This window comes from Myotis myotis, unplaced genomic scaffold (assembly GCF_014108235.1).
Source record: "Myotis myotis isolate mMyoMyo1 unplaced genomic scaffold, mMyoMyo1.p scaffold_m19_p_3, whole genome shotgun sequence".
NCBI classification, from domain to species: domain Eukaryota; kingdom Metazoa; phylum Chordata; class Mammalia; order Chiroptera; family Vespertilionidae; genus Myotis; species Myotis myotis.
The window spans coordinates 157,993,674-158,044,832 of NW_023416335.1; the positions used below are offsets into that span (position 1 = coordinate 157,993,674).

Consider the following 51,159-nt stretch of genomic DNA (forward strand, 5'->3'; position numbering starts at 1 on the left):
ATATTTTCATTTAGATGTTTTTTAACTCTACAAAAAAGCTATCATGTCATGCATAGTCTGCTGGCACTATTATTTTCTTGATATTTTATTGCTAAGGTTCATCCCTATTATTGAGTGTTACCGTGGGGTTCACTCATTTTGATGCTGAATAATTTCCATTGTGTAAATAGACCACTGTTTATTGACCCATTCTCCTGTCAATGGGCACTTGGGTTACTTCAAGTGTTTTGCTGTTGTGAACAGTGCTGCTCTGTGGATGCCTCCTGGTGGAGGTTTAGAAAGGTCTCTTGGGTATATAAGTGAGCAGTGAAGTTCCCGAGTCAGAAAGCATGTGTTTGTTTACCTTTACAAGAGGTGGCTATACTGTGTTCCGAATGGTTATCCCAATTCACACTCCCACCAGCTGTCATAACTAGTTCTGTCCTATATCTGAACCAAAGTATCTGCTGCTGAAGTCTCTGCTCTTAATACCATGTGTACTACCTCTCTCCTATCCAGGGGTCCTTCTTTATTTGTTTATTTGTTTGTTTATTATTTTTATTGATTTCAGAGAGGAAGGGAGAGTGACAGAAAGATAGAAGCCTCAATGATGAGAGAGAATCATTGATTGGCAGCCTCCTGAACCGTGACCTCCTGGTTCATAGTCGACACTCAACCACTGAGCCACACCAGCTGGGCCAGGGGTCCTTTTTTAGAAGCAACACGAACCCTGTTCACTCTCTGGGTCCAGCTGTGATGACTGGCATCTGGGAGCATCACTGGGCCTGAAGTCAGGAGATGGGTGAAGCTCATAAAACATGAGACTCCAAGACACCCTGATAGGTTGTTCCTCTTCCATGAAATTGGAAGCTCTAGTTGCCTTGGGTGCCCTCTAACCTGTTCTCAGCAGCTTCCGCCTTTGTTGTTACCCTGCCTGTCCATCCCCAAGCCGGGTACAGGAGGAGGAGTGGAGCATAGGCCCTGCTCTGTGTGCCTCCTCTCTCCCCACAGGTGTGCTGGGTGGGACCGGTGCTCGGCACCAATATTGCAGGCCCACTCTTCACATGTTTGTTCTCCTCTGGTGCTTCACGAGAAAAGCTGTGGCCTTTATGACTTGCTACAGTGTGGAGGCAGTGAAGCATACCAGTGTTTCCCATTTTGCCTTCACCACCCCACAACCCCCACTTCCAGGTTCCAAGACCCTCCCCAAGCCCGAGCACAACCAAACCTCTTTCTTCAAGCTGCCCTTCCCCGTCCTGTCCTCTTCTCTCTTTTGACCAGCCTGTTTCCCACGTATCCCCACCCCTTCCTTTCCCAAAGAATCAACGGTTAGGACTCCAGTGTCCTGATCACAGCCACATTAGGAGGCTAAACCCTCCCATTGCTTCATAGCCAAGACTGTTTCTGTCCTTTCAGTACCTCCTGCTAGGACCTCGTGAGTTAGGAAAGGCGACTGTTAAAAGCTGATTCTGGGATTTAACCCTTTTCCTCTCCCCAGTCCTCCAACCTCACTTCCAAACTGTCCATGCAAGATAGCTTCTTCCCCCTATCTGTCTCTGTGCCTAAAAGGCAGGCTGAGGGTTGGGAAAGGAAGGTGCTGGCATGGGCTGGGGGTTGGGAACCCGGGCTCTGAGAAAGCCAGACACAGCAGAACTATTCTTGTCCCAGAGCTGCAGGGTGCACAGATTCCAGCGCAATCCAGCCAATAGAAGAAGGCCCTCTAATCCCAGAGAACTAAAGCATTCTTTTCAGTTATCCAACATCCCTGCTGCACCCCACTCCTGACCCCCACCCTCACCCTTACCCCTGGCTGACTCAGAGGGGTCTGGAAGCCCCCAGGAGCACATTCTCATAGTCCGTGAAGTGAACTCAGCTTGCCTGACCTTCCAAACAGAGTTGAGGAATGTTCTAATATAGGTGTCAATCAGGACTATGAACCCTAACTTTGACATGAAAAGAAAAGGACCTGCCCCCTATTCTTGGCCCTTTTCTTCCAGAGCCCCTCCAGCCCTGACCCTACCCCCACCTTCACACCCACGCCTCTGCTCACCTCCCAGTGGAGGAGGGAGAGTCCAGCAGCTCTATCAGAGGCATGAGAGCGGGCCAGCCCGCTGCGGCTGTGAAGGGGTTAAGAGGCTGGGCCAGCCCCTCAGCCTGCCCCTCCCAGGGACTCAGAGTCCTCTATAAAGGGGCCTCTCCACCCAAAGCAGGCCAAGGAGGTATAGGGACCCAGGCGTTGTGCCCCTCCCCTCTGCCATGTGGGAACTGCAGTCAGCCTCCTTCTGGAGGGCCATATTTGCCGAGTTCTTTGCCACCCTCTTCTACGTCTTCTTCGGGCTGGGGGCCTCGCTGCGTTGGGGCCCTGGATCCCTGCACGTCTTGCAGGTGGCTCTGGCCTTTGGCCTGGCCCTGGCTACGCTAGTGCAGGCGGTGGGCCACATCAGTGGGGCCCACGTCAATCCTGCAGTCACTTTTGCCTTCCTTGTGGGCTCCCAGCTGTCCCTGCTCCGTGCCCTCTCCTATATGGCAGCCCAACTCCTGGGAGCTGTGGTGGGGGCTGCCATGCTGTACAGTGTTACCCCACCTGCTGTCCGAGGAAACCTAGCGCTTAACACGGTAATGATCGGCTGAGCGGGGCTGCGGGAGCCTGGTGCCTTGACGCCCTGCCCGGTGCAGGTGGACCCGTACCCCGGGGATCTGGGACGTGGTGTGTGAGGGTGTGTGTGTGTGTTTCAGGGTGGGGAGGGTCTGCAGGTGCTTTGGAGGGATAAGAGTCTAGAGCCCTGGACTGAGAATCAAGCAACCTGAGTTCCCGTCTCAGCTTTCCTTCCGATTCCTTGCAGGTTCTTGAGGACTTGTTTTACCTATGGGCCTCAGTTTCTGCATCCTTAAAACTGGGTGCGATTACTTCCAACGCTAGGAGAAATTAGAAAACAAACACAGTTACTACCATCTTTCATCTCTAGGAGAGGGAGGAGGGTGGCTCCTGCCCGGGAATCTAGCGGAGGTAATGCTGTGACAGCCCTACCGAGCCTCCTCTCTTCTTCCTTTGCCTAGTTGCACCCTGGGGTGAGTGTGGGCCAGGCCACCGCGGTGGAGATCCTCCTGACGCTGCAGTTGGTGCTCTGCATCTTTGCTACATACGATGAGAGGCGGAACGGCCGCCTGGGCTCCGTGGCCCTGGCCGTTGGCTTTTCCCTCACCCTCGGGCACCTCTTTGGGGTAAGTAGGAGAGGGAAGCAACTACTCCTTTAAGGCCCCAAAACCTTTCTCACCTAACTATCAAACATGAACATTACTCACCCCTCTCGGTATCAGTCAGCCCAGAGGAATCAATCCTTATTACTCTCTCTGTGACTGCTGTAACTGGTCTTTCTTGAACCCAAGGTGGAAATGCATGCATTGTGGGTATTTGTGGGCTTAGCTGATGGATCGATAGTCTATCCCCAGATGGGGCATCAGCACCTTCACTCCACGGTGGGGCCCCCATGCGGTTGTCCTTCGCTGCTTGCTGCTAGAGGCAAGGTGCCAGCCCTCAGGGATAAGTGAGCTGTGGGGAGAGGAGCTGGGGAGAGTGGGGGAAGTGTCTTAGTTACAACTGTGTCTTTTGCAGATGTATTACACTGGTGCAGGCATGAACCCTGCCCGCTCCTTTGCTCCTGCCATTCTCACCAGAAACTTCACCAACCACTGGGTGAGTGCGGGGAGAGGAGCAAGATGCTAAGGCCCCGGATGGGTGTGGATTGCAGGCCCCAGGTTTGGTTCCTGCTTCCATCTGGGTGTGCTGACTGCTCTACCAGCACTCAGCTCAACGGGCTGTCACAGAGTTTGGGGTGCCTGTGTGAGCAGGATTCACTATTTTGCCAGGAAGAGAGGCTCTTGCACATATTGTTCCTTCACTGGTTAGTTAGGGAATTTTACTGAGTACCCACTGTATTCCAAAACTAGCACCGTCAGGACAGACAACTGAACAGGAAGACAAACATTCCTACTCTCGAGGTCAGGATGGGCCTGGGCCTCATCCCCGTTCTAGCACTTTGCTAGCCTCGTGTGTGACCATGGCAAGAACACAATCATTATGCACCTCCATTTCTTCACTATAAAACAAGGTGTTATGGACAGTAAGTGTGAAAGTTATAGCACAAAATCAGGTATGGAATAAGTCCTCAATAAAAACGCATTGTCTGTGTTGTTTGGCCATATGACAGACAAAACCTGAAAATAATTCAAAACATTTTCAGGCTGCTCTGTCTGTGGAGTAGCCCACTCTCTGTCTCACTGCTTCACTAATAAATTCTTTCACTTTAAACTCTAATAATTTTTTTCAAAGCTGTATACCCATTTTCACAGCCACATTATTCACAGTAACCAGAAGGTAGAAGCAACCCAAGTGTCCCTTACAGATGAATGAAAAAACAAAATTTAGTATATACATATAATGGCATAGTATTCAGCCTTACAAGAAAAGGAAATCCTGTTATATGCTGCAACATGGATGAACCTTGAGGACATTATGCTTAATGAAATAAGCCAGTTACAAAAAGACAAATACTTTATAATTGCACCCATATGTGGTATTTACAGTAGTAGAATTCATTGAAATAAAGCAAAATGATAGCTGACATGGGGTAGGGAGAGGGGAAATGGGAGTTGTTGGTTAATGGATGTAGAGTTTCAGTTTTGCAAGATGAAAAGTTCTGGGGATTGGTTGCACAACCATGTGAATATACTTAGTATTATTGAACTGCACACTTAGAAGTGGTTAAGGGCCCTAGCTCAGTTGGTTAGAGTGTCATCCAAATACACCAAGGTTGTGAGTTTGATCCCTGGTGAGGGCACATACAAGAAGCAACCAATGAATGCATAAATAAGTGTAACAACAAATCAATGTCTCTCTCTCTCTCTCTCTCTCAAGTTCTTTTTTTTTAGGTAAATTAAAAAAAAAGAAATGATTAAGATGGTAAATTTTATGTTATGTGCATTTTTTCACAATTAAAACATTTTCAAAGTAATATGCAAACTAGTACCAACTAATAACAACAAAGAGAATGTACATGTGTTAAGAAGGTATGGGATAAAGGAATAATTTGATGAGTCAGAAAAAAATGGTGAATTTTGAAGTGCAGACAGTGGAACAGTTTAGAGTTTAAAAACACACAAACAGCCCTAGCCAGTTTGGCTCAGTGGCTAGAGCATCGGCCCGTGGACTGAACGGTCCCAGATTCGATTCCCGTCAAGGACACAGATCCCTTGGTTGCAGTATTACACGCTTGATCCTTGAGCCCCCTCGGGGTGCATGCGGAAGGCAACCAAAGATGTGTCTCTCTCACAATGACTTTTTTCTCTCTGTCTCTCCCCTTCCCTTCCACTCTCTCTAAAAATCAATGGAAACATATCCCTGAGTGAGGATTAACAAAAACAAACAAACACTGATTTCTGTTTAAATAGTGCCCAAGTATGTGCCCAAGTACATCTGTGTTTTTTTAAAATATTTGATTTTTCACAGAGAGGAAGGGAGAGGGATAAAAAGTTAGAAACATCATTGAGAGAGAAACATCTATCAGCTGCCTCCTGCATAAACCCTACTGGCAGAGGTTCTTAACCTTGGCTGCACATTAGAATCACCTGGGAATTTTTTAAAATCATCATTTCTGGGCCTCATCCTCCAGAAATTCTGTTCTTTGTTATTAATGTTGTGGCCCCACCCCATAACAAAGAAACAGAATTTCTGGAGGATGAGGCCCAGAAATCAGGATTTTAAAAAGACTCCCAGGTGATTCTAATGTGCAGCCAAGGTTGAGAACCACTGCCTACTGGGGATGTGCCCGAAACCAAGTTACATGCCCTTGACGGGAATTGAACCTGGGACCCTTCAGTCTACAGGCCAACGCTCTATCCACTGAGCCAAACCGGTTAGGACAATACATCTGTTTTCTGCCTGTGGAGTTGAGAAAGGAGCAGCCTTGCTCTTGTCCTCTCCCCAAGCCTGACGATTCCTCTCCTCTTCCTACAGGTATACTGGGTGGGCCCCATCATCGGAGGGGGCCTGGGCAGTCTCCTCTACGACTTCCTCCTCTTCCCCCGGCCCAGGAGTGTTTCTGAGAGACTGTCTGTTCTCAAGGGTACCAGGCCCAGGGACTCCAGTGCACAACCAGAGGGCACAGGGGAACCTGTTGAATTGAAGACCCAGGCCCTGTAAAAGCTCCCGTTGAACAGAGGGAGTAGGAAGCTTCTGAGTTTATGTGGAGGGGCTAAGCCCCCCCTGGATGAAGAAAGAGGCTGTGGGGAGGGGCTTGTACTTCTTTATTGTTTAATTTACGTGTGAGTTGTTTTTTTGCCTTTTCCTGTGTGAAATCTTTCAAGTTGCATTCATGAGCTGGTCGGTGCAAACTTCCCTTCCTCCGCATCCCACCTCTCTTCGCCGTTGTGTGTGCATGGTTGTGTGTGTATGAATGTGAGTGAACGTGGCTGGGGTTTGGGGCGCGGCAGGAGAAGCAGGGAAGGGAGAAGAGGTATCATCCTACACTTTCCTCTCAGTGTGATGAGCACAGGAAACCAGGACCTTAAGTTTCTGGTCATGCCAATCAAGTGTAAGGTTCTAGGTTTCTGAGAGAGCAGGGAAGCAGGGAGTACTCCCTCCTCACAGGAGGCAGATGGAGAGAAGTGGAGGACACAAGGCATTCCCGGGGGTGGGAGAAGGGCAGGGGCAGGAAGAGAGGAAATGGAGTTATGAGCCCCAGTTCAGGATGCAGTTGTACCAGATAGCTGTGGGGAAGGTAAAGGGAGAGTGTGGCCAACCTACCTCAGGGCTGCTTGCCCCAGGGCCTTGGGTGGGGCAGTAGCTCTGAGAAAAGTAAACACTGGGTTAGAGCCATTCTGTTAACCCACGGAAACCTGTCTACATCCACTGGCTGGGCTTTGTGTTATTCTGGCATGATGGGTCTCTGTGGAGACCCTGGGCAAGCGAGCTCACCAGCCACGGCCCAAGGCGTGGGAGCCTACAATCTAGATAAATTAAGTAATTTAACTATTCTACTTGACTTCCCCAGCAGGCCTCCGGGCAGGTGGTACTTAAGCCCCAGGAGAGATCCTAGACCTAGGCAGAAACAGGAAAGCTGATGCCTGGAGCAAGGCAGGGGTGGGAGGGGGGTGGAGGAGGGAGAGGCTTTGACCCTCGGTTTTTTGTTTTTCTGTCTTTCCCCAAGGCCACCCTCAGAGTTATAATTTAGAGCAGATCAAAAGATTCAAATGGCATCTTTCTGCTTTTATCACTAGTTTTATAGTCTGTTTTATTTCCCTTTTTTGTGTGCATCTTTTCACTTTTCTCTCAATTGTACTTTCATCTTCATCAAATCTCTCCTAACATCTCTCATATCCCAGAAATTGATTCCTTCTATTCAAATAGTTAATAATTCAGGAGATAATTAGTCGGGTGAGCCCTACCCTCCTTTGTTGTTGGCAAAATACGCTCATCTCAGCTGAGGCCAGAAGAGACCCTCCACGGACCAATGAATATTGATTGCTGATTTCCTTTTAGGCGCCTCCTACATGCTTCGCAAGCTTTAAACCTGTACCTCCCGCGAGACGGACACCCCAGCCCCGCAAAAGCCCCCCCTTCCCAGTAACTCAACCCCGCTCTTCCTCCCGAATAAAGCCCAACTTGGCTAACTGGCCATGCAAGACTTTGGAATAATCCACTTGGCCAGGAGAAGGGGAAGAATGTTTGTAAATTTACATTTAATCGGACTTTGATTCCTAGTATCTTCAGTCATCAGAAACTTAATTGCGTTGTGACTTTAGGCGCAACGTAGGGGATCGATTCAGATAAAACTACTTGTAGTCCCTTCCCTTTTCCTTACTTTGCCATCAGGCCCCACCCCCGGTTGCTAGGGTCACTTGGGCCAGCCCAGCCGCCCCGCCCCGCCCCGGGCCGCGCGCCGGCGGAGATTGGTCCCGCCGAGCGCGGTGGCGGGAAAGCCTGTGGCCGCGGGCTCCCCGGGGATCCCGAGGACCGGTGGGCAGCGGGTGAGTGAATGTGCGGATTAGGGGGACTTAAGAGAACTGCGTCCGTGCGAAGCTCGGGGCACTCCGCGAGGTGCTCAGTCCGCCTTCCCGCCACCGGGTTTAAAGGCAAAGGGCGGGGCGCGCACGCGCAGCCTCCCACCCTGCGTCCTAGGTGGGTGCCGGGGCGTTTCCACGCGCCGGGGACGCTCCTTCCTTCTCCTGGAGCCGCTCGGCACAGCCTGGTCCTCGTGCGTGGCTGGGTGGAGGTGGGGGGCTGTGATGGGATGGGGCTTGGAACCGCGAAGGCAGAACAGAGGTTCCTGGGCATTTCCACTTCGGAACGCCCATCCAGCTCAGACCCGAAAAACAGGGGTGCAGCTTGGTGGTCAGCGGGAGCGGAATTCAGAGGGCGCTTGACTTATATCTTGGGTGTTTTTATAGAATGGACTTATTTCCTCCCCTGCGTTCCCTTGGGTGTAAAACTTAAGGAGGGTACATACTGCCTCTGCGTGTGTTTGTTAACTAGGCGCCAGCCACTGATTAAGCTCCTTCCTTTGAGCCTCTCAATTCTTTACTCTGGCTTTCATGCTGCCACGAGTTACCTTCATAAAAAGTCAATCTGGCCCTGACCGGTTTGGCTCAGTGGATGGAGCGTCGGCCTGCGGACTGAAAGGTCCCAGGTTCGATTCCGATCAAGGGCATGTACCTGGGTTGCGGGCACATCCCCAGTAGGAGGTGTGCAGGAGGCAGCTGATCGATGTTTCTCTCTCATCTCTCTCTCATCGATGTTTGTAACTCTCTATTCTTCTCCCTTCCTCTCTGTAAAATATCAATAAAATATATTTTTTAAAAAAGTCAATCTGGCCATTTGAGATTAAATTTAAAACTCCTCTTAGGCCACCCACAGCCTGGCTTGCATTCTTAGCTGAGTGTCCATGGCTTTTCAGTGTGGCCCTGACCCTGACCCTCAGCCTCATTTTCCAAAGCTCCCTAATATGTTTCCTGTCTCATGCACTGGACTCCCAGCCACGTGGGAAGGGTGTGCCTGCACTGTGCCCTTTCATGCCTTGGTACCTATGCTCCTGCTGTTCCCTCTACTTCAGCGGTTCCCAACCTGTGGGTCGCAACCCCTCTGGGGGTCGCCTAAGACCATCGGAAAACACATACATAATTACATATTGTTTTTGTGATTAATCACTATGCTTTAATTATGTTCAATTTGTAACAATGGGATTGGGAGTCACCACAACATGAGGAACTGTATTAAAGGGTCGCGGCATTAGGAAGGTTGAGAACCACTGCTCTACTTGAAGTTCTGGCCACTTCTCTGCCAAGTGAACTTCTGTTTCAGGACTGAGCTCAGTCATCCCTCTGAAAACCTCTATTCCTGGCTCTTCTAGGCCAAAGCAGTCACGTCTTTGTGTCCTTTAAGTACTGTACCTCTGCTACCAGTCGCACTGGTACAACTCAGTAAAATGTTTCTGAGCTCCTAACATGTACCTTGCACTGCACTGTGCTCAGTGCCAGGTGGACAGAGAGATGAATAGGACAGAGCTCCTGCCTTTAAGGAACTCATAGTCCGGAAGGAAAAACACGTGTAAATGAGTCTCTGCAGTTACAGTGTGACAGAGAAGTCTGCCTTGGCTTCCTCACTCCAGGCTCTGGAGTGAGCTTACCTACTGCCACAGCTTCACTCACTATCCTGGTACATCCTGATGCGTCCACAGCGTCAGCCCTAACCGTTCCGTCCGCACCTTTGAGACTTGTCTACTTGGGTTCAGATGAGGGACCATATATTGAGCATCTACATTGTGCTGAACACAGTGATTCCTGATCTCAAGGAGTTTATATTATAGTGCAGTTGTTAAGGGGGAGTGAGTTAGAATCACCCGATGAGCATTTTTAAAACACTCTTATCCAAGCCCCCCTCCCCCATAAATTTGATTCAGTAACTAAACTGCAAATTCAGTTCCTGCTCTTAGGGCATCTAAGGCTAATGGAGGGAGACCGACATTTTAATAACAATCTGTTTAAGTGTTCTGTACAACATGAGCTGATGCCATGATGCAACTCTATTACATGGCACAAAAGAAGATGTCCACTCTGTCTGGAGAAGTCAGGAGGGGGTGCCATTTGGGCAGAGTCTTCAAAGATGAGTGAAGAGACGCCAGGGCCAGACAGAGGAATGTCTTGAGAGAGAAGCGTAAAAGCAGACAGGTCATGAAGGACTTTGCATTGTAAACATTAGCGGCCACTGAAATTTTGTTTTGTATAGCAGTGCATGCTAATGGTAGACAATTCAAATAGTACTAAAAGGTACTATTTGAAAGGTAAATATTTCTCCTGCAGGCTCCCCACCCCCAATATTTCCAGAGACAATCGCTATGAAGTTTTTTATGTATCCATTGGAGGATTTTAGGCAAGGTGGTTATATGGCCAAATCTGGTAACCATATTGTGGGTAGACTAAAGAGAACAAGACTGGAGGCAGAGAAAGCGGTTAGGAAGCAGTTGAATAAGCTAAGCAAGAGATCCTCAGGACCTGAAGTAAGGCAGGCCCTGAGGATGGGGATGGACAGAGGCCGGATAGGAGAATTTAAGGAAGAATTGGCCTGAGCCAGTGACCTGAGGTATCTGGGATAACCCCTAGGTTTCTCCTGTGAATAACTGAGTAGATAGTGTCACTTGCTGAAAGATCCAAAGGTAAGTGGAGACAAATTTGGGGCGGGGGTGTTCAATTTGGGATATGCTGAGTGTGAGCTATACACAGGATGTACAGGTAGACAGTGCTGTTCATTAGTGTACGTGGGATGGCACCATGAGAGCTCAGGGGTAAGAGATACAGATTTGCTTGCTGATGGTTCGGAGATGGTAGTCGGAGATGTGGGAGAGGGTGAGTTTGCGAGAAGAGGCTGTGTGAAGTGAGGAGAAGGACTGTACAAGTGCAGACCTTGGGACATCAGCTCTTGAGGAGCAGGCAATGTGGGGTCAAAGAAAGGTGTTGTGTGTTTTTTTAAGATAGGTTTTTACTGATTTCAGAGAGAGAGAGAAACATCAGTGCTGAGAGAAAAATCATCAGTTGACTCATCTGCCTCCTGCCTCCACTAGGGATTGAGCCCGTAACCTGGGCATGTGCCCTGACTGGGAATTGAACTGTAACCTCCTGGTTCATAGTTCAGCACTCAACCACTGAGCTACACTGGCTGGGCGGAAATGTTTTGTTTTATGTCAAGTTTTTTTTCCCCAAAGATAGAAGATCTCTGAGCAACTCATGGAGATGGAGTCAGTATAAAGAGAAGATTGGTAACAAATGAGAAATGAGGAGCAACCAACTAAGGGACAGAATAGTGATTATCAGTCATACAAATGGAGAGCTTAGATTAGAAGCAAAGAAGTCAGGGTGGGCATTTGAAATATGTACTCCCTCTGTCCCATAATGATAATAGCAGTTGATGAATGTAATTTGTCCCATAATAATAGTAGCAAAAGAAAATAAATATAGAACGCAACATTTATTATCAAAAAACTAGATTAAATTAAACAAATTAAAAATAGTACTCCTAATTTTTATTTTGAGTGTTCAGAAATCAGTTTCTGGATTTTTCAATAATTTCGTTACTGCATTTTATTTATTTATTATTTTTTTAAATATATTTTATTGATTTTTTACAGAGAGGAAGGGAGAGAGATAGAGAGTTAGAAACATCGATGAGAGAGAAACATCGATCAGCCGCCTCCTGCACATCTCCTACTGGGGATGTGCCCACAACCAAGGTACATGCCCTTGATCGGAATCGAACCCGGGACCCTTCAGTCCGCAGGCTGACGCTCTATCCACTGAGCCAAACCGGTTTCGGCTGTTACTGCATTTTAAACTTGTAGGTAGGATCCGTTGGCTGCGAAGCTTTGCTTTCCCTATATGCGTGAGCTTAAAATTATTGGAGCCATCGTTCTTCATTGCTTCCAGCATAACTTGTTGAAGTGACAGAAACGTATTATCCAGTATTTTGGGAGAAATATTATCAAAGGCTAACATGGTGCCTCTTCTGCTAAGAGGAATATGTCTAAATTTTTCAAGTTTTTCTCCATAATCTTTGCATTTACGTCCACAGTTTTATTTTTTCAAAGAGTCAACATTAGCATAAGATTCTCCTTGACAATTATTTTCGGAAGCACATTTCCAAATTCTTTTTTTCTTTCTTTTTTTTTTTTTGCTCCCCACCCCTCTTGCTCCCCACCCCGCCTGCTCCGCACTCCCCACATGTCCAAATTCTTGATATGGTCATTCTGTTGCACTTAAGTTGTTTTGCAGCTAATGTAATTGCACCTTTCTGCAACTTTTCCTTTTTCTTTTGGTGCATCAAGAACTGGACAATCGCAACTCGATCTTTGCCTGAAAACTCTTTTTTCATCTTGCTTTTACAACCGGGTTGATATTCAACTGAAATAAAACAATTGATTTTGATCAGCGGATGAAATTAGAAAAATAGTTATAATTTGTAATAATTAGATTAACCTAAAAATTGAAAGATGTGTCCAAACAAATGACAGACGTCATGAAACATTGATTTTGATTGAAAGCTTCGCAATTTTGCGCGACAACATAACTTACAGCTGCATTCGCCAATAATTCCTGTTTAAATATTCACTTGCTACTATTATTGTGGGACCGAGGGAGTATTATGTTTTTAGGCTTAGGTGCAGAGAGTTGAGAGAGGTCACGTCCGATGACCTCAGTTCCTAAGAGGAGGAGAGCAGGGAGACCAGGGAAGAGGTGTCGGGAGCAGTGGAGTACAGGGGCTTGAGGATAGCGGTGAAAGTTAGAAACAGCTGCTCTTTGGGAAAAGAGAAGTGGGACAGGAACACGGAAATGATTTGCTGGGCCAGGCTGAGGGCCCTGCCCAGGTTGGAAACTATGAGTTCGTTGTGTATGGCTGTAGGGGATTGTGTGGTTTTCTTCAGCAAATCAGTGTCAGCATTTAAGTCCAGGAATCTAGAAAGCAGAAGGTTGCATTGATCTGAGGTTGGAATCTTTTGCAGGGTGAGTGCAGTGAAAAAAAAAAAAAGCAGATTGAGACCACAGAGAGTGTGATATGTGTAGTGATACAATAGTAGGATGTGTGGCCCTACTTTGTCCGGCCCCGATTTGATGATTTTTGTTTTTCAGCTCAAAAATCTCAGTGACTCCCTCGTTTATGTTCTAAATCCTTGAATTGATAGACAAAGACAAGGTTTTCCCATAAAGCAGGTTCCAGCTTTGCTTTCTGTTGCTCTCCTGTTAGACTCATCTGTTCCTAGTGGCTCTCTGCTTTTGCTCTGGCAGTTCTCTGCCTAAATTCACCTCCTCCCAGCTTCCTGGAATGAATCCTATGCAGCCTTCGAAAGTCCATTTCTAATCACAGTTCCTCCGACAACATCTCCTTGGCCACTGTATCCTGAAAAGAGCCCTAGCTTTTCAGAATTTCTTTTTCAATGTCACTTATTTACAGCCGGCACCAAGTCTTTTACATCGTATCTTCTATATTATGTGGGGCTTATTTCTGAAGTTAAACATTTTCAGCACCACCGTTGCACTTGCACAACATGATCTTTTGCCTAGAAGGCTCTTTCTTCCATAGCATTTAGTGACTGACTATTGAGTCAGTAGATGGAGAGGAAATTAATCTTTTGAGAGCTCTTCCTTTGTGCTCACCACTCAGTAAAGTGCTGCATATTAGTGCTTCTGAAGGATCAGGTAGGGTTCCCTTCCCCCAAGTTGTTGCAGATCAGTACTTTTTTCCCTCCAGCTTTATAGAGATACTAGAAGCCCGGTGCACAAAAATTTGTGCACTGGGTGGGGGGGCGTCCCTCAGCCCAACCTGTGCCCTCTCACAGTCTGGGACCCCTCGGGAGATAACCACCTGCTGGCTTAGGCCCGCTCCCCTGGTGGCAGATGGCACATCCAATCCCGTGGTGTCTGCCCCATCTCCCCCGGCCCGGATCTGCGCTGGGGCGGGCGGTGGCTCGGGATCGCACTGAGGTCCTTGTGGATGTTCAGGCTTTGAAAGCGTAGGTTTTCTTTCTTGGTTTTGTTTTTATTTCTTGAAATTGAAATGTGTTAAATTTTTTTCTGCACCTTTTCGGGTCCTAGGGACCCCGCCACGCACCAGCTGTCCTTTCCCAGCTCAGTGCTCCTCCGAGCTTTTCACGGAGGGGCAACCTTTTAGGTTGCGGGGTGTGTTGAGAGAAGCCTGGCTTTCTGAAAGCGAGTGTGTGATTTGGGGATTTGTGGTCTGGCTGAGGAGCCCCCAGGGCCCACTCAGAACAGTGGGGGCAGCCACAGTGAGTGACCAAAGAAACCAGGGAAAAGTTAGGAGACAATAAACGGTTCGATTTCTAATTCCGCACGTTGCAGGAGCCGAGGTGCGCCGGGATTTTCCAGGGAGAGAGTGAGCAAGTGAGTGTCCACTGCCCCTCACACAGCCGGCCATTTGGAGTGTGACTTTCGCCAGCAAGGGCGTGGACGCAGCCGCCTGGGCCTTGTTCCCGCCTTTGCAGATGCATGTGTGTGTGGAGTGGGGAGAAGCAATTAGGGCCAGGAGGCAGGTGCGTGCTCTGGGGGTCGTGAGGTCAGCGAGGCCTAGGTGCACCCACACGCAGGGGCTGCCGTCCAGCTGTTGGGGCCAGCAGGGAGCTGCGGCGGCCACCTGCCCCCGGGGTAGCTGGGAGCCGGCACTGCTCTGTGGCACTCTGCTTTCCCCACCCCAGGAGGCGCTGTTTGTCAAACTTGGCTGCCTTGGCAGGAGGTGCCTGCATGTTCTCACCGGGAGAATTGTTCCATTTGCAGTCTTTGGATCTGGGCTCAGGAACCTTAGCCTCACAGAATGGTGGGGAGGGGGCGGGGCGGGTGGTCTGTGTGTGCAAAGAAAAGGGGTCTGGGACCCAACAGTGTCTGCGTTTTACCTGTGAGTCCCACCAGGCCTCCCACCTTCCAGGGCAGGAGAGAGGAGGCCGCTGGTGCTCCCCATGCATTTGGGGCGCAGTGCCCAGTTACTTGCCTCTCAGTGTGAGCAGGACTCTGGCCTGGCTTGGGTTCAGTCACCACATGTCTCCGGGGGGCCCCTTGGCCATCGTCTTGGCACAGAGAGCGAAGGCGCCTTCCCTGGGCCTGACAAACCCACCCAAACGTGGCCTCCCCACCTTTGTGCAAAACTGCACAGGTTGGGGTGGCCCTTGCTTGCCCGGCCCACGGGCAGCATAACCCCCGCGATGCAAGGCAAAGCCCAGGAGCACGTGGGGCCCGCGTCACTGACCCGGGGCGGGCAGGGTTTGCCAGTGTGTGGCTGTTCCACCCTCTCCTGCAATTCACTGCACTTTCTAGGTGCCTCCTCCTGGGATTTCCCTCTTCTCAGGCTCTCCTGGCCCCTGCGGCCTCCTTCCGTCCAGGGCCTGAGGTCCATCCGGCTAAGGGTTTGGGGCTCTTCCTCTGGCCTCCCCTGTGCTTGGCCCGACCCTGACCCCAGGCGGGAGCCAAGCTGGAGTCCAGTAGCCGCAGGCGGTATGAGTGTGACCCCCGGGCACAGAGGACGTGGGGGCGGGCCGCGCCTGCAGCTCCACACTGGCCGGGAGAGCACGAACCTCTGGCCTTAGGCACATTGGCTCGCATCGAGTGGCCTGGCCGCACAGCCTGGGCCTGAAGCCACCAGCCCTTGGAGGGCCCCGCGCCTGTCCGCCCCCGTGCACCCCGGCCCGGGCTTCTCCTCACCGGAAATGCACTTTATTACACTTTGGAAGGCTGGCAGGATGCTCGCAGACTCCTCAGGCTCTACTGCGAGCAGGAAGGGGCGCCCAGGAGTGGGCCCCCTGTCTCTGGTGGGCGGCAAGGGCTCGGGTGAGGGGATGGACACCGCTTGCCTTCGCCCCAGCCCCCGCCCGCCCCCGGGTCACATTGGGACCTGTCTCCGGTGGGCAGCAAGGGCTCAGGCGAGGTGATCGGCACCGCTTGCCTTCGCCCCAGCCCTCGCTTGCCCCCGATCGCACATGGGAGTGGGCCCTGTGTCTCCGGTGGGCGGCGAGGGCTCGGGCGAGGTGATCAGCAGCGCTTGCCTTCACCCCAGCCCCCGCCCACCCCCGGGTCTCACACGGGAGTGGGCCCTGTGTCTCCGGTGGACGGCAAGGGCTCCGGCGAGGTCATCGGCACCACTTGCCTTCACCCCAGCCCCCGCCCACCCCTAGATCGCACACGGGAGTGGGCCCTGTGTCTCTGGTGGGCGGCAAGGGCTCCGGGGAGGCGATCAGCAATTGCTTTGCCTGAGCCCCCACCCCCAGGTCACACATGGGGGCCTGGATGGCGGCCTGGACTGTCCTACCCTGCCTGCAGTATGCAAATTAGCCGCCATCTTTGTTGGCGGTTAACCGCCATCTTGGCTGGCGATTAATTTGCATATCTCACTGATTAGCCAATGGGAAGGGTAGCGAAGTTACGGTTAATTACCATGTTTCTCTATTATTAGATAGGATGATTGACAATATAAAGTACTTTTGTAAAATACTAGAACTGTTACTAGAAAATTTTTTCTAGCTTTCTGTATGAAAAAAAATACAGAAATGTAGGCTTTATTATTAGATTCAACAAACACTAACTCTGTTAAATTACTGTGAATTGTTAAATGTTCTAAATGCTTATGCTTTATTTTCGTACTTACCTTGATGCAGACTGCTAGTAGTGCCAGGACCAGCAATAGTCGGCAGACCATACTTTAAGTAGCACTGCTTGCCATGATCTCGTTTAAACTTCCCCATTTATTTTCTCAGCATACTGATAAGGAAACTGAGGTTTAGGTTAAGCCACATGCTCAAGATTACCAACTCAGTACTGGGCAGAACGGAAATTCAAAGGTTATTCTGTTAGGGGAAGGGGAGCAGGCCCAGCAGGCGTCTACCTCAGGCTGGCCTGCAGTGTGTGGGTTCTTGACTTCTTGCAGGAAAGATTTCACATGAGTCAGGTGATTTTAGAGGATGTTTATTAAAGCTGGGGACAGTGAAACCAGGAAGGGCCTAGGCTAGAAGAAGCAACAGGAGAGAGCCTACGTGGGCTGCCTTGGCTCTAGAAACGTTATGGGAAAGAAGTGACAGGGCTGCTGTCAGCTCACTGGAAAGTCAGAGAAAAGGGGGCCTTGGAGACAGGTTCAGTTACAAGTCTCATGGGGATCCTAAGAGTTTAGAAGAAAGGAAATTCACTCAAAGAGGAGATTCGAGTGGGTGTGCTCCAAGGAGGGCACCCGCTGGCTTCTTTGTCTTGAGGGGTTTTATCTGCTTTCCAAAGGGGGAGTTTTAGGGCAGGCTTCAGGGGAGATCTCAATGGAATATTCGTCGGCTTTTCCACGTGTGCCCTTCAGGGTCGTGGTCTCCACTCACTGGTCAGTGCCAGGGCCGGTAGTCATTACTCACTGCAGCTGGTCCTATCTGTTTTTGCTGCTTTTCTGGACCTGGAGCTGAAATACAATTGAGGCTACGCTGTCCAGGTAGCCCAGTTGGTTGGAGCATTGTCCTGTACACCAAAAGGTGTGGGTTCGATTCCCAGTCAGGGCACATATGTAGGTTGCAAGTTCGATCCCCCAGTTGGGTGCATGTGGGAGGCTACAGATCGATGTTTCTCTCTCACATCACTGCCTCTCTCTCTCTCTCTCTCTCTCTCTCTCTCTCTCTCTCTCTCCCTCCCTCCCTCCCTCCCTCTCCCTCTCCCCCTCTCCCCCTCCCTCCCCCTCTCCCCCTCCCTCCCCCTCTCCTCCTCCCTCCCCCTCTCCCCCTCCCTCCCCCTCTCCCCCTCCCTCACTCTAAAAATCAATAAAAACGTATTCTTGGGTGAAGACTAAAAAAAAAAAAAAAACTACAACTGAGGCCTAGATGGCCTAGAGCAGTGGTTCTCAACCTGGGCTGCACATGAGAATCACCTGGGAATCTTTCTAAAATCCTGATTTCTGGGCCTCATCCTCCGGAAACTCTGTTTCTTTGTTACTAATGTTGTGGCCCCACCCCATAACAAAGAAACAGAATTTCCGGAGGATGAGGCCCAGAAATCAGGATTTTAAAAAGATTCCCAGGTGACTCTAATGTGCAGCCAAGGTTGAGAACTGCTGGCCTAGAATAAGCATGTCAAACTCCAAGGCTAACACAGGCCAAATAAACAAGGTTTAAGTTTCTGTGGGCTGCAAAAAACAAAAGCTTCAATTTTCATAGAAACATAGGTTTATTTCTGTAGAGACATGCTGAATACAAAGGGCTGACATAAATGAGTAATCGTTAACATAAAATAATAGAACATTTTAATAAAAATTAATATTTTTTTCTTGAACATTAACTTACCAGACACTGAATAAGTGCACAGATTAATAAGCATAACACAAATAAACCTACTTTTCTTGTTCTCCGAAAGCAAAATATTTCCTGTTGCGCACACCAAACAAGTCAGTCCAAGACTAATGACGTGGGCATTGGCTGCTAAACTATTCGCTGCTGGTATTAGTGGAGAGAAGTGGTGCACCTGCGGGTAAGGCGCGTAATGGAAATGAATGCAACACAATTATAGTAATCAGTCATTAGCGAACGTCGTAGCTCGTTATTAATAATGATGTATATTGGGCAGGGGGGAAAAAAGGACACATATGTAATACCCTTTGTAATACTTTAAGCAATAAAAAAAATAATAATGATGTATAACAGGATATTGTAAAAATGAAGTTACGAAATTTTTATTAAAACTGTTTCTTACATATCGTTATATGCAAAAATATTCATTGTGGGCCACGTGCAAGCCATGGGCTGCGAGTTTGACATGCTTGGCCTAGAGGTTATCTCTAGGGAGGAAAGATCAGGGGAGGGTCTGAGCCACATGACCCGATGTGAAAGGTCAGCCATTTGGACTTGCAATATGCCAGGGGAGGAAAGGCCGGCCAGGCGGTGAGTCTGGCACCAGTTTTGCCTGTTGCTAAGCATCTGGGGCTTTCTGCCCTGGTGACCTTCTGTATCTGATGTAAATTGCTCGGTCAGGCCAGTTCAGCTGCCTGTCTCAATTTCCCCATTCCACTTGCTAAGGAATTTTCCTAGTTTCTTACTATCCTGCCTCAACTCTGTTCATACTAGTGATTCTCAAAGCTGGTTCTTCAAACAGGGTTGGTTTGGGGCAGAGTTTTTTCTTTGGTTTTATTTTGTTTTCAAGAAATGAATTTTCTCTTTTGAATTATAAGTGTATTTAATATTTCATCTTTTGTTTTTCTTTGGTTCTTGCATTTTGAGGCCTGTTAATATTAATTTCAGATGAATATTGCTTCATCTGAACTACTTGGTACTTGATAGGAAAAGTAACATCGCTTTTACTTATTTTATTTATTTATTTTAGTAATATTGCTTTTAAATATATTTTATTGATTTTTTACAGAGAGGAAGGGAGAGGGATAGAGAGTTAGAAACATCGATGAGAGAGAAACATCGATCAGCTACCTCCTGCACACCCCCTACTGGGGATGTGCCCGCAACCAAGGTACATGCCCTTTACCGGAATCAAACCTGGGACCTTTCAGTCCGCAGGCAGACGCTCTATCCACTGAGCCAAACCGGTTAGGGCAGTAACATTTTTTTTTTTTTTTATATATTTTATTGATTTTTCACAGAGAGGAAGGGAGAGAGATAGAGAGTTAGAAACATCTATCAGCTGCCTCCTGCACATCTCCCACTGGGGATGTGCCCGCAACCCAGGTACATGCCCTTGACCGGAATTGAACCCGGGACCCTTCAGTCCGCAGGCAGACGCTCTATCCACTGAGCCAAACTGGTTAGGGCAGTAACATTTTTTTTAAATGTCCACGTCTGCTAGGTCTAAGATGTTTGACAAAGTTGTCATCTGTGACGAAATGTAAAAATACAGTGTAATTAGTTTGTTTTTTTTCATAAAATGAAATTTATCAAATTTAAAAAGCTACACTTTATCCTGAGGTTTTCATCCTTAGTTTTTTGGGTGTTTTAAATAGTGAAGCTCTGCCCAGTTGCTCAGTGGTTAGAGCGTCAGCCTGGGGACCATAGGGTCTCAAATTTGATTCCCAGTCAAGGGCATGTACCTCAGTTTGCAGGCTCCATCCCTGGCCCAAGTCAGGGAGTGTGGGGAGGCAGCCAATTAATGTGTCTCTCACACTGATGTTTCTCTCTCTCCCATCGATGTTTCTCCCCCCCCCGCCCCCTTCCATTCTCTCTCTCCAGAGATCAATGGAAATATCCTTGGGTGAGGATTTAAAAAAAAAAAAAGAATACATAGCAATTGTGTGGGGTGTTTTTTAATAACATCTGTACTGTAATATAATTCACAGTTTTGAATTATAACCATTTACCCACTATCTAATATTAGAATACTTTCATCACCCCAAAATAAACCCCATACATACCTACTACAGTGACTTCCCAACTCTCCTTACCCCAGTCCCTGGCAACCACTAATCTACTTCCTGTCTCCATGGATTTGCCTATTCTGAACATGTCATATAAATGGAATCATACAATAGGTGTCCTTTTGTCTGGCTTCTTTCCCTGAACATAATGTTTCAAGTTTTATTTACGTTATAGCATTTATTGTACTCCTTTTATTGTCAATTAATACTCCCTTGTATAGATAGACCACTTTTTTGTTTCTTCATCAGTTGATGCACATTTGGGTTTTTTGCACATTTTGACTATTATAAATAGTACTGCTGTGAACATTTGTGTACTGCAAGTTTTTGTGTGGACATATTGTTTCTCTCAGATATATAACTGGAAGTGAGATTGTGGATGATATGTCATATGGTAACTGTGTTTAACTTTTTTTTTTAAAGGGGAGAATGATGATTTTTATTTTTTAAAATATATTTTATTGATTTTTTTACAGAGAGGAAGGGAGAGGGATAGAGAGTTAGAAACATCGATGAGAGAGAAACATCGATCAGCTGCCTCCTGCACACTCCCTACTGGGGATGTGCCCACAACCAAGGTACATGCCCTTGACCGGAATCAAACCTGGGACCCTTGAGTCCGCAGGTTGACGTTCTATCCACTGAGCCAAACTGGTTAGGGCTGTGTTTAACATTTTGAGGAACTGCCAAACAGTTTTCCACAGCAGCTGCACCATTAAAAAATAAAAGGTTTTTTTAATCCTCACCCAAGGATATGTTTCCATTGATTTTTAGAGAGAGAGAGGGAAAGACAGAGAGAAATATCGATGTGAGAGAAACAGGTTTTTACTGATTTCAGGAGAGGGAGATAGAAACATCGATCAATTGCCTCCTGCACGCCCCCTACTGGGAATTGAGTCAGAAACCTGACATGTGCCCTGACCAGAACTGGTGACTTCTCAGTGCATAAGACGCTGCTCAACCAACTGAGCCACACCGGCCAAGGCAGACCCCACTGTCTTGTCTGTGCATCAGGGTTAGCCTTTGATGTCCACAGAAATACAAGAGTTTGGCTGTTTCAAAACTCATTTACTATGGGAGATAAAAAACACAAAGATGAAGGCCTGAGGAGGGAGACCAGCGGAGACTATAGGCTTTGAGTGAAACTCAACAGGTTTCTGCATTTCTATGGGTAGAAGAACTGAACGATAATATCTCAGTCTGCCAGCCCACCTTTGGGCTAGGAAAGGGGATGGGAGGGAACACTTGGAAATACAGCAGTGGCTGCCTTTGCTGATTTTATTGGAAAGTAGCATTTCACCCAAAGAATTAAAACAGTGAATTAGCTTTATTTTTAAATACAAGCTATATCTTTACTAGTAATTTCTGAGATTCCCTCATCTCCTTCAGATCATTCATGTTTTTATGTGGTTATAGTGAGCATTCTACTTCATATGCCCTTTTTTAGAATAAGCTTTTGAGTTTTAGTTTGCATAGTTGATTTTTATATTACATATTATTTATTAATAGTCCAAAGTTTTCCTAGATGTCCCCCAGGTTTGGGATATCTGGGTTGTCTCCAAGGCTTTACCATTAAAGGTAACTTACCTATAAACATCTTATTGGGGTGTTTATTCTCTCTTAGCCTATTTCTTCATCTGTAAAATGGAGATATTTGTATCTGTCACTTGGGACTGTTGTGAGATTCAAATCAAAGTATAATAATGCTATGAAAGCATTTTATAAACTAGAGTGTACTAGGAAGAGGTATTATTTTTGTTTATGTTCAAGTGATTTCCTTTCTTTTTTGGATTATTTTCTTGGGTTATAGTCCCTGAAATGGGCTCACTGGTTCCAAAGAGTATGACTCATGATAATATGTTGATTCAAAATGAATTCATTCAGAAAATATTATATGTTCTCTATATGTCCAGCTCTATTCTAGACATAAGGACTGCAGCAATAAACAAAATAAAAGGAAACCTTGTCCTCTTGTTGGCCTGGTTTGACTTTTATTATATAATTAGTACATAATTATAAAAAATTTTAATTCCTAAATGTCAGACAGAAGAACAGGACTATTCTGTAATAACATTTCTATCATTCTGAAGTGAAATGAGAAAAGTAAGGGCAATTTAGAGTAGGGTTATTTTTTGTTTGTATTTTTAAAAAAAATTTTAATTGCTTTTCAGAGAGAGAGGGAGAGGGAGAGACTGAGAAACATTGATCAGATGTTTCGCTTATTTATACACTCATTGGTTGACTGTTATATGTGCCCTGACCAAGGATCAAGCTCACAACCTTAGTGTATTGGGACAATGCTGTAACCAACTGAGCCACCTGGCCGGGGCTAGGGAAGTTTTTCATGAAGACTTGTTTATCAGACACCTTAAAGAAAGGACATAGATGGGATTGTATCATACATACTTTATGTTAAACTGTTTCTTTTACGAAACAATGGTGTTCATAGATGTTAGAGGGGGTTTTAAAAAGTGTTTATATTTGTAATATCCCTATTATCAGTTAAGATAGGATAGTTTTCCCAATTTGGAGGGATATATACTAGTACATGAAATCATAACGCATGGGAACCACTGGTTTTAAAAAATATATATTTTTATTGATTTCAGAGAGAGAGAGAGAGAACCATTGATCAGCTGCCTCCTGCATGCCTCCACTGGGGATCAAGCCCGCAACCCAGGCATGTGCCCTTGACCAGAATCGAACCCGGGACTCTTCAGTCCGCAGGCCAACGCTCTATCCACTGAGCCAAACCAGCGATTTTTAATTTAACTTTGTATTATCCATTAGTTCACAATGTGCTTTTTTGTAGCTTAATTGAATTCTCCAATACAATAACCACGAAAGAAGGGAGTAGGATTGGGGACAGGGAAGACCTCAGACTACAAGGCAGATCTCACAGTCTCAGCCAACCCAATGGGAAACTCTGAAGCAAGGATTGCCTGGCTTCCTTGTTGGACAGAAATTTCTAGGCCTTATACCTCTGAGCTTCCTCATTAGCTGGGGGCTGCCAGGGAAGAGTAGGGCTGAGGTGGGTCCTGGAGGTGCTGTCAGCTAGCCTTATGCTTTGCAGCTGAATGGCATGCTCATTCTTGAAGAAAAATCTGAGCAGGCACCTCCATGGCTGCCCCAGTATCCTTTCCCTTATTTTTCAGATGAGGAGGCCAAGATAAACTCGGTGAATAATAGGCAGGTAGGCGGTGAAGCCAGGGCTTTGACCCCCCCCGCCCCTTCTGACCACTGTACTGTTCTTTCTGTTACACCAAGAAACATTTCAGAGTTTTTCCTGGGCCAGGGCACATACAAGAAACAACCAGTGAATGCATAAGTAGGTGGAACAACACATCAAAAAAGGAATGGCATTTGAGCTGGATCTTGAAGGTCAGATAAGCTTAGAACTTTTGGAGTTAAGGGAGGAAGGAGAACCTTACAGAAGGAGGGAATAAACTGAGCAAAGATATAGAGAGCATGGGAGGCTCTATGTCTTGGAATATGTACCTTTATGTTCCTGGGGAGTGAGGAGTAGATAGTCAGAAGAGGCAATCAAGCATGGATCTAAGAAGTAGGGGGTTGGATGGGTATGTGTGATGTAGATATAAGACATAATCAGTGGTCTAGGAGAGGAATCGGGCAGACAGAGTAGGTGAGTAGCTTCTGCTTAGCTGCATGAAAGAGAGTAAACTGTAAGTTTTCCGTCCCTGGCTGCTTTTTTAATAGTGTTTTCAGCAGGGAGGGCTGAAACTCCTGTGGGAGTTCTTTTATTCCAATTCTAATGATTAAGCACAAGACTGCCAGCTTGCCTCTTGACCCCTGGCCTGGAAGCTTTACAGTAGGTCACCTGACCCACTTATTCCTCTGCTTTCCCTGTTGACCTCTGGTTTTGTCAGAACTGCAGGGGGTCCTGGCAGGTGTGCTCAGTGGTTGAGCAATGAACCAGGAGGTTGCGGTTTGATTCCAGGTCAGGGCACTTGCCTGGGTTGCCGGCTCCTTCCCCAGTGGGGGCGTGCAGGAGGCAGCCGATCAATGATTCTCTCTCATCATTGATGTTTCTATCTCTCTCCCCTTTCCTCTCTGAAATCAATAAAATAATATATTTTTTAAAACTGCAGGGGATTAGAACCTGAAGTCCTGGGTCTCTTACAGAACCTCTTCCCTTCTCACATTTGCAAGGATGGCTCCTTCTCTACCTGCTTTCCTCTCCCCCTTTTCTTTTGATCGCCAGCTAACAGTAGCTGGGGCCAATTTTACAAATATCTAACCTATACTCAGGATTGGTCTACAGCGGAGGAGGCAGCATATCGCGGGAGGGAAGCTGTGCCTTATTTTGAGGCGGGTGTGCTGACTCAGCATATTTATAACCAGCTCTGCTGATTGTTTTTGTCAGCTTCCTAGGATGCCACTTGGAAAGACAGGGAAGCCCTTCAATGTGTGTGTGTGTGTGTGTGTGTGTGTGTGTGTGTGTGTGTGTGTGTGTGAGAGAGAGAGAGAGAGAGAGAGAGAGAGAGAGAGAGAATATGAATATGTACCAGTGGTCTATCTGAAAAAGCTGGATGTGTCTTTGAGGAGAGTCAGAGATTGCCCAGGTCCCAGGGCCTGCAGATCCCATGAGAAAGGGCAGCGAGAGGAAGTCTCCCTTCAGGCTTTCTGGTCTTTCATTGAGTGTTTTACTGGTTCGCTCTTGCTGGGCTGGACAGTCAGAAAGTAGGTTAGTACTAGGTAGGGGTAGAGGGCCAGCAGGCAGCCGGAACAGTAGACCAGTTACACAAAATCTGGGCGATAACGTCAGGCATTGAGCCATAGTCCTTTGGACACTGCCCATGTCCTGGGGGGGACTGGGTATGGAACGGAGAATGGTCTTTGTAGAGGAGGCTGCCACGCTGAGAGCAGCATGGCGGATTGTGCCAAGGGGACATAATTGATGGATATTTCCCATTTTCCACAGAAGCTGGTAGTGAATGTAATGTTTGTGTGTGTCTGCGTTATTAGTGTCGGGTTCTAAAACATCCAGAGTTCTGGACCTGTGCTTACTTGATTATCTGAGGAGAGTTTAAGGATCTTAATTTTTAAAAAGTGGCATGCTTCAGAAAAGGAAGCTGGTTGTCCTGGGATAGTGACAGGAAACATCACCAGTCCCTGTTTGCTTCTTTTCCTCAGCGATCCGTTATCAGTGGTTCTCAACCTCCTGGCCCTTTAAATACAGTTCCTCATGTTGTGACCCAACCATAAAATTATTTTCGTTGCTACTTCATAACTGTAATGTTGCTACTGTTATGAATCGTCATGTAAATATCTGATATGCAGGGCGGTGTTAGCCGACCCCTGTGAAAGGGTCGTTCGACCGCCAAAGGGGTCGCGACCCACAGGTTGAGAACCACTGCGTTAAGGTGGTGGCTCCTACAAAGATTACCACAACTTAAGAGTAAATTTGGGGCCGAAACCGGTTTGGCTCAGTGGATAGATCGTCGGCCTGCGGACTGAGAGGTCCCGGGTTCGATTCCGGTCGAGGGCATGTACCTGGGTTGCGGGCACTTCCCCAGTGGGGAGATGTGCAGGAGGCGGCTGATCGATGTTTCTCTCTCATCGATGTTTCTGACTCTCTATCCTTCTCCCTTCCTCTCTGTAAAAAATCAATAAAATATATTTTTTTTAAAAAAAGAGTAAATTTGGGGAGGAGAGTGAAGGAGCTTCATGTTTGCATTCTGGTGCCTCTAAATCAGATCCTAAGTGGGGTCACTGTGGCGCGATTGGGTTCTCTTCACTCTTGTGGTTTATAAGAGCTGTAACAGTGGAGGTGGAAGGGGACTGGGGCTGGCATTATAAGGGAGAGGGAAGTTCATTCCCCGCTTCCCCCAAAAGGCTGCAGAGCTCTCAGCGTGAAAGTCTCCGAATTGGTGCCTTTCTCTAACCAACCTTTCTTTCTACTCGGTTACCTTGACTTTGAAACATACTGTTTCTATGGTGTCAGATACAAGTGAGAGCCTGGGGCAGGCGCTTAATTCTTAGGCTTGGAGCCTCTTGGGTTTTGATCAGATAGAAACCTTAACTAAAAGCTTTCCCTCGGACTGGGAAAGCACTTTGGGTTCTGACAAAAGTGGAGCATTTGAGCTCTAGCCGGTTTGACTCAGTGGATAGAGCGTTGGTCTGCGGACTTGAAGGGTCGTCCCAAGTTCAATTCCGGTCAAGGGCACATATCCAGGTTGTGGGCTTGATCCCAGTAGGGGGCTCGAGCCACTGATCGGGAGGCAGCCAATCAGTGATTCTCTCTCATCATTGATGTTTCTATCTCTCCCTCTTCTTTTGTCTCTCTGAAATCCATAAAAATATATATATTTTTTAAAGTGAGCATTTGAAGATTTAGTTCAGAATACTCTGCTCATCAGGGCCCTGCCCTGTTCCCCTCTCCCTTTCATGGAGAGGATCCTATAATCGTTACCTTTCCCTGTCTCTGCAGGACTCATCATTTTTATCTCCCCGGTCTCCACCTGCCAAACATCTCTGTTGGCTGCTCCACTGATGCACGATGAACTGCGAACTTCTAGCCACATGTAGTGCCCTTGGGTACTTGGAGGGAGACACTTACCACAAGGAACCAGATTGCTTAGGTGAGTACCTTTTTGAGGAAACAGGTAAAAAAAAAAAAAATTTGCTTGAGTTGAGTTCTGTTGAATTTCTCAAGCCATGTGTATGAAAAGCACTTGGGCCTGGGCGGAGCTTCTTCCAGGGGTCCATGTAAGTGTTGGTTCTGTCCCTGAAGAGAGTGTGAAGGATTTGATCCGCTACTTGAGGCATGAGGACGAGACTCGAGATGTGCGGCAGCAGCTGGGGGCCGCCCAGATCCTGCAGAGTGACCTTTTGCCCATCCTTACCCAGCACCGCCAGGACAAGGCACTCTTCGATGCCGTTATCAGGTTGTTGCACCCCAAGCTCTTTAACTTGCACCATGTGCCAGCACTTGATGTTTGATCTGATGGATTTTGGTGTTTGTGCCTGGCGAGGAAACAACAACTTCTGCCTCCTTTGTTGTTTCCCTAGGCTGATGGTGAACTTGACACAGCCAGCCTTGCTCTGTTTTGGCAGTGTGCCCAAGGAGCCCAGCTTCCGGCACCATTATCTGCAGGTGCTGGCTTACTTGCAGGCCTACAAAGAGGTGAGGTTCTCCTTTAGAGTCCCTGCGGCAGAATTGGGGGCACAGTGGGGAAGGAGAGGGTGGGAGCTATTTAAGGTCCATTCCTCTATTTTGTAGGCCTTTGCCAGTGAGAAGGCTTTTGGGGTCCTCAGTGAAACCTTGTATGAGCTGCTGCAGCTGGTGAGTGAGTCTCCGCCTTCCAAGATCCCAAGGACAGTTAGCACCTTGCTCCTCCTTGGGGTAGAGCGCCAGTTGGGGCATTGTCGGGACATGCTAAGGTTAGAGACATGGTCCCCCAGTCTTGTGAACACATAGTCCAGTCCACTGTCTCTGGCTACCTCAGGGCTGATTGAGGTTTTTCTCCCCCCCCCCCCCCCGCTATATACAAGCGAAAGTTTATTTAGAAAGTCACAGAGGTAGAAAGAGTGAGCCAGCTGGGCTGCATGGGCTCAGAAAATAAGTTACAGAGGCTAGAGAAGGGAACTTAGGAGAGAGAGAGAAAGCAAAGGTATGCACCTGGAGGGAAGAAGAGGGGGGAAGGTGCTGTGCTCCAGATAGAGTGCGTGCGTGCCCCGGGGAATGTTGTGGGAAGGGAAAGATGCAGGTATACTCGCAGTGGTTCTCAACCTTCCTAATGCCGCGACCCTTTAGTACAGCTCCTCATGTTGTGGTGACCCCCAACCATAAAATTCATAACTAATTTTGCTACTGTTACGAATCGTAATGTAAATATCTGATATGCTATATGTGTTTTCCGATGGTCGCGACCCACAGGTTGAGAACCGCTGCTCTAGAGAGAGTGAGCTCTTTTCTTTCCTTTTAGTACTGATCCTCCTCTGTGCCTCGGTCGCCCAGCCAGGGTAGGTGTTGCCTGCCTTCCACAGAGTCTCTCCTCTAACTCTCCTTCTGCCTAGGGCTGGGAGGAACGGCAGGAGGAAGACAACTTGCTGATTGAGCGGATCCTGCTGCTGGTCAGAAATATTCTCCACGTCCCAGCCGACCTGGATCAGGAAAAGGTGAGAAAGGGTCTTGGGTTGTCTGAGTTCTTGTGTTTGGTTGGGTTGAGCTGCCCTTTTCTGTTTTGTTTTGTGTGTGTGTTTGTTTTTCTGTCTCCTGACAAATGTCGGGGGAACCTTGGCCAAAGAATGAGTTGGAGAACCTCAAGGCAGGGCTGTGGAACCGACTGGCCTCCCTCTCTCTCCTCACCCCTCACTGCTCAGAGGATCGATGATGACGCCAGCGTCCATGACCAACTGCTCTGGGCAATTCATCTTAGTGGCCTGGACGACCTGCTCCTCTTCCTGGCCAGCTCGCCCACTGAGCAGCAGTGGAGCCTACACGTGCTAGAGATCATCTCCCTTATGTTTCGTGACCAGGTGAGACCCTGGCCTGTTGCCCCAGTCCCTTTGTCCATGTACTCTTCTGCTGTGCGGCCAGAATTGTTCTTGTAATAATGGCTGAATTCTCCGGGGGAAGGTGGTGACACATAGAATAGCCATGTCTTGAGTATGGGGTTCCATCAACAATCCTATTTTGTTCATTCTTTCTGCCACCAGTAGGCGTGGACTCAGAATAAGGAATGACCATCCCTCCGACTCTCCCCTCCTTGTTCCAAATGTAGAACCCTGAGCAGCTAGCAGGAGTAGGACAGGGACGCTTAGCCCAGGAGCGGAGCACCGATGTGGCGGAGCTGGAGGTGTTGCGCCAGCGAGAGATGGCAGAAAAGAAGACTCGAGCCCTTCAGCGCGGCAACCGGTGGGTGTTGGGGAGCTGCTCTAGCCATGTGCCCACTCCTTCGCTGGAGTGCTGAGGGCCTGAGCCAACTTCTCAGACAGTGGAGGCCAGATACCATTTTGCAGTTACAACACGCCCTGATGTGCTGATGAAAGAGAAGCGGGGATAAAACTTCCAGAGAATTGAGGAATCACCCTGAATGTTTTTGGTTCTTGTTTTCACTGCAGGCATTCTCGATTCGGGGGCTCCTACATTGTCCAGGGGTTGAAATCCATTGGCGAGAGGGACCTCATCTTTCACAAAGGCCTCCACAATGTGCGTATGCTCCCATCTGGGGTGGGGCTCCATGGTGTGGAGTTGGGGAACCTACGGAGGGTCAGCGTCTCTGGAGGTGAAGACCCTCTGTTAGGAGAAACAGAGCTTCTGGCTTTATTGTCTCTACCTCTGTCTTCACTTCGGCCCAGTGGGAGAGGACTCTCTAAGAGTTTCTTTTGAGAAAACTGCAGAACCAGGGATGTGGGAAGAGCTGCAAGCAGAGGGTGGCGGTTAGGAATAATTCTAATCCCCAGCCCATACCCCTAGCTCCGAAACTACAGTTCCGATTTGGGAAAGCAGCCCCGAAGGGTGCCTAAACGTCGCCAGGCTGCCCGGGAGCTATCCATTCAGCGCCGCTCTGCCCTCAACGTGAGACTCTTCCTCAGAGACTTCTGCTCTGAGTTCCTGGAGAACTGTTACAACCGGCTCATGGGCCTGGTGAAGGTGAGAGCCTCGGAAGGATGGAGTGGAGAGGTCACGGGGGTCGTGGTGGGCACGAAGGGCAACTGGGAGGAGCCTATGGGAAGCTGACCCTGGAGTGTGGACTAGAAGATGGGAAGGGTATAGGATGCTCCTAAGAAATGGTGGTAATGTCAGAAGAGGAGCAAGTTAAAAGTCTCTCAAGAAATCACAAGGAATGTGGAGATACTGGGGAGGGGGAGAGAGGCTTGGAAATTGTGGATCCTAGAATAGTGTATGGTCGTGTCCAGGGTCCCTCCCATTATCACAGGACAGGAGGAAATTGGAAGCCCCGAGGTCATGGAATGGTCTTTTTTCCCCTGGACGTTAGGATAACCTGCTTCGGGAGAAAGCTCAGCAGCACGACGAGACCTATTACATGTGGGCCTTGGCTTTCTTCATGGCCTTCAACCGGGCTGCCTCCTTCAAGCCAGGCCTGGTCTCCGAGACACTCAGTGTCCGTACCTTCCACTTCATTGAGCAGAACCTCACCAACTACTATGAGATGATGCTGACTGACCGCAAGGAAGCTGCCTCCTGGGCACGCCGGTGAGTGGGGTGAGAATTGGAGTCCGCTGGACACATTGGCCAGGCCAGGAACCTGAACACCTGAACTCTGGATGGTACTTTCTCTTGCGTTTTAGATGAAGGTGGTCAGGCTGGGGGGCAAGGACTGGCTGGCCCATTCTGGTTTTGATGACATTATTTTGGGGGGGGGAGTGGTACTGTTACCATGAGCCTATGTCCTAAGTTGTCCTCCTCTCTCCCTCAACTCCCAGGATGCACCTGGCTCTGAAGGCCTATCAGGAGCTTCTGGCCACAGTAAATGAGATGGACGTGTCGCCAGAGGAGGCTGTGCGGGAGAGCAGCCGCATCATCAAAAGTGAGGCCCTGGCTTGGTCTCTGATCATGGCCTTCCCCATTTCTTGACCAGCATTTTACTCTTCCTGGTCCCAACTTCACCCATCTCCTTTTCCTAAACTTTCCAGTCCAGTCCTTCCCATCTTTTTTCTACCCCGTTTCTAGACAACATTTTCTACGTTATGGAGTATCGAGAACTGTTCCTGGCACTCTTTCGGAAGTTCGACGAGCGATGCCAGCCCCGCTCGTTCCTTATCGACCTGGTGGAAACCACCCATCTCTTCCTCAAGATGTTGGAGCGGTTTTGTCGGAGCCGAGGGAACCTGGTGGTGCAGGTACTGGGCAGCCCCCGATGTGGAAGGAGATGGGAGGGAAACGGGGAGCACAGGGCTTCTTTCTCCTCCTCACCTTTCCTGTAGCTTCAGCTGACCTGTTAGAACCCCTCTGAACTAAGAGGGCAAGAGATTTGTTGAAGAGACTCGATAGTGGAGTCTACTGTCGTTTCCTTTTTTAATTTGATCAATCCCTAATGGACCGTAAATGTCTTAATTCATTCATGGAGCATTTCTTGAACACTTACTAGGTGCTAATAAGCACAGAAACCCAGGGGTTCATAATATTAGAGTTTAGTGATTGTGCTGCGATATTTTCTGGTTGTACTTCTTCTTTTTTTTTTTTTTTTTTTTTTAGTAAATCTTTATTGTTCAGATTATTACATTTGTTCCTCTTTTTTTCCCCCCAAAGCTCCCCTCCACCCAGTTCCCACCCCACCCTCTGCCCTTACCCCCACACTGTCCTCAGCCCTACGTGCACAATTTTTGTCCAGTCTCTTCCCGCATCTCCCACACCCCTTTCCCCACCAAGAATAGTGAGTCCATTCCCTTTCTATGTCCCTGATTCTATTATAATCACCAGTTCATTCTGTTCATCAGATTATTTATTCACTTGATTCTTAAATTCACTTGTTGGTAGATGCATATTTGTTGTCCATAATTTGTATCTTTACCTTTTTCTTCTTCTTCCTCTTCTTAAAGGATACCTTTCAGCATTTCATATAATACTGGTTTGGTGGTGATGAACTCCTTTAGCTTTTCCTTATCTGTGAAGCTCTTTATCTGACCTTCAATTCTGAATGATAGCTTTGCTGGATAAAATAATCTTGGTTGTAGGTTCTTGGCATTCATCACTTTGAATATTTCTTGCCACTCCCTTCTGGCCTGCAAAGTTTCTGTTGAGAAATCAGCTGACAGTCGTATGGGTATTCCCTTATAGGTAACTGAGTTTCTTTCTCTTGCTGCTTTTAAGATTCTCTCTTTGGCCGAAACCGGTTTGGCTCAGTGGATAGAGCGTCGGCTTGCGGACTGAAAGGTCCCGGGTTCGATTCCGGTCAAGGGCATGTACCTGGGTTGCGGGCACATCCCCAGTAGGAGATGTGCAGGAGGCAGCTGATCGATGTTTCTCTCTCATCGATGTTTCTAACTCTCTATCTCTCTCCCTTCCTCTCTGTAAAAAATCAATAAAATATATTTTAAAAAAAAAAAGATTCTCTCTTTGTCTTTTGCTCTTGGCATTTTAATTATGATGTGTCTTGGTGTGGTCCTCTTTGGATTCCTTTTGTTTGGGGTTCTCTGTGCTTCCTGGACTTGTAAGACTATTTCTTTCACCAGGTAGGGGAAGTTTTCTGTCATTATTTCTTCAAATAGGTTTTCAATATCTTGCTCTCTCTCATCTTCTGGCACCCCTATAATTCTGATGTTGGTACGCTTGAAGCTGTCCCAGAGGCTCCTTACACTATCTTCGTATTTTCGGATTCTTTTTTCATTTTGCTTTTCTGGTTGGGTGTTTTTTGCTTCTTCGCATTTCAAATCTTTGCCTTGATTCTTGCACTCCTCTGGTCTGCTGTTGGGAGTCTGTATAATATTCATTATTTCAGTCCGTGTATGCTTAATTTCTAGTTGGTTCTTTATCACATCATCGAGGGTCTCATTAGATTTCTTGAGGATCTCATTAACTTTATCGGCGGCTTCTAGACAGTTCTTGAGAGACCTTAAAAGTGTGGTTCTGAACTCAATATCCTCCATTGACAGTTTTGTCCTGTTTCTTTGTCTCCGCATTTTTTATGCTTTCTTGGTGCACCCCCTTGTGGTCTTTGTGCGCAGTCTTGTTGTAGTTAAGCCTTGATTGTTGTAGTTAATACTAGGGGGATTTGACCTCCAGGCCAACTGGCTGTGAGAATCAGCTGTGTCTTCAGTGGGAAAACTTCTGTCCTCTAGGGAGGTGCTAATCTAGAGTTTGCCTGAGGCTATCCGGCAAATGGCTCTGCGCAGGGTTTGGGCAGGGCGGGTCGCAGGGGATGATTAAACAGGGCGGGTGGAGCGAGCAGTTATGGCTGCTCTCAGTCCCGTCCCCAGAGGCTCTGCCTCTCAGAATCCCAGCAACTGCTGCAAACCTCGGAGAGAAAGCTGCCCTCGCGTTCCGACCGATGCCAGACAGTCCCGCTTCTCCCATTTGAGTCTGGGTCCCTAGAGACTCGCCCGGATCTGGAGCTCAGAATCTGAGACTCCCTCCCGATTGAAAACGACAACCGCGCCCTCAGCTACCAGCCCACTCCGCACGTACCTCCGCACCTTTGTATTTTCCGCACTGCGCCTCCTCTGAGTCTCGTATGCTGTTCTCTTTCCTTCTAGTTGAAGAATTTCCCCTCAGCCAGCTTTCCCGTGGTTCTGGATGATGTCCGTTCCGTCTTTTACTTGTATTTGTGAAGTGGTTGTTCGAGGCCGCTAACTCCGGTGTTTACCTATGCCGCCATCTTGGTTTTCCCCCTGGTTGTACTTCTGAAGCACTGTTGTGAGATGGAAAGAGCCTTAAATTGAGTCAGAAGGTGTGGGACCTCTTCCTGTATTAGTTACTGTTAGAGTAACTCCAGCTGCTCGTGTCAGTCTCCATAGTCCTAAAGTTGGTTGTAAGATTACCCATGAGCCTGAAGTGACATATAAGTGAAAAGTCTGGCACAAGAAGAAAATCTCAAGAAATTTGTATCCCATAGACGTTCAGGGTCTCTGCTTTGTAAAAGTTTCCCTGTAATTCTATCTGCTAAAGCTTAAAGTTCAGTCAGAACTGGACTTGAAAGGGGCAGTAATATCAATGAGACTTTCCTAGAAGATATTTTAAAGCTCAGGATTCTATTGTATTATCAGCAGTAATCAGTGATATCATTTATTGGGTGTTTACTGTATGTCAGACGTCGTGCTAGTTTTCTTGTAATACCCCAGTACTAGGGGACATGCACAAAGTGGTTAAAAACTTGTTCAAAGTTAACTAGTCAATGACCAAGTGTCAGTACTTAACTCCAGAGATGCTGGATTCCAAATCTCAAGCTCTTAATCTTTGCTGTGTTTGACTTTAAGTTCCTTGAACAGGGTCTGTACCTTAAGGCCTCCATAGTTCATCCTGTTTGCCACACAAGACTGGTTCACAGCCATGCCTTGGAGGGGCAGGACAGGGTATTGACTCTCACTCCTGCTTTTCAGGAGAAAAAATTGCAGGCTGTTTTTACAAAGTGCTTTGCAATTTACAAAGCCTTTTCATGTAGAATTTCTTATCCTCATAGCAAATCTGTTCTACAAACTTCTGCTTGACGTCACTGCTTTTAGGAAATCCTACCCAATAAGTGAGTCAAGTGCAGTTCCTGTGTTTTGCTATGGCATTTTCTGCTCAGCCACATTCTAGGTCCTGTCCCCACTGAAACCTGATTCATCTGTCTCCCCCACTGGACTGTAAGCTCCTTAAGGGCAAGGAAATGTGCTGTTCACTGTTGCTTTCCTCATTGCCTTGGAGTAGCATATAGTGGTCACTCTGTGAATGATTAATTCAGACATCTAATCTATATATATAAAAGCATAATATGCAAATTGACCAGATGGCGGAACAACCAGTCAGCGGTGATGTGCACTGACCACCAGGGGGGCAGATGTTCAACACAGGAGCTGTCCCCCGCCCACAGGCCCCAATCACCCGAGGTTGACCGGTGGTGGTGGAGGGCAGGGCTGGCGAGCAGGCGGGAATGGCCAACCTCTTGGTTCCTCCCCCCAGCTGGCAGGCCATGATCACATGATGGGGAGCCGGGAACCAGGGGTGGGTGGCAGCTGACTCAGGCAGCGCTGGGGCCCTGATAGCCCCACTGGTCGCCCCACACACGGAGGGTGACTGCAGCAGCAGCAGCAACGGTAGGGGGCAGGACCAGCTGCCGGGGAAGATCGAGGGACACCACCTGTGCACAAATTTCGTGCGCTGGGCCTCTAGTTAATTAATAATAGAGAAGACACTGATGGAGAAAGGCTTCCTTAGCCCTCCTGCCATTCTAACACAGCTTTTTCCATAGAACAAACGAAAGAAGAGGAAGAAGAAAAAGAAGCCTGTTGCTTCTGGTAATGTTCCCCGCAGCCCAGGGGACCTGGAGGCCCTGTGGCCATCCCTGGCCGAGCAGCTGCAGTGCTGTGCCCAGGTAGGTAGTTGCAGAAGCCCTGTCTTTCTCAGGGTAGTGCTGTGGGTTGGCTGCCTGGGTTTCCTTCTCTGTTCCCATAGCCTTAATCTCGCTCTAGGATCCTGAGCTCAGTTTGGACTCCATGGTCCCTTTTGATGCAGCCTCAGAGGTGCCAGTGGAAGAGCAGCGGGCAGAAGCCATGGTGCGGATCCAAGACTGTCTGCTGGCTAGCCAGGCCCCACAGGCCCTGACTCTGCTTAGGTCTGCCCGGTAAGAACCCTGCCCACCCATCCTCCCAGTTCCAACTCTTGGCTTTTGGGGGCAAAGGGAGACTTTTACTATGTTATAGGTCCTCAGTCTTCAAAAGAGAGAAGTCCCATCTGAAGTACTGGGGCTCTGGACTGAGTACTAAGTCTTGGGGAGGATTTTTTTTTTAATTGATCTTAGAGGAAGGGAAGGGGGGAGAGAGAGAGAGAAACATGGATCGGTTACCTCCCAATTGAACCTGCAACCTGTGTATATGCCCTGACTGGGAATTGAAGCCGCCACCTTTTGGTGTATGGGATGACGCTCCAACCAAATGAGCCACACCGGCCAGGACAGCCCTGGGGAGTTTTGATTGGTCTGTTGGATGGTTTTGTTCGATAAAACAGAAACAGAAAGTACAGTTAATGGGGTGGGGGGAATAAAGATAATCTATGAGCCAAAGATAGCCGTTTATTAACATTTTTAAAAAATCTTTATTGTTGGGAGTATTATAGATGTTCCCCTTTTCCCTGCCCTCCACCCAGTTCCCACCCTGCCCCTGACCTTTACCACTCTGTTGTCTGTGTCCATAGGTAAAGCATATATGCATATAAGTTCTTTGGTTAACCTCTTCCTGCTCCTCCCTCCCCCTTCCCTCTGAGATTAACAGCCTGTTCCTATTTTATTCATCAGTTTATTTTGTTCATTAGATTCCTTGTGCTTTTATTTTGATTTTTAGATTCAATTGTTGATAGACATGTATTTATTGCCATTTTATTGTTCATATTTTTATCTTTTTTTCTTCTTAATACTACTTTTCTCTTGCTGTTTTTAAGATTCTCTCTTTGTCTTTAACCTTTGGCATTTTAAATATGATGTGTGTTGGTATGGGCCACTTTGGGTTCCTTTTGTTTGGGACTCTCTGTGCTTCCTGGACTTGTAAGTCTATTTCTTTCACCAGGTAGGGGAAGGTTTCTGTCATTATTTCTTCAAATAGATTTTCTTTTTTTTTTTTTTTTTTTTTTTTTTTTTTTTTTTTTTAAATATATTTTATTGATTTTTTTGTTTACAGACAGGAAGGGAGAGGGATAGAGAGTTAGAAACAACAATGGGAGAGAAACATCGATCAGCTGCCTCTTGCACACTCCCCGCTGGGGATGTGCCCGCAACCAAGGTACATGCCCTTGACTGGAATCGAACCTGGGACCTTGCAGTCCGCAGGCCGACGCTCTATCCACTGAGCCAAACCAACTAGGGCCAAATAGATTTTCAATACCTTGTTCTCTTCTCCTTCTGGCGTCCCCATAATGCGAATGTTGGTACCCTTGAAGTTGTCACAGAGGCTCCTTACCCTATCTTCATATTTTTGGATGTGTTTTTTTTTGTTTGTTTTGTTTTTTGCTCTCCCGGCGGGGTATTTTTTGTTTCCTCATATTCCAAATCCATCATTAACATTTTGATGAGTTACCATCCAGAGTTTTTCCCTCTGTGTTAGATGTAGACATATCATCTACAACTTCTTTTTTAAAAAAATGAAATATTGCACATACTGATATATAGTATTTTTTTCATTGCTCAGTATATCATGAGCATCATTTCTCATCAGATACATTTCTATAATTGTTAATGGCTTTAAAACACCATTATTGCCTTAGCTGGGTGGCTCGGTTGGAGTGTCATCTGTACATCACAAGGTTGCGGGTTCGATTCCTGGTCAGGGCACATACCTGAGTTTTGGGTTTGATCCCTGCTTGGGGTACGAATAGGAGGCAACCAGTCAATGTTTCTTTCTCTCTCCCTTCCTCTCTCTAAAATCAATTAAAAAAAAACAACCCAAACATATTCTTGGGTGAGGATTTAAAAATGGATTTAAAACATCATTGTGGCCGAAACCGGTTTGGCTCAGTGGATAGAGCGTCGGCCTGCGGACTGAGGGGTCCCAGGTTCGATTCCGGTCAGGGGCATGTGCCTGGGTTGCGGGCACATCCCCAGTGGGAGATGTCAAACATTTAGATTGTTTTTTGTTTTGTTAATCTTCACTGGAGGATATTTTTCCATGATTTTTAGAGAGAGTGGAAGGGAGGGAGAGAGACAGAGAGAGAGAAACATCGATATGAGAGACACACATCAATTGGTTGCCTCCTGCACGTGCCCCAACCAGGGCAGGCCAGAGATCAAGCCTGCAATCAAGGTATGTGCCCTTCACCAGAATCGAATCTGAGACCTTTCAGTCCGCGAGTCAACGCTCTATCCACTGAACCAAACCAACTAGGGCTGCATTTGTTCTTATGTGATTTTCATTGCACTGTGGCTTATGAGAAAAAATTTCCCTAGAGTCTTTGTTGCTTCTTTGAGATAATAGTTTGCATTCTCTTTCCAACTGACAAATAAGTCTAAATTCCTTCTCCCACTTCAAATTATAACTCAGATTCCCTCTGGTTAAAGCCTTTTTTCCTCTCTGTTCCAGAGAGGTGTGGCCAGAAGGAGATGTGTTTGGCTCTCAAGACATTTCCCCAGAGGAGGAGATCCAGCTGCTGAAACAGATCCTCTGTGCCCCGCTTCCCCGTGAGTCCCCATCCCTTCCCATTGCCCTGCTTCTGGCTCTCTCTAGCACCAGAGACCCAGCAATCGTCACTCTTCCTATAGGGCAGCAGGGGCCAGAGGAACGAGGGGCAGAGGAGGAAGAGGAAGAAGAGGAGGAGGAGGAGGAGGAGGAAGAACTGCAAGTGGTCCAGGTGTCGGAGAAAGAATTTAATTTTCTGGACTACCTGAAACGGTGCGGGCCGAGAGGACTGCGTGGTCCCAGGAGGGAGAGCGTGGGGCTGTGAGCAGTGTCTTATGCCGACATTCTCTCCTTCCCGCTCTTGGTGCAGCTTTGCCAGCTCAACTGTCATCCGAGCCTACGTGCTGCTGCTGCGGACTTACAGGCAGAACAGCGCCCACACTAACCACTGCATCATCAAGATGCTGCACCGGTTGGCCCACGACCTCAAAATGGAAGCCCTTCTTTTCCAGCTCTCACTCTTTTGCCTCTTCAATCGTCTGCTTAGTGACCCTGCCGCTGGGGCCTACAAAGTGAGGGGATACTAAGGAATGGGGGTCTGGAGGCTTAGGGGAGTCCTGGGGTGGCACTGAGTGGGGTCGAGGGCTGAGAGATGAGAGAACGGTGAGGAAGTAGGCAGTCTGGTGGAGGGAGCTGGGGGGGGTAGAAGAGAGTCTGAGTGAGGGGGCAGCTGGGAACAGGTGCCGAGAAAATACCTGGAGGGCCTGCCTGTGTGTACATTGAGGCGAGAGGCCCCACGGCAGCCTCCCTCTCCCACAGGAGCTGGTGACTTTTGCAAAATACGTCCTGGGCAAGTTCTTTGCCTTGGCTGCAGTCAACCAGAAAGCCTTTGTGGAGCTGCTGTTCTGGAAGAACACTTCTGTGGTTCGAGAGATGACCGAGGGCTATGGCTCCCTGGACGGCGGGTGAGCTCCAGGATGGGCTGTAGGGGTGGGTGACACAGTCACCGAGTGTCAAAGCTGGAAGAGCGTGCACATCAGTTAGTGCAACCGTTTCCCTTGCGTAGCTGAGAAAACAGGCCCTGAAGGCGACGTGCTTTACCACAGGTCGCCCAAGAGAAGAATGGGACTGGAGCCTCCGTCTCCTGCTGCTCTAGTGTCCTTTTCCTCCAGAGCTTCGAGGGGGAGGGGGAGGGGGTGACCCCCAGGGAGAACCTAGAATGTGCTGGCGAATCATGAGGATTCATAGAGGTGTTTGGCCTCTTTTCCTTAGTGTCGCAGCTCCCCTCCTTGCACACTTCTTTGTTTTTCCCATAATGCTCTTGGTCCCTGCAGTGTCAGGTTCCATAGGCCCAGCCTGGGAAATCTCTTAGTTTGACTTTTGGGTTAAGTGGGATGAAAGTGGGGGAAGGAAGCACATCGTAGGCCTCTGCTGGCTGGCTCCTCTGAGGTACCTGTGTTGTCCTTCTTGTTCCTTTTAGAACTAACCAGAGAAGACCCTTGGTCTCCTCTTTTGGGCCCATAGCCTACAAGCTTCCCCTCTCCGTTCCCCATTTAGATCTTCTGGTCGTAAGCCTCCTGCGTGGAGCCCAGAGGAGGAGGCCCAGCTTCAGGAACTGTACCTTGCCCATAAGGATGTGGAAGGTATGAGGCCTTGAGATCTGAAGAGTGTATGAGGAGGGCAGCATGAGCTCCGGACCCCTCTTTACCGCCTCACTGCTCCACCTCAGGTCAGGATGTGGTAGACACCATATTGGCACACCTGAGAACTGCTCCTCGAACGCGTAAGCAGGTCATCCACCATCTGGTGCGGCTGGGACTGGCTGACAGTGTCAAGGACTTTCAAAGGTAGAGGCACATGTTCTGGAGGGAACTGAGATGGGGAATCCTCTGTTCGCTGCCTCGGCCGCCTCTTCCACCGACACCTTCCTAAACAGGAAAGGAACCCACATCGTACTGTGGACAGAAGATCAGGAGCTGGAGCTGCAGCGGCTTTTTGAGGAGTTCCAGGCCTCAGATGGTAAGTGAGGTAGAAGTTCAGAGAACCTCTGAGAGGAGAGCCACGCTGTCCATGTCTTCCCCCCTGCCTCCTGTTCCCCAGTAAGGCTTGTCCCATCCCTTCTGCCCACTCACTATACTTGTGGTATCATCTCTGAGTGAATCAAGCCAGCCTCTTTCCTCTGATTGCCTTTATTTCTCTTCCCTCTGCTGCTCTTGAGTGTTCACACTTCCTTCTTTATAGATGTCCTGGGTCATATCATGAAGAATATCACAGCCAAACGCTCACGGGCCCGAATAGTGGATAAGCTGCTGGCTCTGGGGCTGGTGGCTGAGCGGCGGGAGCTATACAAGAAACGCCGGAAGAAGTCGGCACCTTCGGGCTCGGTAATAATCTACCCCTGGCTCTGCTGGCGTGGGACCACTCCCCCTGAGTGCTCCGTAGAGGTAGCCCGCCCAGGATCTTCCTGCTTCGGGCTGTTCTGACTGGGTCCACCCGGAACCAAAGGACCCCACTCAGTTCCTCACCTTGTCTCCTATCATTTCCCACCCCCATTGAATTTTAGTCTAATGGAGCGGCGTCCCCGAAAGATTTTTGCCAGGAAGATCTGGAAGAAGAGGAAAACCTGTCAGAGGAAGATAGTGAAGAGAATGAGGAGAAAGAGGAGTGCTCAGAAGCAGAACAAACCCCCCCGGGGAGCTCAGTCCTGTCAACTGGAAACCTTGGGCAAAGCCTGCGTCAGGAAGGTGAGGGCTTGGGCTGGGCGAGGAGTCTCGAGTGGAGGGGGGTTTCTGCACGTGGGCCAAGGTCAAGTTTTCCTCTTTCCCGTAGGCTTTTCTGCTCCTCTCCTGTGGCTCCAGAACTGCCTGGTTCAAGCAGCAAACGACCGGGAAGAGGATGGTGAGTGGGTAAATGATGGTTTCAGCGGGACTGGGGCTTTGGAAGCGGCTGGCCTGGGAGAGAGGACCAGGTCTTTCTTCACATCTTTACCGTATGACTATGGACCCTTCTAGGCTGCTCCCAGGCAGTTCCGTTGGTGCCGCTGACAGAAGAAAATGAGGAAGCAATGGAAAACGAGCAGTTTCAGCAGCTGTTGCGCAAGCTAGGGGTTCGGCCTCCTGCCTCTGAGCAGGTAAGTGCACCAGTCACAGTGGCAGCCAAGTTGTGTTGGTGCTATTTCAAAATATACCTCCTCCCAAAAAAATACAAAAAATTAAACAAATAAAGAACAATAATAAAATATATATATATATATATATATATATATATATATATATATATACCTCCTCATTTTGCTGACCGAGATTCTGCAGCAGCTGTTCTGCCAGTTTTCCTCTCCAGTTTCTTCTTCCACGAAGTCCATATTCCATGCTGCCCCCTTAGTTATCTTTTTTTTTTTTTTAAATATATTTTATTGATTTTCCACAGAGAGGAAGGGAGAGAGATAGAGAGTTAGAAACATCGATGAGAGAGAAACATCGATCAGCTGCCTCCTGCACATCCCCCACTGGGGACGTGCCCGCAACCCAGGTACATGCCCCTGACCGGAACCGAACCTGGGACCCCTCAGTCCGCAGGCCGATGCTCTATCCACTGAGCCAAACCGGTTTCGGCTAGTTATCTTTTTAAGATATAGATTTGGTCAATTTTTGTAGCTTCACGGCACCCACATACCTACCTTACTCCATAGTCATCCTTGGACTACTTCATACTCCAAACACTTGATCGTGCCAGCCCCTCCCCTGGAAGCTCCAACACACCCAGCCTTGAAGAGTCAGTTCAGTCGTCACCTCCCCAGAGAAGCAGTCTCTCTCACTTTCTATCCCTGATGCAAAAGTAATCACTTTGGCCACTGAGATTTGTTCATTTCCTTGATACAGCCCCAATCCTGTGGTGTTAGACTACAGTGATTTTTTTTTCTCCCATTGGATTGTAAGTTCCTTGAGGGAGGGATCATATCTGATTCACCTTTTTAGACCCCCCAGGATTCATGTATTCAATTAACAACTATATGACTGACAACTTCTTAATGTAGCAGACAGCATGCTAGATGTTGGGCATATATTGGGTGAGTAAGCAGTACGTTCATAACCGTTGTGGATCTTCACCAGTGCAGGTTCATAGTTACTCAGTGAATAATATTAAAGTCTCTTATTTTCAACTTCTTTGTCCTTGTAGGAAACCTTCTGGCGAATTCCAGCCAAGCTGAGTCCCACCCAGCTCCGGAGGGTAGCAGCTTCTTTGAGTCACGCAGAGGAAGAGGGAACGCTTCGGCCAGGGCTAGACCCGAAAGTCCCTGGAGAGCAAGCCCCCGAAGAAGAGCACCAGAAGGAAGACCGAGCACAAGCCCTGAGGGCCCTCCTGTTAGCCCGGAAAAAGAAAGCCGGCCTGGTGTCCCCAGCGGGTAATAGCAGGGCCACCTATTGAGGACTCACTGTGCGGCCGCCATGTTGATCTAGGCAGTGGTTCTCAACCTTCCTAATGCCGCGACCCTTTAATACAGTTCCTCATGTTGTGGTGACCCCAATTTCATTGTTATAAATTGAACATAATTAAAGCATAGTGATTAATCACAAAAACAATATGTAATTATATATGTGTTTTCCGATGGTCTTAGGCGACCCCTGTGAAAGGGTCGTTCGACCCCCAAAGGGGTCGCGACCCACAGGCTGAGAACCGCTGCTCTAGAGGCTGGTAGAGTATTCTGATAGTATGGGGGCCCATTCCCTCATCTTATGCTTCTTATGGTCATTTCAGAGGCAGAGATCGCTGGTGTCAAAGAGCAGCCGAAAGTGGCACCCAAGAAGCGACAACTGCTGGACAGCGATGAGGAACGGGAGGAAGATGAGGGTGGGAGCAAAGGTAGGGAGTCTGGGGCCTGCTCTTTCCCTGATGTTGGCACTCTTCAGTCCTGAGGATGAACGCTGTCCCCTCCTTCCCCTTTAACGTGTTAGACATTTTCCCTCTTCTCACTCCTGTCATTCTTACAGCACCGGAGCTGGGAGCTCCGGGAATCCAAAAGAAGAAACGGTTTCATATTGAGGATGAAGATGAAAGCGACTGAAGAGCCAGAAGCCTAAGGGTAGAGACAGGCCTGTGTTTAGGTGGTGAGCTTAAATCAGAATTGGAAGGGTCATACAGGACCAGAAACTCCTCTTACTGGACAGAAGCAGTATAGTCCTGGGCTTCGCCGTGGATTTGGGGTCCAGGCAGTTCAGACCACGGCCATCCTTGTTCCTCCCTGTTTTACCCGTATGCCTCGGTAGCTCCCTCACTCGGCTCCTTCCAGGAACCATTCTTTGGGCTGTTAGTGCCCCTTAGCAAACGGAAGGAGTGAGTGAAACCTAGACGGTACCCGGGACCTCTCTTACTGGTCTGTTCCTTTTGGCTTTCTGCTGGAGGTGGGTCATGGCACCAGGCAGGGAGCTCTGTGACATGATGGGTAGGGGTATTGCACCATTTAAAAAGCACCAGATGCTCCCATCTTCATTTTCTTTCCTATGATCACAGCCTAGACACCAGATTGAGCCTAATTCCTGCAGTTGAGGTGGGGCTGGGATGTAGTCCTCCCCAGATGTTGAATATGTTTGGTTTGTGTTTGGTATTGAGTTAACCATGTAAAATTAAAAGTTGCCAATGTTGATCTGACTTCTAATCCATCTAAGTACCCTGCTGTGCTCTTGGGAGAACTTTTAACTATTAAGGTTAAAACAAACCATCAACCTTCCATTTTCTCTTGCTTTCCCTACAGAAGACACAGAAAAATACTCTCACCTCAAGGTCCTTTCTCTAGGATAAATCTTTAGGGTGACAAGAGTTTGCAGGAGGAAGAAACGGGAGCTGCAAAGGGAGAAAAAGCCAGTTTGTCAGCACGGGGCAGAGGGGAAGACAAAGTCTAGGCAAGGAGTGGGTAAATACGGCTATTGTCACGGCTTTCCCTGTTCTTGGAAACTGTCAGCTTTCTGGCTCACTTGTGTTTCCAGGTGAGGTAAGGTGAAGGTGAGATTCAGAAAATAGCCATTCAGATCAGGGAGAGCCCTCGGGAAAGGATGGATTTGGGCTGTCTTGTTTCTCTGACTTGGTTTTTTTTTCCTTCCGACAACCTCTAAAGATAAATGAATATGTTTGGTATTGAATTAAACATGTGAACCCTAATATAAACTATGTATATAGGTAATAATAGTTAATAATACATAATAAAATAAATAATAAAAATTTAAAATAATTGCAACAAATGTATCACACCAATGGAAGATGTTAATAGGGGAAACGGGTTGGTGGAGAGGGATTACTTGGGGACAGTCTATTCTTCCTGCTCAGTTTTTCTATAAACCTAAAACTACTCTAAAAAATAAATGCCATGCCCTAACCGACTTGGCTCAGTGGATAGAGCATCGGCCTTCGGACTCAAGGGTCCCGGGTTCGATTCCGGTCAAGGGCATGTACCTTGGTTGCGGGCACATCCCCAGTGGGGAGTGTGTAGGAGGCAGCTGATTGATGTTTCTCTCTCATCGATGTTTCTAACTCTCTATCCCTTTTCCTTCCTCTCTGTAAAAAAATCAATAAAATATATTTTTTAAAAAATTTTAAAAAATTCCATTAATTATAATACCCATAAACAAACAAATGAAACCGAAATAAACTCATGGATACAGAGAACAAACTGATGGTTGCCAGATGGGAGGAGGATTGGGGGACTGGGTGAAAAAGGTGAAGGGATTAAGGGGTACAAATTGGCTGTTACAAAATAGTCATGGGGGTGTAAGGACAGCATAGAGAATATAGTCAGTCGGTAATGTAATTACGTGTGGTGCCAGGTGGGCACTAAACTTACCGGGGCATCACTTTGTAAGTTATGTAATGTCTAACCACTCTGCTGTACACTGAAACTAGTATCATATGAACGTCAACTGTAACTGAAAAAATAAAACCCCTAAAAAACGAGGCACCCAAGAGGTGACAACTAGTGGGAACTGATGAAGAACTAGTGGGAAGATGAGGGCAGGAGCAAAGGTGAGAAGTCTGATTGGGGGGACATGCATTTGTCTTCAGCCCTCTGTCATTCCTTCCTCCGTCTTGGAGACAAACTCACCACCATTTTCTCTCCCCCCGCCATAGTTACACAGCCAGTCTCTCTCCCCTGTTGTTTCCAAGGCACTAGAGTTTGAAATTCACGGAATTTCAACAAAATGGCATTTTCATATTGAGGATGAGGACACTGACTAATGAACTGGAGGTGGAGATGGGCCCATTTATGGATGGTAAACTCGAGTCAGAAATGGGAAATTCATATTAGCATAACCAGTGGACACAGACACTGGAGCGGTGGGGGCTTGCCTGGGGTGGAAATGGCTGGGGGGAGGGGGAGGTCAATTGGGGGAAAAGGAGACATATGTAAAACTTGAGACAATTTAAAAATGTGAAACATGACTACATATGAAAATTAAAAAATTTTAAAAAAAGAAATGGGAGAATTCGAAGGACCCAGGATTTTCAGGCAACAGTGTTAGATGCCTCTACATCCAGTTTCTTCTCCCAATTTTAGGAGTGTATAGTTCCCTGAAGACTTACTCCTCTAGAAACCTTTTTAAAGTTGTTATTATATTTTTTACTATTTATTTGTTTATTTTATTTTTGGAGAGAGACATTAATTTGTTGTCCACTTATGTATGCCTTCATTTTTTTTTTTTTGTATGTGCCCTGACAGGGTATCAAACCCTCAACCTTGGCGTACCGGGATGGCGTTCTAATCAACTGAGCTACCTGGCTAGGTCCTAGAAACTTTTTCTTTTCTCTTTTGGATTTCTCTTTGCTTGTTATGGGCCCCTTCCTGGGGCTGAGAGGAGTGAGTAACATGGGAGAAGGGACCCAGGACACCTTTGGCTGTCTGCCAGGAGCGGGTTATAGCACCAGAAAGGAACCTTTATGGCACAGTGATATGTAGACTTTTGTACCAGTTTTAGGAGGCACCGTATGCCATCATTCCCTATTTTCCCCACTGCAGTTTCTCATCTAGGCCCCCATATGAGAAATGAAGCCCTAATACCTATGGTTTAATGCAGGCTTAGAGATACTATTGTGATAATCTGTTTCATTAGGGTATTGCATTGGAATTAAGAAGGTAAAAACTGCCCTGACTGGTTTGGCTCAGTGGATAGAGCGTCAACCTGCGGACTGAAAGGTCCCAGGTTCGATTCCAGTCAAGGGCATCTACCTTGGTTGCAGGCACATCCCCAATAGGAGGTGTGCAGGAGGCAGCTGATAAATGTTTCTCTCTCATCAATGTTTCTAACTCTCTATCCCTCTCCCTTCCTCTCTGTAGAAAATCAATTAAAAATATATTTTTTTAAAAAGAAGGTAAAAACGGAAAAATCGCTCTGATTTTTTCTGACTTGCTAGTAGGTTCTATTTTCCCCTTCCTATACCTGATAAATCCATTGATTGACAACTGATTTGGCATCTCCTCCCCAGAAATCATTGGCAAAGCTGCCTTTCACCTCCTTGCTTCCCCAGAAGATACAGAGGAATTTTTCCTGCTCCAGGTTTGGGTCTGCAGAGACCTGGGTCAGGAAAAGCAGTAACCACCAAGGGGAAGGCCTGTTGGTCAGCATGGGGCAAAGGTGAGGAGGACCGAGCCTGAGCCTGAAGCGGAGGGTAAATATTTGTTAATGTTACGTCCTCAGTGTTTTCAGGGGAGTCATCATTTGTGGCTGGGGTGAAAGAGAAAGTGGGATGTAGAAGACGGGCATTCCAGTTAGGGAAGCACCGAGGCAAAGGACGTGCTTGTATGATCTCGTTCCTCTGGCTTATTTCTTGAGCAGGTGAGGATCGTTCAAAGCCTGGGAGGGCGGGAGTGAAGCTATGTTGAGGATAACAAGTTTCCAAGGGCTAAGACTTCTAGCTCTGACCAGTCTTGGTGTCTCTTCATCTTAAGCCTTTACCTACTTCCCAACCTGACCATCGCTTCTTTCCAGCAGGCCTTTTTCTGCTGACCCACCATGACTCAGGCGGTGCTGCTTCTTTGCTGTATCTCGCTATCCCCAGCGGCTGCCTTTCTAAGAAATGTCCAGAAAGGGGCTCTGACCTCCCAGCTGTGTTTCACAGAACCTGGGCATCCTTCTAACATGCTCTCTAACCAGATCCCAAGACCTGCCAGGATCTCTTGGACACAGCCCCTCTCCTTAGCCCCTCTGCCTATGTACCTATCCACTTGGCTCTGGAGGTGGCCCAGGAGGAGGCTGGCTGCTCAACTGAGGCCCACACTCTGCAGCCTCAGCTTGTTAGTGTGAAAGGAAAGGACCGCTGAAACCCTCATTCCTGAGAGTAAGAAGCACAATGAGGAAGAAGGCATTGGCAATGGTAAGGTCATTCTGTGGGGATGAATCTAACACTCAGATTATCGCCCTGAGGAATGTATTAACTACACCCACTGGGATGGCTGGCCTAGCAGTTCAAATGGTAATTGAGTTTGCCCCAAGTTAAGAAGAGCCTCTTAGTGTCTATGGACGATGACAATGTAATTTATCAAATGTTCAATTATTCTGAGGTGCTTTATGGGGAAATTGATGCCAGCGTTTGTCCAGGTTTACTTCCGGTATTCAGTGCCACTTCGGTGATAAGTCTCCTTTACCAGAACTGTGTTCAAGGATGGGATATGGTAAGGAGTTAGAAGTTTTGGAGAGCAATTAGGACAAAAGTATTCTCTCTATCCCAGTGCTAACACACATGTGTGGGTGGTCTTAGCCTTGCCCCTCTCCATTTAGTAGCTACCTCTGAGTCTCTATTTCTTAATCCATTTCCTTCTTTCAGCTATCATATACTGGGCATATAATGCGTTTTAAGCATGAATGGTACTTTAACCTTTTTTCATTCACTTACCTTATACCAAAACCTCAACTAGATGCTGTTGTAGCTTGTTAATTGAATTTTTAAACGGAAAAGAAATTTTAAAAAGAGCAAATAGTAGATATATATCTAATTTCTGATTCTGGGTCTCCTGGTGTCTCTCATGAGCTAGAGTGGGAACATGGCAGGGAACTGTAGAAAATGCCAAAGCCCCAAGCCGTTTGGCTTAATGGATAGAGCGTTGGCCTGTGGACTGAAAGGTCCCGGGTTTGATTCCGGTCAAGGGCACATGCCCGGGTTGGGGGCTTAATCTGCAGTATGGGGTGTGGAGGAGGCAGCCAATCAATGACTCTCTTTCATAATTTATGTTTCTATCTCGTTCTCTCCCTCTCCCTCTCTGAAATCAATAAAAAAATACATTTTTTTAAAAAAGATAAAGTTTAAAAAAGAAAGAAAATGCAAAAGAACAAAGTCTTAGGTATTGAGGTAAAGTGTGCAACAAGGGGCAAGGTCTGAGCACCAGTACCAATGAACAAATATTTGCAGAGATTACATCTCTTACTGATCATAGGGGATAGCAAATATGTCCATTATTCATGGGACAGAGAAGTGGGCAGCACTGAATCGAGCAGCTACCCACCTGTCAAGGTAGTCTCACTTCTCAGTGCCTGGACTGTGAAGTAATTTGGGGGCCCCCTATAAATGGGTGGAAATAAAGCAGAGGAAATCCCTGATAACCTAGAGAGAAGGCCCAGTGCAAACAATTGAGTTGCATTTCCTGTTTCCTAGGCCTTAGCCTAAAAAGAACAGAAGCTTGGGGATCCTTTCCCCCTCCTCACGTGGGAGTCTACTTGTTCTTCAATAAATCTCCACCTTTGCTATAAAAGAAAAAAAAAACACACACAAAAAAACAGGAGCTTAAAGTAGTTGGAGAAGGTATGCCCTGAGTCCTGGGAACTTACAGACCACATCTCAGGGGAGCTGTGTTTCTGGTTTTTCCCTCTCCAGTGTACTCTGGCCCAGACATGCGTGGCCTCAGACTCATCATACCACTGGAGCTGCTGCTTTGTTGCTACCTCCTGCTGCACCCTGTGGATGCCATTTCATATGGAAACCAGACAAATATCCTGATGCACCTTCCCTCATCCTTGGAATCCTGGCCACCCTCCTCAGGCCCCTTGCCCTGCCAGACCCTGCTCCCAAAGTCCCTGCCTGGCTTTGCCCATATGGCCCCTCTACCCAAGTTTCTGGTAGGCCTGTCACTGATGATGGCCCTGAAGGAAGCTGGCTGCCATGCTGATGCACAGGCCCTGCAGCTTCAGCTCTACCGCCAGGGGGGTATACATGCTACACAGATCCTCACCCGACATCTTCAACGGCTGGAGAAAGGCAGAAACACCGAGAGGGGCGTGTCAGTGGATGCCCTGGCCTCTGCCCTGCGGCTGTTGGCCCGGGGACAGCCAGGCCCAGAAAGGGCCCGGCGCTCCACCATCCAGGACTGCGACTTTGAACAGGAGCAGGATGTGCACAGTATAGTCCAGTGGTTGCCAACAGTGAGAACCTACTACAACCTGGGCACAGCTTTGTATTATGCTACTCAGGACTGTTTGGACAAGGCCAAGGAACGAGGCCAAGATGGGATCATAGACCTGGGTTATGACCTTTTAATGACCATGGTTGGACTGGGAGGGGGGCCCATGGGACTAGTGATCGGCACTGCACTTAAACCTGCAGTGAAGGCTGGGGTTGAACGGTTGATCGAGTATTACCATTAGAACGAGACAGCCCGGCCTATGTGGGTCATTGGTTGAGCAGCGACCTATGAACCAGGAGATTGCAGTTCGATTCTGGCCAGGGCATGAGCCCAGATTGCAGGCTCAGCTCGATCGCCAGTGTGGGGCGTGCAGGAGGCAGTCAATCATGATTCTCTCTCATCATTGATGTTTCCATCTCTTTTTCCCTCTCCCTTCCTCTCTGAAATCAATAAAAATATATTAAAAAAAAAAAAAAGATACAAACACCTCTCCTCCAGAGACTAGCAAAGAGGGCTTGGGCAGCACCTCTATGGTGGCCCCTTTGGTGTCAGACGTAGTAAATTCAGCTCCTTACTGGGAGTGGCCCTTGTTCCAGGACTATGAATATGATCCTGAGAATGAGAGTTTTGGAATATAAAAGGTGGTAAACACAGAATAAATAAATCTAGTATTCTGACTGAGAAGGCTAACCCCTATTTTGTAAAACTACTGTTTGGAATTCTCTGCTATTCTTTAGACGGCCTCTTATTCTAAAAAAAATAATAACTTTGCTTTCTAGCCTGCTTTAGCCTGCTTGAATAATGAGGAAGATAAACTTAGCTGTCTGACCTTGTCGGCCAGAGACTAGATACGCCCATACTCTCAATGCCATGCCAGGTTCATTTTTTAATTGGATAGAACTGTCTAGTTTTCAAGGCTACCAGCGAGATACCCACTAAGCACACATAGGGCTGGCTCTTTCATAAAAAGGGAAGCTCTGCTTGTAGCTCTCCTTAGAATTTGAATTCATTTTCTCTAAGCCCACCGCGGTGAATAAAGTGTAACTCCAAACTCTCTGAGCATTGCTTCATTTATTCCGGCTCTCTGTAACATGACAAGCTGTGTGCAGAATCCAAATTTCTGATTTGTTACAGGGGAGGAAGGCAGTGCTACAAAATGTAGGCGTTTTAAAGTGTGGGGTTTGGAGGCAGAGGGTTTGGTTTTTAATCCAGGTTCCACTTGTTTGAGCCTCAATGATCACTAACTAATAACTTCTTTCTCCAAGCTCAGTTACTAAAATTTCTAAGGAGGGGGATGATGATGCCCTGACCGGTTTGGCTCAGTGGATAGAGCGTCGGCCTGTGGACTGAAGGGTCCCAGGTTCGATTTCCGTCAAAGGCATGTACCTTGGTGGCGGGCACATCCCCAGTAGGGGGTGTGCAGGAGGCAGCTGATCGATTTCTCTCTCTCTCATCGATGTTCCTAACTCTCTATCCCTCTCCCTTCCTCTCTGTAAAAGATAAAAAAATATATTAAAAAAAAAAAAGAGGGGGTGGATGATTTTCAGTTCTATGGGTTTTGTGGAAATTTTAAAAAGGAACCTAAAGCTTTTAGCACAGTACCATCAGTAAAGTTATTTTGTTATTGCTTCAGCCCTCCCCTTCCGATCCCAAAATG

At 47.6% G+C, this 51,159-nt stretch overlaps 3 protein-coding genes across 4 annotated transcripts; all 3 read left to right on the forward strand.

The window, feature by feature from the left end:
- The first annotated feature begins 2,235 nt into the window (after positions 1–2,235).
- LOC118652004 (major intrinsic protein of lens fiber) lies at positions 2,236–6,178 on the forward strand. The gene is made up of 4 exons (XM_036301784.1): positions 2,236–2,595; positions 3,037–3,201; positions 3,593–3,673; positions 5,993–6,178. The coding sequence occupies exons 1-4, from the start codon at positions 2,236–2,238 to the stop codon at positions 6,176–6,178; spliced, it is 792 nt and encodes a 263-aa protein (XP_036157677.1).
- A 1,719-nt stretch (positions 6,179–7,897) lies between these two features.
- On the forward strand, positions 7,898–44,358 carry TIMELESS (timeless circadian regulator). 2 transcript variants are annotated; one of them, XM_036301031.1, is made up of 29 exons: positions 7,898–8,004; positions 26,850–27,000; positions 27,153–27,306; positions 27,431–27,545; positions 27,642–27,704; positions 28,439–28,540; positions 28,745–28,900; positions 29,146–29,279; positions 29,486–29,573; positions 29,841–30,017; positions 30,364–30,581; positions 30,812–30,915; positions 31,059–31,228; positions 35,275–35,397; positions 35,495–35,646; positions 38,090–38,187; positions 38,269–38,398; positions 38,496–38,697; positions 38,945–39,090; positions 39,683–39,768; positions 39,855–39,972; positions 40,062–40,144; positions 40,367–40,509; positions 40,689–40,869; positions 40,955–41,023; positions 41,137–41,255; positions 42,302–42,527; positions 42,881–42,985; positions 43,114–44,358. In XM_036301031.1, exons 2-29 carry the CDS (start codon positions 26,919–26,921, stop codon positions 43,185–43,187), a joined length of 3,618 nt encoding a protein of 1,205 aa, XP_036156924.1. In that variant the 5' UTR covers positions 7,898–8,004; positions 26,850–26,918; the 3' UTR covers positions 43,188–44,358. The 2 variants fall into 2 exon arrangements, with proteins under 2 accessions (XP_036156924.1, XP_036156925.1); XM_036301032.1 differs by lacking the exon at positions 28,745–28,900.
- Positions 44,359–47,966: 3,608 nt separating this feature from the next.
- Positions 47,967–49,874, forward strand: APOF (apolipoprotein F). Its single transcript, XM_036298987.1, has 2 exons — positions 47,967–47,973; positions 48,977–49,874. Exons 1-2 carry the CDS (start codon positions 47,967–47,969, stop codon positions 49,741–49,743), a joined length of 774 nt encoding a protein of 257 aa, XP_036154880.1. The 3' UTR covers positions 49,744–49,874.
- Positions 49,875–51,159: the final 1,285 nt, after the last annotated feature.

Coding starts and splice junctions, on each gene's coding strand:
- LOC118652004 (XM_036301784.1), top strand. CDS start 2,236: ATGTGGGAACTGCAGTCAGCCTCCTTCTGGAGGGCCATATTTGCCGAG. Junction 3,202..3,592: donor CCCTCGGGCACCTCTTTGGG/GTAAGTAGGAGA, acceptor TGTCTTTTGCAG/ATGTATTACACTGGTGCAGG. Junction 3,674..5,992: donor GAAACTTCACCAACCACTGG/GTGAGTGCGGGG, acceptor CTCTTCCTACAG/GTATACTGGGTGGGCCCCAT.
- TIMELESS (XM_036301031.1), top strand. CDS start 26,919: ATGAACTGCGAACTTCTAGCCACATGTAGTGCCCTTGGGTACTTGGAG. Junction 31,229..35,274: donor GAGGGAACCTGGTGGTGCAG/GTACTGGGCAGC, acceptor CTTTTTCCATAG/AACAAACGAAAGAAGAGGAA. Junction 39,973..40,061: donor AGTGTCAAGGACTTTCAAAG/GTAGAGGCACAT, acceptor CTTCCTAAACAG/GAAAGGAACCCACATCGTAC.